Source organism: Micromys minutus, assembly GCF_963924665.1.
Source record: "Micromys minutus genome assembly, chromosome: X".
In the NCBI taxonomy this organism is placed as follows: Eukaryota; Metazoa; Chordata; class Mammalia; order Rodentia; family Muridae; genus Micromys; species Micromys minutus.
In genome coordinates, this window is record NC_137970.1 from 103,206,907 (window position 1) to 103,278,995 (window position 72,089).

A 72,089-nucleotide genomic window follows, 5' to 3' on the forward strand; every position below is an offset into this window, starting at 1 on the left:
TTTTTGGTTATTGTATTCATTTGGACTTCTAATCTGAAGTGAACTACCATCCAGAAATGGAAAATACAACTGTGGTCCAGATCTTGAGGCTGGAAGACACAGGCTTTTGATCAGGATCTTGAGAAATACTGCCTATGAAAAGCTTAGACCCAGGCATAGTAGTATATACCTTTTCTCCCAGGAGGCAGAGTGCAGATCTCTGAGTTCAAGGCCAGCCTGGTACAGAACAAGTTCCAAGTAGAAGAAAATTTGGGTCCAGGCATGATGGTAGACACCTTTAATCACAGGACTCAGGAGACTCAGAAGAACTGCAAATCTCCGAGTTCAAGATTAGTTTACAGAACAAGTCCCAGGACAGCCAAACTTAAGCAGTAAAGGAGTTGAAAAACAGGAAGCAGGTGATAATGTCATAGAACAAAGCGACCATGTTTCAGCTTCAGTAAGCAGCAGAATTTGGCAGCGTTGGCCATGCATCTCTAGCTTTAGAGTCAAGAATAGAAGAGGATGCTGGGACGATTGATGCTGGTTAGCTTGAGTTAAGAAATTAGTGGTGAAAAAAAAAGAAATTAGTGGTGAGCAAAAAAGACTAACATCACTGGGGTAAAATCATCTGTGAAGTGTTTTCTGAGAGCACAAAGAAACTGTACTCCAGAGATGGCCAAAGTTGTATTTGGTCAGATTTAAGAATCACCCAGATGGTATTGGTTTTGAAGGCATGAAAGGGTCATAGAGAGCAGCTGAGGCTTGGCACTGTGAGAAGTCAGGGAAGGCCATTAATGATGGTGCAGCCTCACTTGCAGTTGATGGCCTAGGGCTGAAGGGGTCATGCACAGTATTTGAGGCTTGGCAACAGAAAGGGAACCTATGAGAGGCTATTGGTGATGCCTTGTTACAGTGGAAGACTCAAGTGAATGAGAAATAACAGTACCATGGCATCATTACAGCAGCAATAGAGTGGATTTAATCAGAGCCTAATGCTGGAAAAGAGACCCAAGCCCTGTGAAAGATCCTAGATGATCTTGTGTGGATCTCAGAGAGACATTGCCTTAGAGATCCTAAGTTGTTAGAGATGCCAGAGCTGTCAGACATCTGCTGAGGAAAGCTGCTATCAGGAAGTTGAACCAGCCCAAGAGAAAGAATTGTGTTTCAGTTAGCAAAGATCAAAGGATTTGGAGATCTGAAGAGGAATGTTACATGAGACATGGAGATGCTGAGTTTGGAGTTTGCCTAGATGGCTTTTGGTCTTGATTTGGTCCATCATTTTCTCCCCACTATGATGTTTTGTAATGGTAACGCATATTCTATGGTATTGTGATATGTGATATGCTTTTGAATTTTGATTTCCTAAGAGACTACATTTAAGAGATTGCATGGATATCAGGAAAGACTTTGAATTTAACATTGTTGAGACTGCTATATATTATGAAGACTTTTGAAATTAGAACAAATATATTTTACATTATGCTATGTTTAGGTATAACCTTCATAGACTCAAGCCTATAGGGGACCAGAGAATGGAATATGGTGGTTTGAATATGCTTGGCTCAGGGAGTGGCACTATTAGAAGGTGTAAATTTCTTGAAGTAGGTGTGGCCTTGTTGGAGGAAGTGTATCACTGGGGGATGATATTTGAGACCCTTTTTCTAGCCACATTAGAGTCAATCTGCTCCTGTCTGCCTTTGGATCAAGATGTAAAACTTTTGGCTTCTCCAGCCCCATACCTGCCTGGATGCTGCCATGATCTCATTTTGATGATAATGAACTGAACCTCTGAACCTGTAAACCAGCCCCAATTACATGCTGTCCTTTATAAAAGTTGCCTTGGTCATGGTGTCTGTACACAGCAATACAATCCCTAAGACAGCCAGTAAATGTGCCTTTATGGCAAACCTGATGACCTGATAAACTTATAAATTTGACCCCTAAAACCTACACAAAGGTAAAAAAGAGAATCGAAGCCTGAGTTAAGAGCATACTCACATTCACACACATAAACATTTCTACTAATAATAAATTAAGCAATTTGTTTTTGTTTTTGTTTTAAAGGACTGTTCTTGAACAATTTTCCCCACCATAACCTCATGATTGGGAGGGAGACTAGTCTTCCTGAGCCTCAGGGTTTACTACTTTGTCAGTAGAAATACAACTTAAGCCTGTGGCTTTTCATCTTAACTGCAAAGCCTACGTTTGTTTAAGATTCTCATTCTTATGGTAAGATTTTTCCTACTTTGGTCTTAAAATTAATGATACATAGCATATAGGAACTGAGAGAGCTGTCTGAAGCAGAGCTTTAAAAATGTCTGCTTCTGCTGATAGCAATAAAGAAATGAAATGTGTATATGGAATTCAAAGTAAATCTTTCAGTCTAACTCCCTGTAACCTAAATTTGCTAAATAAAACCTGTGATAAAATAGTCAAGCATTCTGTAGCAGATCACTACTAACCTTAGATTTGATTTACATTCCACTCATCTAAAAATACTTTTAGGATTTTAACAAAGTTGTGTGTGTGTGTGTGTGTGTGTGTCTATGTGAGTGTGCTCTCAAGTGCATGAGTGCACACATGTGTATTTGCATGTGTCTGTATCTATGTATGTCTGTGCATATGTCTCTATGTGTGTGTGTATATGTGTGCATGTGTATGTACATGTGTGTGTACATATGTGTATGTGTGCCTGTGTAGTGTGTATTCCATAATACATGTCTTCAATTGCCATAAAGCATCATAAAAGAAGGTTATCTAGAAACTATCTAGAACAGAATTACATACAAAGAGTGTAATGAAAAGAGCACCGGATTTTGACTCATGTGGGGGTAGAACTGGGGTGAGTATGAGCAAAGTACAGTGTATGATAAGATCAAAGCATTTAGCTAAAAATTTTTCAATATTGCATCTTGCCTCTGCTTCCTAAGAACTGCATGATCCCAATCAGTTTGTTTAACCACAGCGAACCCCCCTTTCCATATTACCTTATGTGCCAGGTTGCTGAGTTCTCACAAGCTTTCAATGACTTGGAGTATTGAAAAGTGACCAGCACACAATAGACATTCAACAAAGGCTAATTTCCTTTCTGATAACTGCGTCTGTGCAAACTAGAGCTGAAGGAAATCTCAACCATATAATAAAGTGAAGGGCCCAGTGTGAACAGAGGCCCTTTCCCTTTTATCACAGCTCCAATTCTATTTGTCCCAATACAGTTAAGCAAAATACCCCATACACTATATGAGGCTTACTTGAAGGGGCTAGATGACCTATGCATATATCTTTGACTTCAAGTAAAATAAATGTTAGAAAAACAATTTAAATTGCATTTGTAAATAAACAAGATTAGAAGTTCAAAATATAGTGTGAACTCTGGGTATGAAACAGTCACATCTCCAGTTCTGTTTCCCTGTATTTCTCTCATCTCAGTCTCTTTGTATGTGTATGCATAGCGATATGAGGTTAGCTCACTTCATGGAAGGTGTGTACCCAAAACCACTGAAAAGATATTCTTCCTTGTTCATATTCAATAATAGTAATATCTTCTTTATAATCCTAAAGTCAAAACCACATTCTCTTTAATATTATTAGGTCAAAGGTCTATGCTCAGCACATTATAATTAATGGTTACTAGGTCTATGACATGTATTTACTAGCTTAATTATCACTCTTCAACCGTCACTGGGATGATTTTGATTGCTTTGATTGACTGGCATAGTTGAGGCCCACTCATAGTACTATAAACAAGTCTACTTTCCCTGATTACTTAGGTTTGTGTGTCTAGGAAGTAGGTGACAGATAGCTGAATAAAAAGACTCTGGTAAAAAGAAAACAAGAAGTGGGATTGTCTTGGTTACTTTTCTATTGCTGTAATAAAACACTAAGACCAAGGCAATTTATACAAACGGTTTGCCAGGAGTGATGGTGCATGCCTTTAATCCCAGCAATCTGGAGGTAGAGACAGGTATTTCTGTGAGGTCAAGGCCAGCCACAGCTTTATTCCATCTCAGCCCTTCCATCAAAAAAATAAATAAATAAATAGAAAGAAGGGCTAATTTGTTCTTACGGTTCAACAGGGATAAGAATTCATTACCATCTTGGTGGGGAAGCATAGCAGTAGGCAAGCATGGCTAATGGTGCAGCAAACAGAAAGCTCACACCTTAAGCTAATAGCAGGAAGAAGAGCTAACCGGCAGTGGCATGAACCTTGAAACCTCAAAACTCACTCCTAATCACATTCTTCCTCCAGCAAGACCACACCTCCTAAACTGGCCAAACAGTGTCACCAACGGTGAACCAAGCATTCCGATGCCAAAGACAATGTGGAACATCTCTCTCAAACCACCACATGGATCATGGTTGTTAAGTAGCTATTCATGTATGTGCATTACATTAATATTTGGGAAATACAGGAGTCTCATACATCCTCAATTCCCATCTACCACCAACTCTTAGAGATCACCTACTAGAGGCATCAGTGCCCAGTTTTCCAATAAAAAATTTGGCAATAGGATGAGAAAAGAATCATACACAAATCCCAATGTAGCTGACCCTCTGTAGTAAAAAGCAATATACCAGATATACTTGAAAGAAATTATATATGTGTGTGTGTGTATGTGTGTATACACATACATTCATATACATATGTATACACATATACATATACATGCTTTGTAGGTTTATCCATTGGGACTGTACTCAAGTAAACATTCCCACATGTACGGATCAGAAAACAATGCAGACAAGGGGACAGAAAAATGCTAAGAGCCAGAGGATCAGGGACTTTGCTGTGAGAATATGTCTTCTAATAATATCACAAGCTGTCCCTGTGAAGTCTCATCATCCTAATTGCCCAAAGGTGAGCTAAAGAAGAACACTAACAAACAAGCCAATCTGCATAGGGAAAATAAAGAGAGAATAAATAAACTGCAACAGAATTGATTTAAGTGAATTCCCTGTTACCAGGCATGTTTGAGGACTTACTATAAGGGTTATCTGTAATTATCAACTCAACACAACTAGAATTATCAGGAAAGATAGTCTCAATAAGAGATTGTCTGCATTGGATTGGCTTTAGGACCTCTCTCTCTCTCTCTCTCTCTCTCTCTCTCTCTCTCTCTCTCTCTCTCTCTCTCTCTCTCTCTCTCCTCCCCATATGTGTGTGTGTGTTTGTATGTGTAAATATCTTAATTAATTTAAATTGATGGTGGAGATACACCATTGGAAGCACCATATCCTAGACCAGGAGTCCTGAATTGCATACATATGGAGAAATCATGCTGAGCACAAACAGGCAAGAATTTCTGGTTTTGACTATGATATTATATGTCTAGCCATTTGAAGTTCATGTCTTGAATTCCCCACAATGCTTACACAAAATTGTAACTTGACTAAAGAATACTCCTTTCTCTCCTAATTGTTTTTTAGGGTATTTTAGAACAACTGTCAAATGATCCTTAGGCATGAAGATATGAATATTGTATGAGTTAACACTACCTGATAAAATGAAGAAGTCAACAAAGGAGTTGGATTTGATTGAGGATTTCTGGAGTTTTAGTACATTAGTATGTGCCTATAATGAAACAGAACTTTATGATGTCCGGAGTATTTGACAGAGAAAGCCACTTACTTCAGTCAGAGCAGCCATGTAGCACACAAAAAGGACAGGAAGAAGCTCAGGGACAAGAACATGATCTAAGTGGCCTACTTTCCTCAACTAGGCCTTGCCTAGAAAATTTTCCATCACCTCTCAAAAAATCCCTAATTATGAACCTATTAAATGTGCTGATTCTTTCGTGATGTCAGAATTCTCATGGTCCACCTGCTTCCCCAGATCCTCTGCTATGGACATGGTGTGATTAGGCACCAAACTTCTTAAATGGTTTTTCATTAATTAAGTGATTTATTTACTTTCCATCCTGATTGCAGCTTCCCCTGTCTCCTCTCCTCTCCTCTCCTGCCAGTGCTTCCCTCTCCCCTCCCCTCTCCTCCTTCACATCCACATTTCCCCTTCTTCTCCTCAGAAAACAGGAGGTCCCATGAATATCAACCAACCTAGGCACATCAAGTTTCAGTAAGATTAGGAATAGCTTCTATGGAAGCTACACTAGGCAGCCAACTTAGGGGAAAGAGATCCAAGGGCAGGCAATATAGTATGAGACAGACCCTGCTCCTGCTCTTAGGGAACCCACATAAAGATCCAACTACACAACTTTTACCCATGTGTAGAGGGTAAGAGGCACCAAACTTTAATACATAAAACTTTTAGGGGTACTTCATATCAAAACCCTAACACATGCGGCTGAGCAATTTTCTCTACAAAGTAGGGGGTTAGTGGAGACTAGAGAGGTCACTTTCAACATAGTTACAATTCTATGAGAGAATATGTGATTCAGCTCAAAATAAATTGACAAACATCTCTCAGCAAACTAATCAGGCATATTGTGAGAGGCATAGTCTGTCAATGAGATAGATTAGATTCGGATCTCATGGACAACCAATCAATGAAATAGATACACCTTCACAATGGAGAAGGACAGCAAAGGCATGAACAATAAATCCTAGTCTTAGTGAGTGCAGTGAATGAGACAGCTTGTCTTTGTTGAAGGGGAATTGAGAGGATGCTTCCTGAACTCTTCCTGTTTGTCCTTGGGTTTGCTTTAAAAATAGAAAGCACATGAATATGCCAATCATAACAGTCTCTTGGAACCTGAGATACTATGAACCTTAGATCCTCACCAGAAGGGTTAAGTCTCCATTTGTAAATAAATTAGTTTTAAGTCTCTGACTTCTTTTTATCAAATTAGACTCGTTCTTTTCCCATACCATTGATGCTTAAAGTTGATGTGGCTTTTAAAAGGTGAGCATAGTTACTTTTCATCCTTCATTTGATGTTTGAGTCCCAGATTGGACATTAGCTGTGAACAGATTTGTTGTCCAGTCTGTCTGAGAACAAAGAGCAGGTGAGAGCACTTGTCAGGAACTTCTTGTAAGGAGGAAATGTATCTCAAAGGGCTTAAATATATGAGTACATATATGTTTCACACATACACATTTTGCTTTGTTCTTTTCAAACCATCCAATGTGGGTATTTTAACTTATCTATTATCTGGCTATTTACTTATTCTTTGATATTTCTTTTAATAGCTACCCTAGTGTAGTGTCCTGAATATATGCTCTACAGGTCTTTCACAGTACGTAAGACTCTTTAAGGAGCTGCGTGGAGTTCAAATTATGTCCACAATAATATTTTTAAAACATCACTTTCATTTTGCATTGAATTATGTACTGATGATGCAAGCAGATTCAAACTGTTGATGACCAAGGAAGAATCACAGTGGGTACAGCAAATTTCAGTAGTTTGTCGTGATATTCTTTATCAAATGCCATTAAAGCACAAGAGAGCATCAATTGCACTTAAGAATTCCCTTTCCCCTGCCTGGACTGCCTGGCTGGGCCTCAGGGGAAAAGGATATGCCTAGTTTTGTTGGGATTAGATGTCCCAGAGTGGGGTGATACCCAAGCGGGACTGCCCGTTCTCTGAGAAAGAGGAGAGGGGACAGTGGGGAGAGGCATTTGTAAGGGTGGAATTGGGAGGATAAGAAGGAGGTGGTTGTGAACAGGATATAAAGTGAATAAAAGAAATAAATTATTGAAAAAAGAACATCCTTTTAAAGTCATATTTTATTCTTTGATAACTTTATACAATGTATTATAGTAATATTTGCCAGCCCTTCATTTCTTTAGTAGTAGAACTTAGGAAAGCAAGGTAGGAACATTACTATGAATTTGAAGCAAATGTCAGCAAAATAATGAGTTCAATGTCATGATAATCTGGCTCAAATAATAATGAATGAATGAATGAATTAATTAATAAAATATTAGTGTACAAATTCCACACCTCTTTTTTTTTTTTAGAAATCAATAGTGAAACAGTTGAGCAAGAAGGTAACTGAAGGTAACTGCATAAAATAGTTACAAAAAGAAATATAGAAATAAATTTATGAAAAGATATGAATGATTTCAATCATAAAACTACAAAATGATGAAAGTAGTTTCAGAAGGTACAAAAGATGAAAAGATCTACCATGTTCATCCAGTTGTTAAACTGTTCATATTGTCTCCAAACAATTTACAGATTCAATGGCATTGATATAAAAACACTATGCTATACTGATGTATACCCAAGCCACCTAAGTCTTAGATCTTAAATGACACATTCACACGGGATCTCTGAAAACCTACCACTCCATCAATTTAGATGCTGCTGCATTTCTTTAGACTCATTAGAATAGTGCTAGAAAGATTTTCTGTGCCTTTTGACCGACCCTAGTCTCATCCCAAGGCTTGTGTTGCCTTCAAAATCTAGGTTATGTGTGTAAATATTCAAGGTAATTGTTACCATATTCTGTTCTAGGAAACAGACGAGATCGGGCACGTTAAGGGAAACAGCCAGCATCTTGACATCAGTTCCCTAAAGAGGTAGAAGACAAAGGCTCCCTGAAGTTGCTTGTAGTCATAAAAAAAGATAAGTATCAAGATAAGGTTGGTGATGCTTATTCCCCAGAGCAGCCCTAGCTACCCATTATCTTGGGCTAGGGGGTTTCTGGAGGGGAAAATGAGAAAGGAGATAACATTTGAAATGTAAATAAAACATATCCAATAAAAAGAGAAAAAAGGAAGAATCTCTAATACTAATCTTTCTTTTTTATATAATTATGTATATTTGAGGTACAATCTCAAGTCTCAGAGTTAAGCAGATGGTGGCTTTCCTACTGCTCTATTTTTAACACATAAAAGATAATTAATCAAGATCTAATGGCCTCGTGTGTTGTGTGATTAACTACCAGATGAATGTGCTGTGAATCATTTAAGCTTCAAGCCACATTAAAATGTTCTTCTGAAAGGCATATGGAAAGGAATGTGCTGTCTCCATGTGCCACCTATATTGGTTATGTCTCTTCTCATTACCTACCAAGACATTACTGCCTTCCGCTGACATTCACTCCCCAATTTCTTCTTAACAATTTTTGAAAATACTTACTTTTAGTCCATGTGCTTTCAGTCTTACAATTTCCCCATGTCCTCAGAGAAGGACTGGCCTGGCAGTTCTTCATGGTATACATTTTCTATAATATTTCAAGCAAAATATTACCCCCAAGTGATCTGTATCCTATAGAAAAACTTATTATTCTCTAAATGGACCAAGATTAAATTTAGGACCTTAAAACTTTAGGACCTTAAAATTAAATTGTTGACCTTGAACTAAGAGTATAAAGTCAACAAAGTGGACAGACGGCAGAAAAAAAAAGTTCCAATCCCATTGCTACACCAAAGTCCTGCATTAGCTAGGAACACAGCACTGCCAAGTTTTTCTAATTTTAAGCCAACACATTTCCTGTTTTTTCCCCAAGTCCATTTCTGCTGTATTTCCTATTACTTACATTTGCAAGAATGTTAACCTATAACCTCCTGACTTCTTCAACAGTAATGCACATGTATCTACATCCCAAGCTAGATCCAGTCTTCTAACATTCTTGTCTTAAAAACACGTAGATCCAGTCAACAATTAACCCTTTCCATCCTTTTCTATATACACTAAAATCGAGGCTCGGTTTCCATTTTGTCTTCATAGATTTAGTCCTGAGATTTTGACTTCTAGAGAGTAGTTTTTTTCTGAGAATCTTTGTTAGCTCTACTTCCTGCTGGTGAATCATGGGAGGAAAGTCAGAGAAGGGGAGCTCTGACTCTGTCTTTCTCTATGCATCACCAATCCCCATCAAAAGAATCCCTTCACAACTATTTTTATATAAACCCAACAAATAAATAAATAAATGAGTAAATAGCAAATAAAAAAGAAGGAAGGACAGAAAGAAAGGGAGGAAGAACAGAAGAAATAAAAAAGGAAAAAACCACAAGAGCCAGAAATAAAGGGAACAATGTTTATTAAGCATTTGGAGTATAAGAAACTTCCAATTTGTAATTTACACTGAATTAAATTAAAATAGTGATTTTCCTGTAGTAAACTATTACCTGGTTCTCATAGAGGGTTTAACTTTGAAGGACGGTCATTGTTGTACACAAATTCTCTTTTCAGGAGAGGAGCAGAGATAAAGCTCGGTGCTTTAAAAAGGAATGCAAGAGAAGAAAACTTCACTACAACTCTACCACAACCTAGTCCCTCCCAAACATTGTAGAAACATTTCCACTGAGAAAAGAAAGGTGACAGGTAACCTAGGTAACATTTCAGCCAATGATCTAATTCCTAATGTACAAATTGCAACAAACAAACAAAAGTGGAATAGAGAATCAAGACAACACAATTCTTCTAAACACTATCAATTCCAGAGCAATAAATCTCGGGGGGGGGGTGACTTAAATGAAATCCCAGATAAGGAATTAAAACTTAGAAAAGCTTATGAATACGCTCAAGGAGAACACACATGAACTGGATTGATTTCAAGAGCATCTAAACATTTGAATGAGATATGAAAGTTAATATGGGATATAAAAACTAAGATTCAAGTAAGAATTAGAAGTTCTGAAGAAAAATATTTGAAATAATGGAAATGAAAATTTCAGTGTTAAAATTATTTATTTATATTTTATTAGTGACTTAATTGGTTTGCATCTTAAATGAAATCTCACTTCCCAAGTACCCACTCCACCAATCCTCCATCCCATCCCATTTCCTGGTTACCCCTCCACCAGCCCCTCATTCCATATCAGCCTTTTCCCTTCCCACTATATGAGAGTGTTCCCCTACCCACACAGACTCTACCACTCTAGCATCCCTGATGCTGGGGCATCAAGCTTCCCTGGGACCAAGGGCCTCCCTTCCAGTTGCTGTCAGGCAAGGCCATCCTCTGCTACATATATATCTACAGTCATGTATCCTTCCACATACACTTTTTGGTTTGTGGTCTAGACTCTGGGATAACTGGGTGATCAGGCCATCCTATGTTGTTCTTCTAGTGGGGTTACAATCCTTCCTCCTCTCCTCCAGTTCTTTCTCCAGCTTCCCCACCAAGTTCCCTGAGTTCCTTCTGATGGTTGGCTCCAAGCACCCACATTTGCATTAGTCAGTTGCTGGTTGGACGTCCTCATGACCCACAACAGTAACTCAGGTTACTGTCAGCAAGCACCTTTTGACCACAGCAACAGTGTTGGGCTTGGTGTCTGCAAACATGATAGATCCCCGGGTGGGGTAGTCCCTGGTTGGCCCTTCCTTCAGTCTTTGTTCCATTTTATTTTTGTTCTTGTTCTTCTTTGAATAGTACCATTTCTGGGTTAAAAATTTTGAGATAGGTGGGTGTGCCCATTCCTCAACCAGGGGCCATGCCTATCTGCTGGAGGAGGTCTCTACAGGATCTATCTCCCCTTCACTGCATATTTTGGCTAAAGTCATCCCAGTTGGGTCCTGAAAGCCTCATGTTTCGGGATCCTCCAGTGGCTGTTCTCAGTTCCTCATTCCCCTGCTACATATTCCTGTTCAATTTCCTGAACCTCTTCCACATATACTCCAGATCCTGATGCTGCCACCCTTATTTCCACCCTCTCCTTACTTCCTTCCGAGTCCCCCTTTACCTCTACCTCCAAAAACTGTTCTGTTCACCTCTCAATGCAGGACTGAAGCATCCAAAGTCATCCTTTCTTCTACTCTCAGTATTTTCCATGAGTTGTTTTACGGATATTGTGAGCTTTTGGGCTAATATCCATACTTGTTTAAGTGAGTTATTCATACTCTTCTCAAAGATCTCCATCATCATCTTGAGGTATGATTTCATGTCTGAGTCTTCTTTTTCTGGAGTGTTTGGCAATCTACTGCTTACTGTGGTGGGAGAGCTGGGTTCTGATGTTGTCAGGTTGTCTTGGTTTCCATTGCTTAAGTTCTTTCATTTTCCTCTTGCCACCTTGTTGTCTGTGGTTATATGTGGTCTTGTTGTCAGTGATTGGTATCCATCTCTCCCGTAGACCTGAGGGCCTATGGGTTCAGGAAGGAAACTGCTTCTGAGTATTTGGCTTTTAGTGGGCATGCAGTGAGTTCTGGTAGCAGTGACTCAGCTCTGTCTTTGTGGGCTCAGGTGTGGGAGCTCTTGTGAGGCTGTTCTGGTAGCTCAGCTCTGTGCCCACAGGTCCTGAGTACTACTGGCAGGGACCTGGCTTTTTCTCTAGACCAAAACGGAACCTATACCAAATAGCATAGTACTATCTCCTCTCTGAGGATTCCCGGTGTGCTCTCCCTGGGCCCACCTGCCAGGCTCCCCTCTGATGCAGATGTAAGAGGGCCTGTAGAGTTGAACTTCAAGCACTGCCTTTCCTGGGCAGACCCCAGCTCCCACTGACAAGGCCTTACTGTTGGCCTGTGTGTCTAGTCTGTGAGCCTGGACTTTCCAGGTGGACCCAGAGTTCCTCTGCCAGAGGTCTGGCCCTACTGTGGGCCGCAGGGGTTTGTTTTCTGTGTGCTCCGTCCAGACCTCTCTGTGCTCTGGTCACTCACAGCATAATCTCACCTGGCCTGTGTCCCCGATCTCCACTGTTCCGAGTGACAAAGGTCCCGAATGTTTGGTCCACCCAAAAGGGCTTTCTGGGCAGATCCTGAGTCCCTGTGCCAGAGGTCTGGCCCTACTCTGAGCAGAAGGGGCAAGTCCTCTGCATGCTCCGCCCAGCCCCCTCTGTGTCCCGGTCACTCACAGCGCAATATCACCAGGCCTGTGTCCCCGAACCTCTGCTGTTCCAGGTGGCAAAGGGCCTGAGCATTTGGTCTGCACACACAGGCTTTCAAGGAGGATCCAGTGTCCCTATGCCAGAGGTCCAGCCCTACTGTGGGCAACAGGGGTAAGTCCTCTGTGAGCTCTGCCCAGCCCTCTCTGTGTCCCGTTCACTCACAAGGCAGTATCACCAGACTTGTGTCCCCGGACCTCTCCAGTTCCAGGTGGCAAATGCCATGTTTTTTTTTTTTGTTTGTTTGTTTTGTTTTTTTGTTTTTTTTTTGATAACTTTTGGTTTAGCCTATTTTGTTGGATATTAGAATGACTATTCCAGCTTGTTTCTTGGAACCATTTGCTTGGAAAATTGTTTTTCCATCCTTTTACTTTGAGGTAATGTCTGTTTTGAATATGAGGTGTGTTTCCTATATGCAGCAAAATGCTGGATTCTCTTCATGTATAGTCTGTTAGTTCTTGTCTTTTCATTGGGTAACTGACTCTATTGATGTTGAGAGATGTTAGGGACCAATGATTGTTGCTTCCGGTTATTTTTACTGTTAGAGGAGGAATTATGTTTGTGTGTTTCTCTTCTGTTAGGTTTGTTGTGAAAAGATTAATTCCTTGCTTTTTCTTTTAGTTTCCCTCCTTGTGCTGTACTTTTCTTTCTATTATCCTCTGTAGGGCTGGGTTTGTGGAAAGATATTGTGCAATTTTTTCCTTGTTTTCTCTATCTATGGTAATTGTGAGTTTTGCTGGCTATAGTAGCTTGGGCTGGCATTTGTGTTTTCTTAGGGTCTGTATGACATCTGTCCAGGTTCTTCTAGTTTTCATAGTCTCTGTTGAGAAGTCTGGTGTGATTCTAATAGGTCTACCTTTATATGTTATTTCATCCTTTTCCCTTACTGCTTTCAATATTCTTTGTTTTGTGTATTTTGTGTTTTGACTATTATGTAATGGGGAGGAATTTCTTTTCTGGTTCAATTTATTTGGAGTTTTTTAGGCTTCTTGTATGTTTATAGGCATCTCTTTCATTAGGTTAGGAAATTTTTCTTCTATAATGTTGTTGAAGATATCTACTGGCCCTTTAAGTTGGGAATCTTTGTTCCCTTCTATACCAAATTTTCTTAGGTTAGGTTTTTTCATTGTGTCCTGGCTTTCTTGAATGTCTTGAGATAGATACTTTTCACTTCTTTTATTTTCCTTGACTCTTTTGTAGGTGTATTCTATTCTATCTTCTGCCCCTGAGATTCTTTCTTCTGTCTTTTGTATTCTGTGGTAATGCTTGCATCTGACTCCTGTTCTCTTTTCTAGGTTTTATATCTCCATGACTGTCCTCCACTTGAGTTTTCTGTAATGATTATAGTTCCACTTTTATATCCCAGATTGTTCTGTTCAACTCCACCTGTTTGGTTGTGTTGCTCTTTATTTCTTTAAGGGATTTATGCATTTCCTCTTAAAGATTTCTAGTAGTTTACTTGTGTTCCATCATATTTTTAAGGGAGTTATTTATGTTCTTCTTAAAGTCCTCTATAATCTTCATTAAATGAGCATTTAGATCTGAATCTTGCTTCATAGGTGTGTTTGTGTATCCAGAATTTACTGTGTTGGGAGAACTGTGTTCTGATGTTGCCAAGTCAAATTGTTTCTGGTGTGTATGTTCTTGTGCTTGCCTCTCACTATCTGGCTATATCTGGTGTTAGTTGGTCTTGTCATCTACCTGAGCCAGTGATCCTGCCATGTTGTCTTGACAGAGGTGGGCACAGGAAAGTGCACGGGTCTCTGGTTGTGCCAGAAATCTGTTTTCCTAGACTTCAGGTTCTTGCTATTGTGGGTTTTGGGGCAGGGTTTAGGATTTTCTCTGTAAAGCTGGGTGTGTCAGAATACCTGGGGAGTACAGCTGCAACTGGGGTATGGGCTGTGTGTAATCAGTTCCGGCTTGAAGTGAATCTTGTCCCAGGCACAGGTGGAAACCGGGACAGTGTGTTAAATTTAAAGCTCAGTGGAAAGTGGTATCAACTGGCAAAATGAAATAGCATGGTTGGGGGAAAGGTAGAAAAATGGATTCATTCATTCAACAATGATGCATTTAAGAAAAAAACACATGTTTCTTTCCATTTGAATAAAGATATGTGAACTAACACGCAATGTTAGTAATCTAATGGCTTTAGACTAATGAAGGCATTGTTAAAAAATCACTCAATTGTCCTGAATTTTTTACAGGGAGTCAAATAATATTTGATTTAATTTTTTGACAAATTCTACATGGAGACCTTGTATCTTGATCATATCCAACTCCCTATCCCTCTTTCCACTGGAAAATTATAGACTTATTGAGAGCCATACTCTTAGAGAAAACTGTTATTTCTCTCCAAGAAGCTAATTGCCAATGGCTTCTCAACTTTGGGGTATGCTTATGTGCCCAACTCACCCTCTCCATGTTGAAATTTGTTTTGCCTTGAGCTTTTCCAGGTTTGTACCTACTGTCCCAACTACTGTGAATTAATACAAGCAGTGTCTGTGCTCTGTCCAGAAGATATTGTTTCCTACTTGTCATCCACTGCCTCTAGCTCTTACATTCCTTAATCCCACTCATCCACAATGGTCCTTGAGCCTTAGAAAGGGGGAAGGAATATGTGTGTTCCTGTTAGGATTGACCATTGCACAGTCTCTTATTCTCTGCATCTTTGGCCAGTTGTGCATCACTTAGTTAATCAGCACCTACTAAAAATTGAACTTTCTCAGATCAATAAGGAGAGATGCATTGGTCTATGGATATAATGATAGGTCTTTATAGGTTAATTCTATGCTAAGTTTATTTAGCAGCACAATAGCAATTAGTTGTCCCCTATGGTCTATGAACTATCTAGCCATAGTTTCTTTTTCTTTTTTTTTCCTTACCGCTTTATTTTTTTTTTTAAAGAGGGATACATTTACAGATTTTTAAAGGCATTTTGGCATAACATTGTATGAATAATTTTGTTAGTACTTAATTCTCTTAGAGGTTTGATAGCATACATAGAAATCCCACTAGTTACCATAAGCATTATGTACATGTAGGACAGAACGTAACATTAGCCATAGTTTCTTGATCCAATAATGGTACCAAGTATAGGTTTTGTACTGTGGAGTGGGACTTAAATCCAATCAGAATGTGGTTGGTTGTTCCCATGCTGTTCATAACATTATTACAAATCTTTCCAGGTAATTTATTATTATAGCTCAAAGAGTTTATAGCTGAATATAATTAATGAGTACTTTCGTCCTTCAGGGGCTTCTATAGCACCTTCCATCCAGGTCTGTACTAGCTTGATTTTGACATGTTCTAAATCAAGCCTGTGGTTTCTTCAGAAATACAGTATTACTATTAAGTTCTAGAGGGTAAGCAAAGCAATAAAAATAGTCTTTAATGTTTGGGGTTTGATGGGACTTTACTGGTCAACAACTTCATAAGGTGTGTTCCATTACTGGCACTGCACTTTTTGTTTGTTAGCCTCTGCTCTTCAATAGTAGCACCATTCCTCTATGATAGGGTAATTTCATTGTGATATATATATATATATATATATATATATATATATATATATGTATATGTATATGTATATGTATATGTATATATATATGCATGTATGTGTGTGAATATGTATATGAGTATATGAAGCTGCATGTGTGTAAATACAGAATATATATGGAGCTTCTATAGTACTGTGCTTCTCCATGTCTCTTTTGGAATGTCTTTAGTGTTATTTATCCCTCCTCATAAGTCCTCCTGTACCCTAGCCCCCAATTTTCTACCCCAGTTTAACTCTCCCTGTTCTGTTATTTCCTTTAACCCTTTACACCAGTACATTTCATCTCTTCTCTTCTCCCTTAAATGTTCTTCATTGTGGCTCCTTGGTAATTTCCAAGCATCATAGGTCATTATAAATAAATGATTCTCTAAATTATAGGCATTGAAGAACAATTTTATATCAAAGGCATGCAAACAATTTTCAATATAATCATAGCAAAAGTAAAAAAAATACCAAATCAAGAAAAAGAGATGCCCTTTAAGGTATAAGAGGAATATCAAACATAAATAGGGAGGACAAGAAAAGCAATTCTGTGTGTAATATTATAATCTAAACAGTAACTATATACAACAACATAAACTTATTGAAATCTGAAAAAACATTAAGTCATATATATACATAAATGTAGGATTAGTAGTTTAACAATTGATTTATTTATAAAGTTTTCAAAGTAATCAGGCATGGTGCCAAACACTTTTTAAATATATATATATATATATATATATATATATATATATATATATATATATATATATATATATTTTAATTTGTTTACATTCCAGCCCTTGGTACCCCTCCTGGTCCCCCCTGTAGCAGTTCCTCATCCCATTCTTCCTCCCCCTTGCCTCTGAAAGAATGTCTCCCCCAAACAGGTCTTCCCCTTCCTAGAGGTCTCAAAGTCTCTCCAGGATTAGGTGCATCTTCTCCCACTGAGGCCAGACCAGGTAGTTATGTGCTACATGTGCTGGAAGCCTCATATCAGCTGCTGAGTGCTGCCTGGTTGGTGGATCAGTGTTTGAGTCTCTGGGAGCTCCCTGGGGTCTGGATTAGTTAAGACTCTTGGTCTTCCTATGGGGTCTTTCTCCCCTTCAGCCTTTTCAACTTTTCCTTTAATTCAACCATAGGGTTCCCTGACTTCAGTTCAATGGTCAGATGTAAGCGTCTACATCTGTCTCTGTCTGTTGATACAGCCTGTCAGAGGACAGCCATGCTAGGCTCCCATCTGTAAACACATCATAGCATCAGTAATAGTGTCAGGCCATGGTGTCTTCCGTCTACTCATGAGATGGATCCCAAGTTGGGCGGGTCACTGAACTGCCTTTCCTTTAGTCTCTTCTCCATTTTTGTCCTTGCAGTTCTTTTAGGAACAATTCTGGATCAGAAATTTTGACTGTGGGTTGGTAATCACATCCCTATACTTGGGACTCTGTCTATCTACTGGAGGTGGACCCATTGACATCCTTCTCTCCATTGTTGGGCATTTTGGCTAAGGTCACCCCCATTGAGTTTGAGAGTCTCTCACCTCCTTGTTCTCTGGTACTTTCTAGAGGGTGCACCCACCTCCCACCCCCAAGGCTGCATATTTCCGTTCATTCTCCTGGCCCTCTGGGATTCTCTTCTCTCCTATTTTCCATATGTGATACTCTTCCTCCTTTCCCTTTCCCCTCCCCCACCCAGGTTCCTTCAACCCTCTGCTTCCATGATGATTTTCTTCCCCCTTTTAAGTAAGATTGAAGCCTCCTAACTTAGGCCTTCCTTATTTTACTTCTTAAGGTTTGTGGGTTGTATCCTAGGTATTCTGTACTTTTTGGCTAATCAATGAGTACATAGCATGCATGTCCTTTTGGGTCTGGAATACCTCACTCAGGATGGTATTTGCAAGTTCTATCCATTTTCCTGCAAAGTTTATGATGTCCTCACTTTTTTTTAAGATTATTTATTTTAATTGAACAACTTTATTTTTAAAAACAAAACAAAACAAAACAAAAAAAAAACCCATTATGCTTAATCCTTACACACTAAGAAAACTTTGACTGATTCCAGGTTACATCCTGTTTTATTTTATTTTATTTTTTTGTTTTCTTTATTTCTTGGATTTATACAGTCTGTGAGTTGTTTCTGGGGGAGTGCAAGCCTCTGGGGTTAGCATCCCACTATCAGTGACTGCATATTATGTCTGTTCTTTTGTGACTGGGTTATCTAACTCAGAATGATATTCTCTAGATGCAGCCATTTTCTTAAGAATTTGGTAAAGTCATTGTTTCTGGTGGCTGAGTAGTATTCCATTGTGTAAATGTACCACAATTTTTGTATCCATTCATCTTCTGAAGGACATCTGGGTTCTTTCCAGCTTCTGGCTATTATAAATATTATAAATATATTATAGAGCCACTATGAACATTGTGGTGCATATATCTTTGTTGTGTATTAAAGTGTCTCTGGGGTATATGCCCAGAAGTGGAATAGCTGGGTCTTCAGGTAGTACTATATCCAATTTTTTGAGGTATCGCCAGACTGATTTCCAGAGTGGTTGTATTAGTTTGCAACCCCACCAACAGTGGAGAAGTGTTCCTCTTTCTCCACAGCCTCTCTAGCATCTGCTGTCATCTGATTTTTGGATCTTGGCCAATCTGACTGGTGTGAGGTGGAATCTCAGGGTTGTTTTGATTTGCATTTCCCTGATGGCTAAGGATGTCGAGCACTTCCTCAGATGTTTCGCTGCCATTCGGTGTTCCTCAACTGAGAACGTTTTGTTAGCTCTGTACGCCATTTTTTAATAGGGTTATTTGATTCTCTGGCGTCTAGCTTTTTGAGTTCCTTGTATACCTTGGATATTAGGCCTCTATCTGATGTGGTGTTGGTAAAGATCTTTTCCCATTCTGTTGGTTGCCGTTTTGTTTTCTTGACGATGTCCTTAGCCTTACAAAAACTTTGCAATCTCATTAAGTCCCATTTGTTAAACTTTGACCTTAGAGCTTGAGCCATTGGTGTTTTGTTCAGGAAATTTTCTCCTGTGCCTATGTGTTCTAAGGTTTTCCCTACTTTCTCATCTAATAGTTTCAGTGTATCTGGTTTAATGTGGAGATCTTTGATCCACTTACACTTGAGCTTTGTACGAGGAGATAAGAAAGGGTCTATTTTCATTCTTTTGCATGCTGAGTGCCAGTTGGACCAGCACCATTTGTTGAATAGGCTGTCCCTTTTCCATTGAATGTTTACTGCTCCTTTGTCAAAAATCAGGTGACCATATACATGAGGGCTCATTTCTGGATCTTCTATTCTATTCCATTGATCCACATGCCTATTTCTGTACCAGTACCATGCAGTTTTCAGCACAATTGCCTTGTAATATAGCTTGAGGTCAGGGATAGTGATTCCCGCAGATGTTTTTTTTTGTTGTTGACGATGGATTTAGCTATTCTAGGTCTTTTGTTATTCCATATGTAATTGCACATTGATCTTTCCAGTTCCATGAAGAACTGGGTTGGAATTTTGATGGGGATTGCATTGAATCTGTAGATTGCTTTTGGTAGGATGGCCATTTTTAAGATGTTGATCTTTCCAATCCATGAGCATGGGAGATCTTTCTATTTTCTGAGATCCTCCTCAATTTCTTTCATTAGAGGTTTGAAGTTCTTGTCGTACAGGTCCTTCACTTGCTTAGTTAGAGTCACACCAAGGTATTTCATAGTTTTTGTGATGATTGTGAAGGGTACCTTTTCCCTAATTTCTTTCTCCACATGTTTGTCCTTTGAGTATAGGAAGGCTACTGATTTGTTCGAGTTAATTTTGTATCCAGCCACTTTGCTGAACTTGTTTATCAGCTGTAGGAGTTCTCTGGTGGAATTTTTGGGGTCACTCAAGTACACTATCATGTCATCGGCAAAGAGTGATGTTTTTATCTCTTCCTTTCCGATTTGTATCCCCTTGATCTCCTTTTGCTGTGTAATTGCTCCAGCCAGGACTTCCAGTACTATGTTGAATAGGTAGGGGGAGAGTGGGCAACCTTGTCGAGTCCCTGATTTTAGTGGGATTGCTTCAAGTTTCTCGCCATTAAGTTTGATGTTTGCTGTTGGTTTGCTGTATATTGCTTTTATTATGTTTAGGTATGAACCTTGGATTCCTGTTCTTTCCAGGACTTTTAACATGAAGGGGTGTTGGATTTTGTCAAATGCTTTCTCAGCATCTAGTGAGATGAACATGTGATTTTGATTTTGAGTTTGTTTATATGGTAGATTACACTGATGGATTTCCTTATATTAAACCATCCCTGCATCCCAGGGATGACGCCTACTTGGTCATGATGAATGATCGTTTTGACGTGTTCTTGGATTCGGTTTGCAAGGATTTTGTTGAGTATTTTTGTATCAATGTTCATAAGTGAGATTGGTCTGAAGTTCTCTTTCCTTGTAGGATCTTTGTGTGGTTTAGGTACAAGGGTTATTGTAGCCTCAAAAATGAGTTAGGTAGTATTCCATCTGATTCTATCTTTTGGAATAGTTTGGAGAGTATTGGTGTTATATCCTCAATAAAAGTCTGATAAAATTCTGCACTGAACCCTTCTGGACCTGGGCTTTTTTTGGTTGGGAGGCTTTTGATGACTTCTTCTATTTCTTTAGGTGTTATAGGGTTATTTAGATGGTTTACTTGGTCCTGGCTTAACTTTGGGACCTTGTATCTGTCTAGGAATTCATCCATTTCCTCCAGATTTTACAATTTTGTGGAGTATAAGTTTTTGTAGTAGGATCTGATGATTTCTTGAATTTCCTCAGTTTCAGTTGTTATGTCCCCACTTTCCTTTCTGATGTTGTTAATTTGTATACTCTCTCTTTGCCCTCTAATTATCTTGCTAGGGGTTTATCAATCTTGTTGATTTTCTCAAAGAACCAACTCTTGGTTTCATTGATTTTTTTCAATGGTTCTTTTTGATTCTATTTGGTCTATTTCAGCCCTAATTTTGATTATTTCTTGCCGTCTACTCTTTTTGGGTATATCTGCTTCCTTCTGTTCTAGGGCTTTTAGCTGTGCTGTCAGATTGCTGATGTAAGCTCTCTCCAGTTTCTTTTTGGAAGCACTTAGGGCTATGAGTTTTCCTCTCAGTACTGCTTTCATTGCATCACATAGGTTTGGGTATGTTGTGTTTTCGTTTTTGTTGAATTCTAGAAAATCCTTAATTCTTTTTTTTTATTCCTTCTTTGACCCTGCTATCGTTTAACAGAGCGTTGTTTAGTTTCCATGTGTATGTGGGCTTTTTGTTGTCTTTGATGTTGTTAAAGACCAGCCATAGACCACGGTGATCAGAGAGGATGCATGGGAGTATTTCAATCTTCTTATATCGATTGAGGCTCACTCTGTGTCCAATTATGTGGTCAATTTTCGAGAAGGTGCCATGTGGTGCTTAGAAGAAGGTGTATTCTTTTACTTTAGGATAATATGTTCTGTATATATCTTTTAATTCTAGTTGGTTCAAAGTCTCTGCTAGTTTTGCAGTGTCCTTGTTCAGTTTCTGTTTCCATGATTTGTCCATTGGTGAGAGAGGGGTATTAAAGTCTCCCACTATTATTGTGTGGGGTGAAATATATTTTTTGACCTTTAGTAGGATTTCTTTTATGAATGTGGGTGCTTTTTTATTTGGAGTATATATGTTAAGGATTGAGAGTTTCTCCTGACTGGTTTCTCCGGTAATGAGTGAAAGTGTCCTTCCTTATCTTTTTTGATAACTTTTGGTTGGAAATTTACTTTATTCTATATTAGAATAGCCACTCCAGCTTGCTTCTTGGAGCTGTTTGCTTGGAAGTTTTTTTCCCACCCTTTAACTCTGAGATAGTGTCTGTCTTTGTCTCTGAGATGAGTTTCCTGTATGCAGCAAAAGGCTGGATTTTGTTTATGTATCCAGTCTGATACCCTATGTCTCTTTATTGGGGAGTTGAGTCCATTTATGTTAATAGATATCAAGGAATAGTTGTTTCTGTTTCCTGCCATTATTGCTTTGGTGGGTTGAGTTGTGTCTGTGTCTTTTTCTTCTGTTAGTTTTCTTGTTTAGGAGTTTTCTTGTTTTCACTAGGCTGTATTTTCCCTCATTGTATTGGGTTTTCCACCTATAATTCATTGTAGTGCTGGGTTTGTGGTCAGATATTGTATAAATTTTGATTTGTCTTGAAATATCTTCATCTCTCCATCGATGGTGATTGATAGTTTTTCTGAGTATAGCAGCTTGGGCTGGCACTTGTGTTCTCTTAGGTTGTGCATGATGTCTGTCCAGGCTCTTCTAGCTTTCATAGTCTCTGTTGAGAACTCAGGTGTAATTCTGATTGGCCTGCCGTTATATGTTACCTGACCTTTTTCCCTTACTGCTTTTAGTATTCATTCTCTGCTTTGGGCACTTGATGTTTTTTACTATTATGTGTCGGGAGGTATTTCTTTTCTGGTCCAACCTATTTGGAGTTCTGAAGGCTTCTTTTATGTTCATGGTCATCTCATTCTTGAGGGTAGGGAAGTTTTCTTCTATGATTTTGTTGAAGATATTTACTGTGCCTCTTAGTTGATACTCTTCTCCCTCTTCTATTCCTATTATCCTTAGGTTCGGTCTTCTCATTGTGTCTTGGATCTCCTGGACATTTTGGGTTAGGAGCTTTTGTTTTTTGCATCTTCTCTGGCTGTTTTGTCTATGTTTACAATGTTGTCTTTTGCCCCCAAGATTCTCTCTTCCATCTATTGTAATCTATTGGAAATGCTTGCTTCTGTGATTCCTGATTTCTTTTTTAGTTGTTCTACCTCTAGGGTTATCTCTTTTTGTGTTTTCTTTATTGTGCTAATTTCCGTTTTAAATTCCCTCTTCCATTCCTTCATCTCTTTGATTCTGTTTTCCTCTAGTTCTTTGAGTTCTTTGAGTGTTTTTCTTGTTTCCTCTTTAAAAGCTTCTGAATCTTTTTGCTTTTCCTCCCGTTCTTGTTTAAGTATCTCTATCAGCATCTTGAGGTTGATTTCAGGTCTGTGTCTTCCTTTTCTGGAGTGTTTGGCATTCCAGTGTTTTCTGTTATGGGAGAGCTGGGTTCTGGTGTTGCCAGGTTGTCTTGGTTTCCTTGGGATATACTCTTTTGCTTTCCTCTTGCCATTTTGTTTTCAGTGATATGTTCTTGCCTTTCCCTTGTATCTGGTCTGTGTCCCTGGATCTCCACTAGTCCAGGTGGCAGATGGGTCGAGCCCTGTTCTATGGCTCAGAGTCACCGGGTGGGAACAGAATTTCCAAAGTTCTATTCCTGGTCGCTGGATCAGACAGGGCGGGGCAGGGCAAGGGAGGGGTTTCACTTTCCGTGTGCACTCAGCAGAGATCTCTCTGCTCCCTGGCCGTCCAGGTCTCCCACCCACCTCTATGTGCAACCGTTCCGGGTGGCAGATGGGCCAGGCTCCGCTCTGTGTCCTGAAGTCGCCTCCGGGTGGAAACAGAAGTTCCTAAGTTTTGTTCCAGGTCACAGTTGTTCAGCCTTTATGAGCTGCCGTTCTGGGTGGCAGATGGGCCAGGCTCCACTCTGCGTCCTGAAGTCGCCTCCGGGTGGAAACAGAAGTTCAAAATTTCTGTTCCTGGTCTCTGGATCGTGCAGGGCAGGGCAGGGCAAGGGAGGGGTGCACTTTCTGAGTGCACTCCGCAGAGATCTCTCTGCTCCCTGGCAGCCCAGGTCTCCCACCCACCAGTTGCTCAGCCTCTACGAGCCACCGTTCCGGGTGGCATATGGGCCAGGCTCCGCCATGTCCTCACTTTTAATTGCTGAATTGTACTGCATTGTGTAAATGAACCACATTTTCTACATCTACATTTTTTGGCTGAGGGACATCTGGGTTGTTTCTACCTTCTGGTTATTACAAATAAGGCTGCTATGAACATATTGGAGCACATGTCCTCGTGGTATGCTGGGGCATCTTTTGGGTGTATTGATGGCACACACTTTTAATTCCAGCACTTGGGAAGCTGAGGCAAGTGGATCTCTGTGTGTTTGAGTCCAGTCTGGTCTACAGACTGAGTTCCAGGATAGCCAGCATTACTACACAGTGAAACCTGGTTTCAAACACAAACAAATAAAGAACATTTTTTGAAAGCAAGGAGTACTGAGCATTATATATTTCACGTTCTGGATGACCTTATCTGTAAACTAAGACTTCTATATCCAGCAAAAGTACCTGCCATTATTTATGGAAAAGAAAAAGCTTTTTATTTTAAACAGTAGGATTGAATGATTTATGACCACAAGCCAATCTACAAAAGGTGCCAGAAGGAATTCTTTGGGCTGAAAAACATAATAAATATATTCATGATGCTATATATTGTTAGAGCAGTAATTAAATAGATATGGTTTAGGAAACCACCAAACATTACAGAACCAACAAAAATGACAAAACTTATATCTTCACATAATAACTATGCTAATGGTCTTAATTTCTGGTAATAAAGCATAGTCCTACAGATTTGATTTTGCAAAGTGTCTGCCTATTTGCTGCCTCCAAGAATGTGGCTCAAAATCAATATCAGATATAATCATTGAGGAAAGGATAGATGTAACTAAGAAACAAGCAGTTGTCACTACAGGCTCATCTGATAAAACAGACTTCACATCAAAACAAATCAGAGAGAGAAGAAGCTCGCATCAATCTGATTTATAAAACTGTCTATCAAGAGGACATCACAATGGAGTTGGTTATGTCTGCGTTAGTAAATTGCTTATTGTGAAAACAGGAAAACCCACATTTGGATCCTCAGCACCCACCTATAACCCAGGCATTGCAGTGTGCATGTGCATTCCAGCACTGAAAAGGAGACAAGAACAATTACATCTTATCAACCTGGTGCTACAAGCTCCAGGTTCAGTGAAGAGCATCTTGTCTCAAAAAAAAAAAAAAAAAAAAAAAAAAAAAGGCAATGAATTGGTTAGGAAAGACATCCTGATATTAAAATCTGGCTTCTTCTCTCATCTGCATGGGCATGTACATCTACCCACAATGCACCTAATACATGTGCCCCCCCCACACACACACCCTCTGACAAGAGTAATAAAGAGAACATTATAATTCTAAATAAACTAAATACTGGATCACCCAGTTTCATAAACAACTAGATAAAAATGTATATAGTAATACCAACACATTAATATTGTATTATTTACAACTAATCTGGATCCTTGGGCACTCCCATAGATTGAACCACTAATCAAGGAACATACATGGGCTGGACCTAGGCCCCTGCATATGTAGCAAATGAAGCAGCTTGGTCTTCATGCATATCCCCCAACAACTAGAGCTAGGGACTACCTAACTCTGGTGCCTGCCTTTGGATTCTGTTCCCCTAACTGGGCTGTCTGATTTAGCATCTGTGGGAGAGGTTGTAACTAGTCTGATAATGACTTGAAATGCCATAATAAGTTGCTTATGGTGGGGGGGGGGAGCTCCCCCTTCTCAGAAATGAAAGGGAGGAACGATGGAGAAGGAGCTGTGCGAGTGGGGTACTGGGAAGAGAGGGGGTTGTGATGTAAAGTGAATAAATAAGTAGATAAATAAAATAAATAGAAAATATTGTGTGATTTAAACATCCCATTTTTTTTACTAATTGTCATGTCATCCTGGTTAAAAATAAACAAAGACATAACAGTTAAATGACATCATGTTCCACTCAAACACTGAAGAATATACATTTCTCTCAGCAACCCATGTAAGTTGTCCCAAATAGATTGGTTTTTTTAGGACACAAATCATGTCTCAAGAAATAATACAGGAATATGGAAATAACTTCCCATGTACTGTTTGATCAGAAAGTAATAAAGTTAGGAAATGACAGCAAAGAAAAACTACAGAAACTGAAGGCAAAGCCTCTTGGAAATTAAGCAACATGCTACTGAAAGTTGAAGAATTCAAGAATAAAATAAAAATACTCATATAATTGAAAGAAAATGAAAACACAGTATACCCAAACCTATGGGATACAACAAAAGCAATCTTTAGAGGAAAGTTAAGAGTTATCAGCTTCTACATTGAGCAATCAAAGTGTTCCCAAATAAATAAAATAATGGTGGCTCTTTAAAGCTTTGGAAGAACAAGAGCAATCCAAACTCATAAGTAGAGTTGGGAAGAAATAATTGAGATCGGGGAGATAAATAGGGCATCTACATCTACAATACCCAAGGATCACTGAAATGGGGGAAAAAAGAAAGGGAGAGACAGACAATAGGGTGGGAGGTATGTACTGGCTTGTTTTGTGTCAAGATGACGCAAGCTGGAGTTATTACAGTGAAAGGTGCCTCAGTTGAGGAAATGCCTCCATGAGATCCAGTTGTAAGGCATTTTCTCAACTAGTGATCAAGGGGGGAGGGCCCAGCCCATTGTGGGTGGTGCTGGTAGACCTGGGTTCTATAAGAAAGCAAGCTGAGCAAGCCAGGGGAAGCAAGCCAGTAAGTAACATCCCTCCATGGCCTCTGCATCAGCTCCTGCTTCCTGACTTGAGTTCCAGTCCTGACTTTCTTTGGTGATAAACAGCAGTGTAGAAGTGTAAGCTGAATAAACACTGTCCTCCCCAACTTGCTTCTTGGTCATGATATTTTGTGCAGAAATAAAAACCCTGACTAAGACAAGGTGGTAACATATCATGTTCTGGACATGACATTATTATCTGTACTTATAATCTCACTGTAGCTGTGATGACCTGAACAAGGTCATACCTAGGGTATCAGTCAACAGTCAGCACTAATTGGATCCAATGAGTTACAAAGCAAGTGGAGAGAACAACAAAGCAGGGAGTGGGGGTGTTGAGAGTGCCCAGGGAGAGTAGGAGAGGGGAATGAAGACTGAACCGAGATACTGTGTTAACAATATGAGACTGTCATACTGTGAAAAAATTAGTGGGAAAATTAATGAAAGAGACCTAAAAGAAAGAGTAACTGAAAAGGATAGTTGATTTTATGAAAAATAAAAATGATTTACAAAATACTGAGCCTGTTTATTCATTTTTTTATTTCTTTTTCAGACAAGGTCTTGCTCTGTAGTCTTAGGTGGCCTGGAATTTGCTATGTGTACCAAGCTGATCTTAAATTAATAGAAATCATCCTGCCTCTGACTCTGGAGGACTAGGATTGAAGGCATATGTCACCAAGCCTGGTACTATTAGCCTAATTAGACAAATAAAAAAGGGACAAAAGACCCAAACTAATAAAGCTGAGTTGAAAGCAGATAACAATGGAAGTTGGAAAATTTACAAAGACATACTGTAAAACCATATTTTTCAAGGTACAATGGTGCTCCCAGCACTGGGGAGCACTGGGAGGCACCAAGGGGGTTTTGTGAGTGCACAGCTTTCCTAGTCTATACACCACCAAGTTCAGAACTAGTCAGGAAAACACAGTGAAACCCTGTCTCTTTAAAAAAATCAAAATTTTATATACTACCAGTGAGGAAAGTCTAAAAGAATTGCATGAACTTCCAGATGAACATACCTTGTCAAAGTTAAACCAAGAAAAGACAAATGAGACAAATATGGTATTTTCTTTAAATCTTGTATTATATGTGTGTGTGTGTGTGTGTGTGTGTGTGTGTGTGTGTATTTATATATGCACACACCCACATGTTTGTGTATGTGCTATATGTGGAATGTCCCCAAAGTCAGATGAGGACATCAGATCCCCTATTGCCAGGGTTTCAAGCAATTGTGAGTCCCCTAACATGGGTATAGGGAGCCAAATTTAGCAACAGGTAGTTTGACCTGCTATAAGAGATCTAGAACCAGCACTGTTGTTTAAATAAGGACAAAATCATCTCCCAACAAAAATGTCTCGGTTCACATGCATTCTCTGTCTGAATTACCAAACCATTAAAGATGTTCCAAAACTGATAATTCTCAAACTAGTCAATAATATACAAAAGAAAGAATGTGTCCAAATAATGAACTCAGTATCTGGTTTTGGTACAACAAAAAACTGAGAATTCCAGTGCTGGTCTCCTTCACAAACACAATAAAATACTTTAAAATCTAAGTTTAAGAACATAGCAAGAAGATTAGTCATGATCAAATTGACTTCATTCCAGGAATACAGCAATGGCTTGTTATAGTTAATCATTAAATGTAATGTATCATATAAATGGACTCAAGGACAGAAATTTCATTATCTCAAAAAAGCAGAAACCTTTGTCAAAATTCAGCATCCCTTCAGGATAAAAAGTACTCCACATACTAGAAATAGTGGTAGCATGTCTCAATGTGCTAAAAGCTGTGTATGACAGGCCTATAGCCAAATGATCCCAAGGCACTTTATACAAGATGAGTTTATTTTGGCTTATGATTTTATAGCAGAGCTTCTCAACCTGTGGTTTAAGACCCCCTTTTGTGGGTGTGTGTGTCAAATGTCCCTTTCACCATGGTTGCATATCAGATATCCTACATATCAGATGTTTGCATTATGATTTAAAACAGTAGCAAAATTACAGTTATGAAGTAGCAACAAAAATAATTTTATGATTGAAGGTCACTGCAACATGGGGAACTGTATTAAAGGATCACGGCATCAGAAACACTGAGAATCACGGATCAAGAGAATTACAGTCTATAGCACTATGGCAGAGGTATCAAGGAGGCATGGTGCCTGGAGGAGGTGAGCTGTGATTTCACATCCTGAGCTGCAAGCATGCAGGAGAGTAGGGTGGAGTTCATTGGGAAAAGGATGAGGGAGGCAGAGGCAGGACGAGGCTTTCTGTAAGTTAGAAGTCAACACGATCTACGTAGCAAGCTTCATGTCATGCAGGGCTCTGTAGTGAGACCCGTTCTCAAGAAACAAACACAAGTAAACACACAACTGGATTAATGAATGGGCTAAGTAACTGCACAGATTATTTTGAAATGAAGGAATACCAATGGCCACTAAAAACTTTCGAATAACCAATCCTTGGTCATTGTGTGAACATAAATGAAAACTACTTTGGGATTCCATTTCACCTTGGTTAAAATGACTGTCCTCAAGAAAACAAACAATGACAAATATTAGCAAGGATGTGGAGAAAGGGGAACCTTCATGCAATGTTTAGTGAATGTAAATTGGTGTGTCCATTAGAAACAGCATTGTGAAGGTTTCTCAGAAAACTAAATCTAGAGCTACCATTTGAACCAGTTCTGTCCTGGAAATACACCCAAAGGACATGATATTCTAACACAGAGATTTACACATCCATGTTTATCCCCGCTGTCTTTGCAATAGCAAGGAAATGAAATATTTCCAAAGTATTAGCTTTTGAATGTTCTATTTCTATTTTTAACAACCCAGAACATTATTTTGGCCTTTGCTGTCCATAATATTCTGTTAAAATAACATACTTGGTGGCTTAAGTATTTAGACATGTATTTTCTCAGAGTTCAGGAAGATGGAGGTCCAAGATCAAGGTGATGGCAGTTTTGGTTTCTGGAAAGACCCTATTCTCATCTTGAAGGTGACTAACTACTTGCTATATCCTTGTGTGGTTTTGTCTGTTGGTGCATAACATAATATCTAGAGTGCTAAAAATCTGTCCTCTTCCTCAAAATCCTATCACACTAGGATCGCAAATTTAATCTTAATCGCTTCCTCCAAACTCTCTCCAAACACAATTATATTAGAAGTTAAGGTGTCAATGTATGCATTGGGCCTCTGGAACATTTCAAGCTATCACAAGGCCATAGTCTGCTTGGCTGATTCAATACATTTCCAAAATAGTAAGAAGCATTGCTTATGTTCTAAATGGGGCATATTCCTTTGGTTACAGGTTATGAGGACCTATGCAAACACACTATAATAGATGACAATAATAGAAAAAGAAATGGCAAAGGCACTTTGGATTGTTGGGTTCAACTATAGCACAAAGAAGGTAGTAACCTATGAATTGTATAGTATAAAAAGACATGGAAAACAAATGATAAAATTACACAGTCTCTCTTATTAACAATTTATATGCATATGGATGAAACATTCTTATTGGAATAAATATAAATTTATATGAACAATCTATGCCTGACTACAAGAGACTCACATCAGATTCCATGACAAAAATAGATTCAAAATAAAATGATAAAATATATTTGATACAAATAATAGCAAAACATACTGGGGGAACTCAGACAAAGATGGATGCTATATCAATGATGTCCATGAAAAAGACACTTAATATGGTGCCTTATGCTTTTCATTTCAGCACCCAGGGGAAGTCAGGATAACAAAGTAGTTCAAAGCCAGTCTGAGCTTTAAGTGAGACTATCTCAAAACAAACATAAAGACACCTGTTGAGATGGTTCAGTGATTAAGAACACTTTCTACACTTCCAAAAGATGTTCCAACATACAACAAGGACACATGCTCCATTATGTTCTCATAGCAGACTTATTTATAATATTCAGGAGCTAGAAAGAACCCAAATGTCCTTCTGAATACAGAAAATGTGGTTCATTTACACAATGGAGTCCTACTCAGCTATTAAAAATAATGAGTTCGTGAAATTCTTAAGCAAATGCGTGGATCTAGAAAATATCATCCTGAGTAAGGTAACCCAATCACAAAAGAACACACATGGTATGCACTCACTGATAAGTGGATATTAGCTCAAAAGCTCGGAATACCCAAAATACAATTCACAGACCACATGAAGCTCAAGAAGAAGAAGGATGACCTAAGTGGGGATGCTTCAGTCCTTCTTCAATGGGGGAACAAATATATCTACAGGAGAAAATATGGAGACAAAGCTTGGACTGAAGGAAGGGCCATCAAGAGACTGTCCAACCTGCGAATCTAGCCCATATTTGGCCATCAAACCCAAACAATATTGCTGATACCAAGAAGTGCATGCTGGCAGGAGCCTGATATAACTGTCTCCTGAGAGGCTCTGCCAGAACCTGACAGATACAGAAGCTAACCATAGAACAAAGAACAGGGTCCTTAATGGAAGAGTTAGAGAAAGAAGTGGAGCTGAAGGCGTTTGCAACCCCATAATAACAACAATACCAACCAACCAGAGCTCCCAGGGATTAAACTGCTATCCAAAGAGTACACATGGAGGGACCCATGGCTTCAGCTGCACATGTAGCAGAGGATGGCCTTGTTGGGCATCAATGGGAGGAGAAGCCGTTGGTCCTGCCAAGGCTTGATGCCCCAGTGTAGGGGAATTTCAGGGTGAGGAGGTGGGAGGGGGTGGGTGGGCAGGTGAACACCTTCATAGAGGTGGGGGGGTGATGGGATGGGGGTATGGAGAGGAATTTGGGAAAGGGGATAACATTTGAAATGTAAATAAAATATATCTGGGAGGAGGAGAAGGAGGACACTTTCTGCTCTTCTAGGGGACCCAAGTTCTGTTTCCAGCTATCATGTTTGGTAGCTTACAACCATCTGTAATTCTAGTTTTGGGGTATCTGATGCCCTCATTTGGCCTCTACGTACAACTGCACACACTGTGAGAAATAGAAACACAAATAAAAACAAATCTTTACAAGAAAAGACTATCTGAAATAAGAATTACTGACAGTCTTAAGTGCTGAAAGGGATGCTAAGCAAAAGAAACTCAAATTTCTATGACAGTCTCTTGGACACTTAAAATATGAACCTGTACATTAATGACCATGATACTCCTAGATAGTTAAAGAAAAATAAAAACATATGATCCTAAAATTCCTCTTTACATGCATATTTAAAAGAGCTTTGTTCATAAACACCATTGTTAACAAGTTCAATATTCTTAAGTGAATGAGAAATGTCTCATGATTGGAATAGCTCTTGGCCATAAAAGAAGAAATTGACACACACAACAACCTAAATGAATCTCAAAGTATTATACCAAGTGAATTTAGGAATCTCAAAAGGTTGTGTCTACTGTTTCCATTTCAGCAACATTCTGAAAGGGCAAAACCACAGGGATAGAAAATAGGCCAATAACTTCTTGTGGTTAAAGGTGAATAAAGAGTAATTTAAAAAATATAGCACAGGCAATTCTTTTATAAGGGTAGAAATTATCTGTATCCTCATCATGGTGATGGCTACATAAATCTATACCTGTGTTAAACCACATGAAACTGTACAGTTGTACAATCAGAAAAGTATAAATTACTTTATGGCAATTCAAACATAAACTTAAGTAAGCTGAAACCAAGGGAAGAGGAGCTAAGAAAGCTCTGGGTGGGGCATGGCATGTCTGTAACAATCAGCTTCACTTAGAGAATCAGCAAAGACTTACCATGGTCTTTATTTAATTTTTAATTTTTTATTGGATAATCTTTGCATTTATATTTCAGATGCTATCCTCTTTTCCCCAATCCTCCCTCCCCCTCCCATTGCTTCCAAGAAGGTGCTCCCTCTCCCAATCACCCTCTCCCACCTCAGCACATCAGCATTCCCTCACACTGGGAAAATGAGCCTTCACTGGACCAAAGGCCTCTCCTCCCATTGATGCCAGAGAATGCTATCCTCTGCTGCATATGCACCTGGAACCATGGGTCTCTCCATGTGTGCTCATTGGTTGGTGTTTAGTTCCTGGGAGCTGTGGTGGGTTTGGTTAGTTGATAATGTTGTTCTTCACATGGGGGTTGCAGACCCTTTCAGCTCCTTCAGTCCTTTCTCTAGCTCCTTCATTGGGGTCCTTGTGTTCAGTCTGATGCAAGCATCCTCCTCTGTATCCGTATTAAAATCAAGTAAAATAGGTATGGAAGCCATATGGCAAAGTGTAGATATGTAAAAAAAAAAAAAAAAAAAAAAAAAAAAAAAAAAAAAAAAAAGGACAGCAAAAGTATCTTTGAAAGAAAGACCAAGGCATGATATGATGTAAATACGTATAAGTGAGAAAATAAGACTTCTTTTTAGCAGAAAAGGAATATTTATGCTGCTTTAAATGAGTCAGTATCTGAGGTAAGACATTTTTTTGTTTGTTTTTCAGAGCCATGATAATTCCTTTCTATCTTCCTTAGTTGGGAAACTGAACAGAGATGTAGGCCAGATGTAACAGCCTTTCCAGGGCTGCTGTGAAGATGTCCCAGCCTCATATAACAGGACTCTCAAAACTATTCCATAACCTTGTAAGCCTCATTGTTGCATTTTTAAAGCTCCCTTTTATAAACCTGTACAAATTTGTTTCAAGTGAAAGCAAAGTTTCCTGTTCTCTTATCTTCTGGTTGCTTCTTGCCAAAGTATGTCCTTGAATCAAATCTGTAGCTACAGGGTCAGAGTTGTTGTATGAGCTATGATCCTCATTTGACAGCAAGAAAGAAATTATTCTTATTTAATGAAAATAAGTGTTTTTACTCTTTATTCAGATCTCAGCCCACATCCCTCTTCTCCACTGAGTACCACCATTCTATCTCCCTTCCCCCTTCTCCCTCTCCTTTTCCTCAGAGAAGGGGAAGCCCCTTGTGAGTATCAACCCACCCTGGTACATCAAGTCTCATAGGGACTTAGCACATCCTCTCCCACTGAAGCCAGACGAGGCAATCCAGATAGACAAAAGTGATCTAGAGACAGCCTCCATTCCATTGCCTGGGGACTCACATGAAGACCAAGCTGCACATCTGCTATATATGCATGTTCTTTGGTTGATGGTTCAGTCTCTGTGAGTCCCCATGGGTCCAAGTTAGCTGGCTCCATAGGTCTTCTTGTGGTGTCCTTGATTGACCCTTGTGGATCCCTCAATCCTTCCCCCAGAAATTATTCTTTAAAGACCATGACACAACTGTAACATTTTTTTTTTTTTTTGCTGCTATAGATTACTATGAAAATTGCAAACTAACAATAAAAATATTGGCAATCACTGTTGAAGGGCAATACAGAAAGAGACTTTGGAAACTTTGGACTGAGTTGAAGAAACAAGTACAATCAGTATCCAGTCTGAGAAATACCCAGTAAAGCATGAGATGACATAACGTTTGTGTCCAATAAGAATTGTGTCTATCCTAAAGCAAATTGATTTAAAAAAAAAAAAAAAACTAGATAAGACTCGGGTTTCAAATTTTTTTTTTTTTTAACATCCAAACCTTTTTTATTAACAGTAAGATCCACGGTTAGTTTTTGTAGCCTCGGCTGACCCTTCGGTCTCTGGCACGCTCGAACTTCCGGCCCTTGGAACGGACATAGGGTTTGGTGTGGCTGTGTGGAGTTCCTGGCGCCTTGTCAAAGTGTTGGTACACCTCTAGGTCCTTCCGAGGACCACACAGGAGCACAGTGCCTCCCCTCTCAGGAGACTCCAGGGCCACCTGGTCGAAGGTAAGAAAATTAAGCCCAGCCTTGAGGATGTGACTTAGGGCCGGGCAGCTCACCCGCAGAGTACACACCTTCAGCTTGGGCACTTCCAGAATCCGCACATCATCTGTGACTGTCCCCACAACCACAGCGGTTTTGTTCTCCCGGCCAGGAAGCTTCATCTTTTAATCATTCGGGACAGGGACAAAGGTGGCCAGTTAGTGTGGCTCATGAACAACCTTTTCAACACAACCTGATTAAAGGTGGAGTTGGTCCGTCTGACCAGAAAACTGTACAGCTTGACTAGCAGCCGCAGGTACATGTCCTGGCTCTTGGGCTCCTTTCGCCAAACCTTTTGGTCCTTATTGTGGCGAATGTCAACACCCAGGATGGAGCCTCCTGCTCAGCAGGTCCAAAAAGCTCGAGTTTCAGTCTTTTAAAAGGCACAGCCTCCCAGCCAGGGATCTAACCAGATGATTGATTTTTAATTAAATGTAGCATTCAGAAGAAAATGTCTTAATGAGTTTGTAGGTGCAATTAAGGGAAGCGGTGATGGACAAGATTTGTCTGCACACCGGGTGTTTTGGGAAAACCACAACTTGAATAGTCTGGTTTCTTCCTTCCTTCCTTCCTTCCTTCCTTCCTTCCTTCCTTCCTTCCTTCCTTCCTTCCTTCTTTCCTTCCTTTCTTTCTTTCTTTCTTTCTTTCTTTCTTTCTTTCTTTCTTTCTTTCTTTCTTTCTTCCTTTCTCAAAGGGAAGATCTTTCATGAAAAAATGCCAGAGGATGTTGATTTTCAAAATGCCTCTGAAAGCAAAGAAGGTGATAACTAGAAGAAAGCCATCAGAATCTGTACAGAGAAAAACCAAGAAAGGAAAACTTCAGAAGATTCAATTGGCAGAAAATTAGATGGGGCATTCTGAAAGAGATATGGAACAAAAAAACTGAAGAACCATAGTGCAAAAGAGCATGTAGGCTGTGATTCCTTGGGATTGTCAAATCTCAACTCTGAGGTAGATCTCTAATTCCCGTCATCAAGAAATATTTCTTCCAATTAAGTTTAGTTATCAACCTGTTTCTGTTGTTGATCATTCTACACAGATTAAATGCCCTGTTGCATGGTGTTATTCAACTTAAAATTTCAATAGTATTTTAGAGTTGTAATAATAAGAAAGCAAGGGCTTATCTAATCCTCATTCAGTTAGCTTTTTTTTTTGCTGCTCTTTTTTCGTATTTCCATCTGGTATCATTTTTCCTTCTGCCTAAAGGAAATCCTAAAACATGTCTTACACTGTCAGTTCCTTGGTTGATGGGTTTTCTTTTTCCCTCATTATGGGTTTTATTTTCCTGCTTCTTCGCACACCTGGTAATTTTTGAGCAGGTGCCAAGCCCTGTGAGTTTTACCTTGTTGGATACTGTAGATTCTTAGATTCCTGTAAATATTCTCGAACTCTGTCTGGGATGCTGTTAAGTTCTTTGGAAACAATTTCATCCCTTTGAGTCTAAATTTTGTGATTTGTTGGACAGATCCAGAGTATTGTTTAGTCTAGAGCTAACTCTACCTCACTCTTGAAGCAGCACCCTTCTAAGCATTTTCCCCAATGCCACAAGAAGTATAAAGGTTTCTGGTCTGGCTAATTATGAATAAGTGCCATTCCTTCCCTGTGTCAGCACTAAGTGCTGTTACTTCTAATTCTTTGGATACTTCTGTTTCTTGCCTTGGTTATTTTCCTCATATGCACATCATAGTTAGTACTTTACTAAATGCTTAAGCAGGCCCCTCTGCACACCTTTGAGGTTCTCTGGGCAGCTGTGTGTCCTTCCCCAATACATTGCTCTTCTGGAATTCCAGCTTCCATTTCCTTACCTCAGAGAATTTGCTAGGTTCTAACTGTATCCTCTCTCCTGGAACAATCCAGAAACTCTCTCATGTTACACAGTACCCAGGAAACCACACAGCCATTCTCCCCATGTGGCTAGTGACTCCCAAACTTTGTGATTTGACTTCTAGTAGTGGGAAAACCATTGATTCACAGACTTTTGTTTGGTCTTATTGTGTCTGGTAGGAGGAACAAGATTACTTTATCTTGGACAGCAGTAAGAATTCCATTTGAGTTGAAATTCATAAACCACATAATTCTATCTCTTCAGACTTTGACAATCAACTGTGAGCACTTCTGATACCTATTTCCTAGAAATGTGTTCCTTGTGCTCTTTAGAACTTATCAAATCAAAGCTTTCTACTCATATACTGGTGAATCTGCATTGTGGTATTTTATTTTATTGCACAAACCCTGAAAAACAACATTGTTCAATAGTACCTGTAGGATATTTTTGTTGGAAAATAGAATGTGCTTTAAGATTTTAAGCCCCAAGGTTTCTATTCTTACCATTACTTTTGTTGCTCTTTTGTTTTGTTTTGTTTGTTTAGGGCTTTATGTCGTGATTTTAATCTTAGCAGTTTTATTTGTTCTCAAGCAGAGAAACCAGTTATGTGCAAAGATTAAAGCTAATGCCCAGACAGTTTTGAATAGCAAGGTGGTTTGAGTGACTAGAGAGGGTACAGGAAAGGGTCAGCTGGGCAGGAGGGCAGATTATGGAACTAGAGAAGGCCAACCATGAAGTAGACAGAGGCCCACTTTGTGTTTTATTCAGACCCAGGAAATTGTTAAAAGTTTTAAACACAGGAGTGAGATAATACCAGTAAAGTTTTACATAAGATCACTTTGAGTCCTGTTCAGGAAATGAACTGGTGGAGCAGAGAAGGCAAGGGATAAATTATACCAACCCGTTATAAGGCTGAGCCATAGTAAAGCTGGTAAGAAGTGATTGCATTGTGGATATCCTTGTTTGGTACAAGCAATGGCACTTGCCGATGAATCTCTTTTCATTTTTTAAAAGCTAATTCATGTGTATTTTGGTTTGCTTGCATGTGTGTCTCTGTATAACTTGTGTGTCCAGAGCCTTCAGATGCCAGAAGAGGATGCTGGATTCCCTGGACCTGGAGTTACAGGTGGTTGTGTGTCACCATTTGGGTGATGAGAACCAAACTTGGGACCTTGGCTGGATCAGCTAGTGCTCTTAACCACTGAGCCATCTTTCCAGCCCCATGAGTCATCTCTGTTAAGATTCTGGAAAAGACATGACTTAGAATAACTCTAGATATAAGGTACAGAATTATTATTATTATTATTATTATTATTATTATTATTGACAGAGATAGAAAAATAGCTAGGAAAACCAGTTTTGAGGAAAGTAGATCACAGATTTTGGCCATGTGAAGTTTAAGCTGTTGACTAGATAGGTAAATGGTAATATGTACAGTTCTTTGGAGAGGTCTGGGCTGCATGCAGAAAAACAACATTTGGGGCTATTAGTATGAGTGATAGCACTTGCAAGAAAGAAAAGTTTCTGAGGTTGAACTCAGTGGAATTCTCATATTCAGAAGCCAGGGGGTAAAGATGCCATTAGCATAGGCATTTGCAAAAGAACTGTTAGAGAGGTGGAACAAGTTGTCCTGAAAGCCAAGCTTAAAAGGACTGATCAGTAGGTTTTGTCAAGTGAGGCTGATGGGTTAACTGAGATAACCAAGAATGAATTGCTTGCACTGGGAGGCCGTTGATGACTTTGATAGCTGCCGTGTTGGTGGAGAGACAGACTCAAAGAATGATTGGCAATGGTTCCTGTGAGAACTGAAGAGTGGAACTTAGAACAGGAATTCCATCACTTCCAAGGAGTTTTTCGTAAAAACAAAAGTTGGCGTGGTACATAGAAGGAGATAGCACATAGAAAAAGGGGGGTAAGAAGACAAGAGGAGAAACAATTGTCTGGGATGGCAGAATGGGTGTCTTAAGGGACAGTAAGGATCAGCTTCTATTTCCCTGAATATATAGAAAGCAAGATAACTCCTCAAGATTATAGATTTTTCTATAGCCATGAAATCCAATGTTTTGGCTGCATAATATTTATATGTCATAAATATTATGGAAATAAAACCTATGTTACCCACTAATAATATTAATAGATTGTGTCAAATGAGAAGTGGTATTGGGGAAGTAGCTTCATGGACAAATGAATCTCTGTAAGATAGCATGTATGAACCATATCCCTAGTTGGCCACATTTTTTTCTTGACCAAGAGAGAAAACATTCTAGAAAAGTTGATGGTATCTTATTCTGTATCCTTCACAACTCCATGTTACATGATTTTCTGATCGTGTCTGGCTTGTTTCTTCATCTTGTACTCATTGATTCCTTTGTTAGTTAATTTTCTTGTTCTTTTAATAAAACACCCAAAGAAAGCAGTTTAATCAAGAAAATGTATATGCTTGACAGGATAGAGTCTGTCGTGATGGAGAAGACATGGTAATAGATACTTGCTTATATCCGGGTAGATCAGGAAGTACACAGCAAACAGGAAGCAGGGCCGAAATATAGAACATGAGTATCCATTCTTGCTTCACATCCCCCAAAATTATATTCTTCCAATTAGACCCCTACCTCCCAAAGGTTCAGTAGTCTCACAAAATAATACTACAAAGTGTGGACCAAATGTTCCAACAAATGAGTCTCAAGGAGAATATTTTCACACTTAAGCCATAAAAATATCCACCGGGGAAAAGACTCAGTTGATGAAAAATGAACAATCATGATATCTTGACCTTGACCCCTTCCTCCTGTCTCTTTTGGGTGATGACTGCTTGCGTGGGAAGTGTTTTGTCAGCACACGTTTCCATAAACTTACTGGGTAGAATATCTTCCAACACAGTAGACCTTATGTTTTTGTGAGGCAGATGGCAAGGTGAGATACTGATTGTTTGTTGCTAAAGCTAGGCCTAGTTTTATTGATAGTGTTTAGTAGTAAGATTAATTTGATTTCTACTTCCTTGATTTTGGGGTCTTTCTTTTTCGATTGGCTCTTACCTCAGGTAAAAAGAATACAAATATTCATTAACCATGTCAGATTTCCATGAAAAAGTTTGTACAGTACTTAAAATAACAGGTTCCTTCATCAAAGTAAAAGACCCACATAACATGAGGCTGTCTATGATAAGGTAGAAAACTAAAAATCAGCCCCAAATCTGATATGTGCTTGTTTCTCAGTTGGTAGTATTGTTTCAGAAAAGTGTGCCACCTTGCTGGAAGCATTAAGTCACTAGACACAGAGTTTGAGCTGGTATAGTTCAGCTCCATTTTCAATTTGCTCTCCAAATCCTGTTGAACCAAGATGTGGAGAGGTGAGGGGTCCTAGCTACACACTGACACAACAAAGCCACCCCTACCACATTTTCTCCTCAATGATTGGTTAAATCCACTCAAACTCTAAGCTCGGAAGTTTCTGTTTGCCAGGTTCTTAGTCACAGAAACAGGAAAAGTAAATAAAGCAGTATTTATGATATGCACAGGAAATGGAGAGTTGGGGGTGGCCGTCCAAGCAGCTCAACAGCTACTATGAGCCTCATCTTATTAGAAGCGCATATTTGGAAGGTATGCAACTTGTTACTTTATTGCTAAAAACACATCATTGCAAAAAAAAATTACAATGGATTTTTACAAATCGACTTTACAAAACAAGATGAGCACTCTTCCTGTGTTTGCCCGTCCCCACTCCTGCTCCTATTCCTCCATACCTGACTTGTGGGCTTTAAAAAAATGCCACCAGTTTGTGCAACCAAAATATTCTACGGCCTTGTACTATAGCATGGTTGGCTTACTGGGGACTATGTAGAGAAAACTGTCTCTTTCTCTTTTGGTAGCTTATACCTGGCAAGAGCTCGTCCGCTGGAGATGGGGCTGCTTACCTTCATCTTCTGTGCTGCAATTTGATCTGTGTTGGACGTCCACAGACCTTGTGCATGGAAGGCAACATCCCTCTATGGAACCCAGGTGGTTTCCCTGAAACTCACATCCCTCCTGACTCTGATTCTGGGATACTGAGCTTTCTGGAGGCTGTCACCATGTGCATTTGAAAACTGAAGAAATGGAGCTCCAGAGAGTGACTTACCTGATACAAGTTTCACTAACTTTCATGTAGGAATCTGCCAGGAAGCAGAAAGTGGAGCCTGCTAGTCCTCACAGGCTCCTGTACAGCAACAATTTTTCCTGTCTGTTTCAACGGGTACACACTGCGTTCTTTGTCTACTGAGCTTCAGGGGAGGCAGTACAAATATCTGGATCCCTTTTGGAAAGTTTTTACAGCGTCATGATGAACACTTTTCTGTGTGTGAGTCACAGGCCAGTACTGTGTTCCCTTCTCTGAAGTGAAAAAATAAACACTGTGTGGCCTGAGTGAAATTTTAGCTAGAAAATTCGACTTGAGCAGAATTTGAGGCTATGGGCAGCTTTGAAAGCCAGGAACATGAAAGGCTAGGCCCATCTTCACTCAGGAACCGGGATAGACAGGGGCGAAAACAGAAGAGTACTTTCTTATTTCTCTCTCCCGTATAGCTCAAACTGTTCTCTCGAGTACTTGGCATGGAACTTGGTAGACTGTTCTTTGGTATTTGTTGAATGCTCAAGAAATGAATTTAAGGCAAAGGGTTGGTAAATTTAAGCCATGAATGTTAAGGCCTTCTTGCTGATCATACAGTATGCACGGTTCCTTGTAAAAATCACAAGAATGGATCTGGGACTGTGGCTCAGTGGTTCAGTGCCTGCTAATCTCCCACAAAACAAAACAAAAAACAAAAAAACAAAAAAAACACATTTTGCTCCTAGTGCTGCCAAAACATAAAAATAAAAATAAATAAATAAAAAGATCAAAAGAAAAACCCACCTTGCAATGGACAAAGAGACACCTTTGTTGGTGTTCCTCATATATTGTTCCGGGGGAAAGCAAATAGTCAGCCTTTACTCATCCTAGCCTGATGACTTAATTGGTGGCTAAAGCTGTTTTATGCCTAGGACTGGTAAAAACAACAACAACAACAACAAAAAACACTCAGATGAAATGGAATCAAATCCAGGCACCATAGCACAGGAGAAGGAAGACTGACAGCCACCTGTGGACCACTATGGAAATCAAAGCCATGCCCTCCAGTGCATGGTCACAGGACACCCACGGCACAGATTGCGGATGTCATCCAGGGGCTAGACAGCTGCTTGGCCAGCCTGCAGGAGGAGTCACCACAATGTACTTACATGTGGTAGTCAGATGGGAGAGAAAGAGAAGAGGAGCAGCTTGGGTATTATTATCAAGAGAGATGGAACTGGAGACTCAAGATTGGGGAAGAGGAGCCTGTTGTGAGTAGCCAGCCCTGCCTGCTACCTCAGGCCATAGTGAGGTCCCATCCAGAGCTGTCACTGATGGCCATCTCTGAGTCTGTGGCTATGCAGCTGCAGAGGTCACTGTTGATATCCATGGCTCACATTACCTCTAGAGAACCTGTCCCCGGTCAGGGAAGCTTCCAGGGAGCACCTGGATCTCCAGGGGCTGTGCAGAACTGTGCGTATCCCTCACTGGATGCAGTGCTCTGGAGAGTTGGCCCCATCTATCCCTGTAGGATGGGCAGCACTCAGGAGAGCAGGCCCTGCCTCACCCAAGCAGCACAGTGGAGCTTGTCCTGGCCGCAAGGTTACAGGTGAGTCAGCCTCAAGAGCGTAAGTGTGGGACAGCTGACTCTGCTACTTGTCTGCCGGGGGTGGGATGACCTAGGCTGGAGGGGTGAGATGCCCTTTGTCCCCTCACCTGTTGACACCAGAGGCAGTCAGGGCAGCTGATCCTGGGGTCATTAGAGCAGGTGAGCTAGGCCTGCACCTCACTAGCTACAGCACTTATGAAAGTGGGCTCTGCATCTCACCTGGGCAGCACAGTAGGGCTAACCCTAATCAAGGAGGCACTCGAGGGCACAGGACCCTGCCCCTCATCTGCTGTGAGGTGTTATGGGTGTGGGGGTGATGCCCTCTCCCTCCGCTGTCTCCATCTACACAGTAGAAGTGTCTCTGGAGGCTTGGGTGAGCTGGCCCTGAGGGCAGGAGAGCAGGTTCTGCGCTAAGAGGCACAGATTACGTGACAGAGAACACCGCTGATGTTTCCAGAGCCTCCTGGAACTTCTTGTGTGACCAGATCCTCAGCAGTGAGGCACATGAGAAAGGGGGTGATGAAACTGAACTCAGGTGAGATCTTTCCAGAGAGGAAATGGGGGTCGCGGGGCTGTCCAGGCAAGAATGAAGACACTCTTATTGTCAGACTACTGAAGTGATGGTCCCCAGGAGCTTAGAATCTTCCTCGGGGATCTCTTGCTGGAGAAAGAAAAACCCAAAGCCTGATGCCAGCAGGAGTAGAAGGCTGTATCCTAGGAGGAGATTTCAGTTTGTCAGACCACGTTGAAGGAGATACCGGAGGTGACACCGATAACTTAGTTTTGCAAACCTCTCCCTATTTAAACATAAACATCATTTGAATACCTGTAAATATGGAGCTTAGAAGGCTCTAAAGACTTCTTTGAATCTTTCTGCAATGGGGCCACATAGGATACCCCCCCCCCCACAAAGATGCTAAGAGCAGCAAAGCCTGTGCTTACTTGGGGATGCAATGTCTGTGACTTTCGACTTTGCCGTCATCAGCACCCCTTTCTTCTTCCTAAAGCTCAGTGATGCTCCTTAGAAAAGGACTTTGTAGTTTCATTTACAAAAGGAAATTCATTACAATAGGAGAGATAAGAAAATTAACTGGGATATTTTTTACTTGATTTTAAAGCCTTGGTTAAGTTTATAGCCCTGTTTTGAAAGTTTACAACTTTGCTATATCTTTAACCCGGTTGTATATTATATTCTGTGGACAACATGCTTCCAAAAGCCACATGAACAGAGACATAACACAAAAACACAGGCACACAGACAGAGAGTGACAGACAGACAGACATGCACACACATACACACACACACACACACACACACACACACACACACACACACACACACACACACACACACACTGGTTACAGAGGGAAGCTAAGAACTATTCTAATTTTTGTTGTTGTTTTGATGCCTGTGTGTCTCTGTGTGTATCAGCCTGTTGCTCTCTGCTGTACTCTTTTGAGGCAGAGAGACTTCAAACTAACCCTGGAGTTTGACATTTCAAGGCTACACTGGCTGGCCAACAAGCTCTAGTTAGCGCTGTTCTCTAGCACTGAGCTAAACTCTCCCACACAGCTATTCATGAAGACACTTAGACACGAGTCGCCCTCTTGAAGAGCCTGAATTCATGTATTAGGTCTGTACTGTTGTTTTGAGACAGGGTTTCTCTGTGTAGAACTGGATGTCCTGGAACTTGGTCTGTAAACCAGGTTAGCCTTGAACTCACAGAGATATGCTTGACTCTGCTTCCCTCATGCTGGGAATGAAGGCTTATGTCTGTACTGTTCTTTACTAAGGGTCTCCTTTTTATAAACACCTGTGTTTAAATCTAAATTGTGCACTACCTTCTTATTGTTACTTAACTCAGAAAGATTGTTCTATTCTGACTTGTCCTGATTTTATTTACTTATTAGTTATTTTTGAGTCTCTCTATGTAGCCCTGAGTTCCCTGGATTATTTCAACAATTCTGACGGTGGCCATTTTCTGCCTTGGTATATGCCTGTCTTGACACTGGAAGGATCATTATAAATCTCGTAGAGTCTAGTCTTTTCTTAATAACTGTTTAATAATAACTCTTGGTGGCTGGGGAAATGGCTTAGCAGGTGAGAGTGTTTGTTGTATAAGCATGAGAATCAGAGTTCAGATTCCAGGACCCACATAAAAAGCCAGGCATGACTGCATATGCCTCTAACCCTAACACAGTGGAGTGAGGGAGGCTGGAGGACCACTCAGGATGACTGGTGAGTTCACTAGTATAGTTCCCGTACACAAACACCATATATACTCCCTCAAATGAATTAAAAAATAAAAACAGTAAGTAACTTCTCCTATAACCCTTAAATGAACAACCCTGCTATCCAGACCTGCCAAACATGATTTAATAATGTATTAATTAAATAATGCCCTCTGGTTAAAATAATAGAGGAGAAAAGGAAGGAGATTTATCATAAAGTAATGTTTAATTTTCTATCTGAAGGCTTGGCGAATTATACAAGAGGGGCAACACGCTCACCCCTCCCCTCCCCCAGGCCAAATTTCTCAAACTTCTACTGGCAATAATATCTCAGATGAGACACACTGTTCTGGAAGTTCAGCATCTGTGGATGCGCTTCCCTGGGTCATCACTGCCACCTTTCAGTAAAGGTCATCACAGTCTCATTTGAAATAGCCCGGAACTCAAGCTTAGAATCAGGATGCTTGTGCCTTTTGCCCATTCTTGCTACCAGGTACGTGAAGCATGGATTTTGTAATAAAAATGATTGACTTGGGGCCATGTTCTGCAGTAGCTATGTGACCCTATGACAGTTAAGCTCTCTGTTCACTGTGTTCTGATACATAAATTGTAGATAAGACAGCACCTTCTCCCCAGGCTTAGGATAATGTGTGAAAGAGGTAGTTATTCCTGGTAGTGATTTGGGCTCATTGCCAACAGTTTCAACACTCAGCTGATTCAGTCATCACCACTCCAATGATACTGTCATTGTCCCTTCACTTAATTCAGGAATCATGTGAGCGTGTGTGTGTGTGTGTGTGTGTGTGTTTGTGTGTGTCTTCTCTTCATTGAGTACCTCCCTGATAGCCACCTAATGTAATTTTTCTTTTTTAATTAGGAAAGATATCCTGAGTACATTTGCTTGGCTGCATCTTGACTTTTCTGTGGAATAAAGTCTAAAGGACAAGGCAGAAGGCATCATGAAGCTTCCCATCAAATCACTTTCCCAGTGTTCCTAAATGAGGAGCCCAGAGACTCCAGCTTTCTTTCAAGTGAGTCCCTATCAACCATTGAGACTAAATCAGCCCTTGTTTCCATTTTTAATCCTGCTATTCAAAGAGCCTCCAGTGGTTATCTTGGTTATCTCTCTAGGATGTGTTTCTTTATACTAGTTAGAGTAGAGGGACCGCCCCTACTTAGCATGTCATCCTCAAATAAGAAACAGTATTTGACCTACACAGTGACCCTTTTCTCAGTAATTCAGAAAAACTCAATGGCTTCTTATAACAATTATGGACCTCTGATTTGGGGCTTAGGCAGTGTGTAAGCCTTACAGTATCACTGTCACAAATTAGAGGGTCTCAAAACAGTGGTGTGGTGGTGGGGGGAGGTTGGCTTGTACATACAACATGTAGAGAGAGCCTAGACTTGAGAAAATGGCTGACTCCCACAAAGAACGGACTCTCGTGCAGTTGTTGAGACACCTGAGCACACTGCATTTTCCACCCCCTGTGTCCCTCACAGTTCCCCATCAACTAATGCAAACAACGGATCCTGGGAGGTGTTTATAAGCAGTGTGTAGTGGGGAGGGTTGCTATGCCCCTTCTCTCCAAGTTTATGCTGAGGTTAGATACCTGAGTGAATTTTACACTTGTCTATATAATACCCCCTAAGGGCCAAATAGATTAAAAACAGGCTTCCCTCCCCCACCCCTCCAGTATGATTTCTCAAGTTCCTTTTTCACAGCTCTAAGAATATCACACTACTAGTAGGCCTCAGGGTATCTGCCAGCTTCCTGCTGGGGGCTGCTCTGTGATGTTTCAATCAAGGCAAAGCACAGGGGAGAGGGGAAAAGCAGACACAAGCATGCTCTCACAATAACTGCACACATTCTTCAGCAGAAAGCCACACTTCCCATGTTTAGCTTCCAAAGCACCATTTCTAAAATCTTAAGAACCCTCAGACAAAAGAACCTCCACCTCCAGTGTATGGTGTCTGGAATATGTAAATCAGCACTACTAGGGACCTCTCGAGATTATATATATATTTGAAGTAAACATACTTGAATACAATCTTTTTTCACCGAGCTGTGTACAACCAAAGGAGACTGAGATGTTGCACACAGCATGCGAGCATATGTACATATATACACACACTTTCCCTTGAAGTCATGTCACAAATGTTATTGCATTGCTAGTCACAATTGCATGAGAGAAATATATAAACAGAGAATTAAATTTAATGTAAATTCTGCTTCACTTATCGGAAAGAGAAGGGAAGTAGGAAAGCAGGACTCCAGTGAGTTTAGTGAAGTCAGGATATCAACAGGAAGATCGAACAAGGTAACAGCAGGAGGTGGGGATGCCGACTCCTTTAAATCCACACAAGTCAGGAAACAGCACGAGCCGCTTTGGGCTCAGCATTCTCATCTCTGATTACACAGTTCCCCCCTTTGGTGTTGTCTTCATGATTCAATGAAGTCATTAAGCTCAGTCTTCGCCCCGTTGCTGAAACATCTAATCAGTTAGTTCTTCCCCTGTCTTTTGAATCATGAATGCATGATTTGATCACAATGACTTCACTTCCCCGGTCACACATCTGTGGTCAGCTAATGAACTGGGGCTCTTCTCGCTTCATGAGTTTCAGCTAAGCTCCTTCCAGCAAACTGAGCTGCTAGCTATGGGAAGCAGGAGCCTGGCATGACAACAAAGGGCTTAGCCTTTATATTGGGATGGATTAGAAGCCTGCTGGCTAGATGTATGATGTTTGGCAAGTTATTCAACTACTCTGTGCCTCAGTATCCCTTTTCTGAAAATTAGACAACCTAATAGTGTTTATGTCACCATATTGTAATGTGGGCGATGGTATCACCAAATGGCAAGTACTTGGTCCACTGTAGATGCTCGGGAGATGTTAGTTGCTGCCATGGCCCTGCCACTACCACCAGAGCAGCACCACTATTACACCATCACCCTTCCTTCCACGATGATGAAACTCTCCAGGTGATCTTTCCAGAATGCCTCTTCCACATATCTCAGGAGCATTCCATTTCTAATATCCATGGAAGTCAAGAAACCTCCCTTAGCATTTAATCTAAGCTCCCCCCAACAGTTACTTTGCAACAGCCAGGTGTGCCTAACTCACTACAAAAGGGGCTGCTTCCCCCTCTCTCTTGCTATTGCTCTTCCCTTCTTGCTCCTGCTCTCTCCCTAGTCCCTCCCCCCATCTCTCTCCACACCTCATCACAATCCACCAAAACATATCCTCCCTCTCTATGCTTTTTTATAAACATATCCACATCTTGTTGTCCTCTGAGTCTAAAATTATAGATCCATTCCAGTTGCTTTCTAGAGTCTCAAGTGTTCCATAATTGTGCGAATTTATTCTCAATTGGTCCTATCAATGACATGCTAAATGACTGCAGAGAGAGAAGAAAGCAGATTTCTGGTCCTTTTGGATATGCTAATGAAAGATAGGTGCTGTCTATCACTAAGCTCACAGCCACAACAGCTTTGAGTTCCTCAAATAGAGTCCAGGGAGCTGTTACAAAGAGGCATTTGATGGCAAATATTTACTGTATCTGGGAGCACAGTGTGAAAGCGACGGATGTATACCTTAAGGAAATAAGTCTATTTTAGGAGGGAGTGCTGTTCTGAGATAGAGTTTCTCTGTGTAGCCCTAGCTGCCCTGAAACTTGCTCTGTGGACCAAGCTGGCCTTGAATTCAGAGATCTGACTGTGTCTGTCTTCTGAGTGCTGGAACTAAAAGCCTGCAATGCTTCCTCCAAGATAAGAAAACAATGAGATTTGTCATTGTTGACCCTCCCTCTGGTTCTTTGCACCATCTGGGTCTCCCATTAATGCTGAAAAGGAGGATTGCAGAAGCTCTGTGAGCTTCCTAGAATAATCTTCTGAAGTTCGAGGTGCTCAGGAATCTGTCTCTGCGGTATGACCCTCTCTCCTAGCACACATCTCTTGCTGCCACTAAGTTGCTCTAATTTCAGCTCGGTTACACTCCATTTCCCTCTGTTTGGGCTTGATTATTTTTATGAGGCAAAAAGAGAAGAAGAGGTCAGAGGTCAGAGAAACTTGAGGCACACAGTTCTAGTAGAGAAAATGCATGTACTTACTTTGATTCACTGTATCTGTTTTCATTTATCCCTAAAATCATCCCCCAGTGTCAAGCTTTCTTATATAGTAGCAAGAAAAACAGTATGCTAGTGGAAACAGATAAAACTCAGAGCTAAAATACAAGCAACACAAACATGGACTTGTTTTTTTTTTTTTTTTTTTTTTCTTCTTTTTTTTTTTTTTTTTTTTGTAAAACAAAACCAAACAAGACACCAAGAGGGTAGAGGAACAGAGATAGATCTTGGGGGAGCATGGAGAGAGCCAATTTATAATCCAAACACATCATGTGAAATTGTCAAAGAACTAATGAACATAATTTTAAAAGATTGGGGCAACTGGATAAGAAAATCACACTTCAGCTCTGAAGCCCTGTATCCCATGGATGAGAACCCACTTGAACGTCTCTAAATATAGTACATGTTGTCAGAACTCCAGTCTTAGCCCTTAAACCTTCCACTCTGTTCAAGACAAGCTCCTACTATCCTGTTGCCCAAGGACTTTTTTTCCAGAGCAGTAAAATCCAGAGGCATCTTTATGATCAGCAATCTACAAGTGACCATGAGATGTAGCTCAGAAATTGGTGTCTTGACTGAGTATCCTTGTTCCTAGCATTAGTCAAATGGAACAAAGAGAGTTAATACAGAATGAAGAGAGTTGGGTTTACTTATTTCCCTATTGAGAATAACAGTCATCTAAATGTAAAGGAGAAATCTGCATCTTACTCTGAAGAACAAATGCTGAGAACCAGGGTCATGCTCACCAATTGATAAATTAGTGGCATTATAGAAAATCAATCCTGATTATACAAAAATGTAAATTTTCTCTGCATAGGTCAAACAAATAGTCAAATACATGACAAGATTTACCCAAAAAGTTATTTAAAAATTAATTATTGAGGGAATACATATTCAATAACAGATGAAAAGTAAAATTAACAAAGGCAAAACTCATCAATTTAAGCACTTTGGTAGAGATAGTTTGCTTTGTATTTTATGTGCATTATAACACCAACCCTTACAGTAAGTCTGAAAAATACTCTGCCATTATTATTGCTGTTTTTTTCTTCATCATTACATTATTATTATTATTATTATTATTATTATTATTATTATTATTATTATTATTATTATCATTACTGTTGTGGTGGTGGTGGTATAAGTAGAATCTAAATGCACCCAAATTTTAGGCCAGTATTTTACCAATAAACTATTGTCATGATCCTGAGAACTATTTTTTACATTGTCAGTATTATTATTATTATTATTATTATTATTATTATTATTATTAATATTTTGTATAGTGGATAGAGGGCAAATTTTGGGAGTCAATTTTCTGTCCTCTCATCTTCTGTGTCTCAAGTACACATGTCTGCATGTTTGTGGGGAGTTATACCTGTGTGTGGAAGTAGAGACTAAAGGTCCACTTCCAATGTCACTCTTCAGGTATCATCCACCTTGTTTGTTGAGACAGAGGCTCTCCGTGGCCTTGAACTCCCTGTTTAGGCTGGACAGGCTCACCATGAAGACCCAGGACTCTAGAAATCTCTGACCCACCAACACTGGAATTATATACCACCTGTTTTACTTTTACATGGTTTCTAGGCATCAAACTTAGTTCCTTGTGCTTGAACAAGAGCATTTTGCTATCTGAGCTGCCTCTCCTGCCTTCTAAATGTGATATGCCACTTCAGTAACTATGTAAATATTTAGTTACAAAAAAAAGCAGATCCCAAATCTGGTCCAGGTTTAATAAAACATAGTTGCTGTATCTATAAGGAATCAATAGTTGCATTTCATACCCACTCACATTGAAAATCTCAAGCACTTGGCTTTTTGTCAAGAATCCTGCAGGGTTTAAGCTCTCTGTATGGCTTTTGAGTTTCAAGTGGTCTCACCATTCATAATGCCTTCCAAACAGGAGCTCTCAATAAATGAAAAGAAATGTCCCAGTCTCTCTTTCTGACTGGTTTTCAGACTTAAGAATGTTCAAATCAATACCTGAGCCTAGTTTTGAGATCACTATTCCCCCCATCTTTAGTCATTGGCAAAAAAAAAAAAACTACTGCCTTCATTCCTCTTAGTCCTCAGGCATGGGTAATTTTCACGATGTTTAGTTTCTGGGTCTCCAAATCATTGTACCTAGATGCTAACAACAGATCCTCATCTGTCAGGAGTGCTTCACACCTTTCTCCCTTTTTGTCTTTGTTCACAGTATTCCTAATGCCCAGGAGATTATCCATCTCGGTGTTGACTTCTGCAACAGCCCTTGTCCTAGGTTCTTGGAACTTGCTGGAACCAAGTGCTTGTGTTACTCCTGCCCACCTCTAGCAACTTAGAGTACTTAATCCTCCAGAAAATCAGGGACTCTAACCCTCCCAAACCTGGTGGCTACACCAGCATGAAGATGACCAAGGAGTGCAGAATCGTCAGGTCACAGAAGTGGAATCTTCTCCTTCTTTGCAAACTTAGTTCTGTCAAATGATGTTTTGCTGGGGCACACAGGTGAGAGGATGTCTTGTTAAAGCAGACACGTGAAACACTTGTCCTGAAGCAGACACAGGTGAGAGGATGTTTGTATATAGCAGACACGTGGAAGGACTCTTGATGAAGGAGTATAAATATGACCCCAGTGGGAGACCAGCACTGAGCTTTGGTTTGGTTTGCTCTGCCTCGCTACTCTTCACTAATGAAGCACATGTATTGGTTTGCCTTACACAGTGTAGGTTAGCTTAACTTGAGATAGCGCTGCCATTGAGAGAACCTCGCCCAAGAACTGCTTGTGAGGTTCCTGAGGCAGCTTGCCACTTCTGCAGGCTTGCCTTAGGCCGGTTGAAGAGCCTGGCAGTAACTTCAGGATTCATCTACAGCTGCCTGGCATCTGCTTGCTGAAAAGACGACCATAGCTGCTGGTTTGTGCCTGGGGTCTGCCTGCATAGAAGACTGGTCTGCAGCTGCTGAGTCATATTTGCTGTTACAGGACCAAACTGCTGCCCAAGAAGACCAAGTTCACCCCCAAAGAACTATTGCTGAACAGGTCAACTTCCCCCATATCCTAATAACCTTTCTCTTCTACTATCTCTGCTGGGTGGTGGGCTAGAGGAGAGGGTGAACCCTTATCAAAAGTAGGTTATAAAAAATTTATGCCTACAGATCACCGTCCGTGTGTGTCGGCTGGAACCCAGACTTTCATCATGTGGCTCTAACTATCAAACGCCTTAACTCATCCCGTGTTTTGTTTGAATTCACTGAGCACAAGGTTACTCCAAATCATTTCAGATATTGTGGGAAGAGCCTGGCCCTTACTAGTCCATGGGTAAAATGGCCAGTCTGGCCTGTAAACATAATTCGACCTTTTTGGCGAGGTTCCGTTGCCTGTAGAGACGTGTAGCCTCATAGCACACCCAGCAGACACAGCCCGGAGCGGAATCTGTCAGGAAATCAGCATTGGCCTGGAATGTGCAGCTCCACATTTGGAGCTCTATTTGAAGGTGAGATTAGGTCCCCATCCCTGCTTTTGATGTTGGATTATGTGTATCCTCTCTGTCCTCCAACTCACTCTGTAGTACTGTGACCTTGAACATACCTGCTTTTACTTCCCTAGTACCGTGGCTCCTGACACACGTCATTACACCTGCTTTATGACACTAGACCCTTAGGGAGAAACTCTTGTTGACTCCCTGAAGAAGAGTAGTGGTGTGTGGCATATTATAATGAGGTGGCTCTGGGCTATTTAGAAAATCCTGAACTATACTATCTCTTCTACACGGCAAAGGGTTTTCACCTTTCTTCTTTCAACTGTCTTCAGAAACTCATACCTTTGACAGACTTCTAGGAACACTCATGCATTTGTCTGGGGTTGATTTTCACTCTCAGCTGAGAGAAGGCACTTCCACTATCTTCTATAATTGTACCTCAGCTTGAAATGTGCACTCCAAGTGCTTGGACCCCTAAGTGGCTCCGTTAGTGGCCTAGCCTAGCCCAGCAGAGGGGCTCCATCCCATTAGAGTGTCCTTGCAGGAACATATGTCATCAGTTGCTTGGCCACTGTTGTTTTATGACTGCCTGATCGACCATCCTTGAAAACCTTCCCAACTCCCTCGAAACCCCAGGGAGCCCACATCCCAGTCCAGACTCCCACCAATTCTGAGGAAATGGTGATAGCTCAGAAGTAACAGTTGCTTTCCGGCCCATAGAAGTAAAAGGTGGCTAGCCTGTTAATTGCATTGGCTTCCAATATGTTGGCATTTTTATTCAGTGCAGTCGAATCACATTTGTTAATATGGCATGACAGTATGGATTGGCAGCAGCAGGGCTCCGTGTTCCCCCAAAGCATCGCTTCACACAGTAAAGGGCAACTCAAATTGGATTACTTTCTTTAGCAAAGGTGTCAGAGTTCCCCAGACAACAGTGCCTGTGAGGAGACCCCTTCCACTTTGAAGGCTGTTTGGGAGAAAGGAAAGAAACCTTTGAATAATCTGAAATGTGTGAAATAAGGTTAGTCACCGGATTTCCTGCCACCAGAGCACACAAACAAACTTTCCTCACTTCCTCTTTTTTTTTTTTTTTTTTTTTTTCAGCTTGGGTTTAGGCTTAATAATATAGCTGCTTTTGTTTCAGAGGTAATAGTCTTCACCCTGTTACCAAAGGTTACTCAGGGCTGACAGCACTTCAAGGTCTCTCCTTCTCTTTCTCTCCTCCCTCCATCCCACTTACTTTAAAATGCCAGCTGTTCTATTATGAACTTACACTCAGGGAACGTGGTTTGATTATTTTCCTTTCTACCTCTGCTTTCGTCTCCTAAAGTTAAATTGACCCCCATCCACCCACCCTATCCTGTCCCTCCTCATCCTTTCCCACCTACTCCATGGTTGCATGTTTTTAAATTGTAGTCTCTCATAGATCTCCAGTCACAGAGACTTTTAAGCCTCTAGCAAAGTCCACCATCGCTATTACCCTAGCCATGCCCACTTACACCTTCTTACCCTAAGTTACAGTTTACTTTGACCTTCAGTATCTGGATTGGGATTTAGATAGATGCTCATCCCTAACATAACCCTTTGTGATTGCTCAATAGAATAGAAATGAAACTTAAAGATTGTATTAAATGTTATTCATTCCGGGTAACAATATTTCACTTTAATAGGAATGGATATTTCCACAAGACAAGGGAAGATAAAAATCTAAAGGTCTGTCCATGAGGAGTGGTCTCTCCAATTCAGTGTGGTTCAGAATCTTGAGATGTTATATGTGATGGGACTGGGGGTTTTCTTTCTTTTTTATTTTCATTTATTCTTTTTGAAACAGGGTTTCTCTGTGTAGTCCTAACTGTCCTGGAACTCACTCTGAAAATCAGGCTAGCCTCTAACTCAGAGACCCACTTGCCTCTGCCTCCCAAGTGTTGGGGTTAAACCTGGCTAACTGGGGGTTTTCTTACTCAAGCCTGGAGGTCATTTCATCCACGTGCTTGTTAATCCCATTCTCTTGTTCATCACATCTTCCTTTATTTCATGTGTGTTTGATTTGATTTGCCTGACATCTTCTTTGTGTATAGAAAATCTGCAAAGCAATTTATCAGAAAAACATACCCTTGAATCAAAGAAATTCAAAACTGTATACTATGTACCAGTAGAGTCTCTTTTTCCCAGGCTCGGTTCACAGGACTGCAGAGCTAAAGGTCCTACGTGGGACCTATTCAGAATCTCTCTGCATGGAATTCCAGTTTAATCACATGCCTTAGAGGGATGAGGATTCTGGTTAGCTCCCCTTTCTTTAACTCTATGGGCCAGAGTGGAGCTACTCTCTTTGATTTTTAACTTTGGTTCCCAGAGGAGTGTGGAGGAGTGCTGCTGTTTTGTTTCCATCCTACATGGAAAACAATGGCTTCCCTTTGAACCCAGTTTGAACTTTACATTTAATCCCCTCACTTCCAGTATATTCTCACAACAAAGCCCCAGGAATTTTGTTCTTCACCCAAGCTCCATCCCAAGTCACATTTTATGAGCTTTCTCTGTATCATGTCCTTTTCTGTCTACAAAGGGCATGCTGTGCATTGCCTGTGGGTAGACACCTAGGCTCATGCTATGGATTCTTTTTTTTTTTTTTACCCCAGTGCTTTGCTTTCACACCAATCTTTGTCCACTAGCTGCATTCTCTGAGCAAATCTTATTTGCCCTGTTAATTTTAGGCTGAAGCCTGGTCAGCCTGCCAGGGAGAGAAAGATATTTACACAGTTTTGACAGCTCATCAGATACCCTTGTAGAAGAGACCGGAGCTGAGCAGTGATGGGCAGGACCACACCTTGACCAGTACTGGTTGGTTAGACACACCTCCTCCCTTGTTTTTAATTGTAAACCTCACGTCAAGGCAGTCGAGATAAACGTAGAAGGAGTTCATCTCAGGCTCTTTGTGTCTCTTCCCAATGTGGCCACTTTGAATAAATTTTATCTTTTCCTGCCTTTCTTTGGTTGGTTTAATGAGGGCTAGTGACTGAGCCTACTTTGTCATGACTCCCAAGGGCTAGGATCTTGTACATACATACACACACACACACACACACACACACACACACACACACACACACGTGGTTAAACTTAAGGCTAGAGTCTGCTAAGTAAGAACTTTACCACTGAATAATCTTCCTAGTGAATATATTCATACTTTTACTTTTGAGACAGTCTTATGTTGCAGGACTTGGCCTGGTATTCAGTCTGCAGCTTGGCATGCAGTGAAGTTGTGATTCTCTTGCTTCAGCCTCCTCATTAGCTAGGATTAAGGCCAGCATCCCCAGTACAAATGTTCTGTTAGTTTTCCTAATATACATCAATTAAGTGTTCATAGATGACAGATAATGTTACCTCCTCCTCCCATTCTTGATCTAGCTAAGAGATAGTTCTGCTATAAATTGCACAATTTAAGAGCAAGAGTTCTGTTCATACTTTTGTGTATCCTACATAAGAATGTGCATAGAGTTTTTCGCATAGCTAGTACTCCATAAAGGCTGGCTGATTTGGCTTGATCAAATATTGTTTTCCTATATGAGCTCCACGATACCTGTCTGGATCTTTTAAATAGAAGAATATTTTAAGATTTATTTATATTATTTTTAAATTATGCACACGTGTTGATGTATGTATAGAGGCATATGTATGTGAATTCAGGTGACCACATGGACCAGAGAGATTGAATCGCCTGTAGTTGGTATTACAAGTGTTTGTGAGCCACCTGATAGGTCTGCTGGGTACCATAGTGATCCTCTGCAAGAACAATACTCATTCTTAACTGTTGAGCTATCATCCAAGATCTTAAGAAGAACATTAAAATAATGTTCTTATCCCTCCCCAGGTCTAAGCTATTTGCAGGAGAAAATGCGTAAAGGGAGTTAAATTAACCATAATGGGGAAGAAAAACACAGACATTCTATAAATGGAATCATTTCTCAAATGATTAATTATAGGAACTGGATCCAGAAATGACTTGATTTTCCAAGCAAGAAATCAAGAGACTAATTTCATTTATTTCTGGAGTCCTAGCATGTGCCCCAACTGAAACACTCTGCAAGTATATCACTTGCCACTTCCAACATTAAATACCCCTCCTCATCAGCCCCTACTGTCACTCAAGAACAGAAGATCCTTATCTTGCCCTGATGACCACAACAGTGACATCTCTCTATACTCTCTGTTGCCATCTTCCTTCATTGCCATCAACCTCCAGTAGCCATCGGAAGGGCTTTGGAGAGCATGAACAGACATGACATTAACCTGTTCAAGGTTACTCCAGGCTCTTAGGCTACAGAATTTTCACTTCTCATTCTAATGCTTATGTTGTCATTCAGATGTTAAGTGTATCTTAAGAAATCTGTGTATGCTCCTTCAGTCCTTTCTCTAACTCCTCCATTGGGGTCTCTGTGATCTGTCTGATGGTTAGCTGTAAGGATCCTTATATTTATCAGTAAGGCTCTGGCAGGGCCTCTCGGGAGCCATCCATATCAGGCTCCTGTCAGCAAGCACTTCTTGGTATCAGCAATAGTGACGGGGTTTGGTATCTGAATATGGGATAAATCCCTAGGTGGGGCAGTCTCTGGATGGCCTTTTCTTCAGTATCTGCTCCACACTTTGTCCCTGTATTTCCTCCCATGAGTATTTTGTTCTCCCTTTTAAGAAGGACTGAAGCATCTGCACTTTGGTCTTCCTTTTTTTGAGCTTCATTTGATCTGTGAATTTTATCTTGGATAATCTGAGCTTTTGGACTAATATCCAATTATCAGTGACTATATACCATGTGTGTTCTTTTGTGACTGGGTTACCTCACTCAGGATGATAGTCTCTAGTTCCATCCATTTGCCTAAGAATTTCATAAAGTTATTGTTTTTAATAGCTGAGTAGTACTACCTTATGAAAATATACCACAATTTTTGTATCCATTCATTTACTGAAGGACATCTGGGTTCTCTCCAGCTTCTGGCTATTATATATAAGGCTGCTATGAACATGGTGGAACATGTGTCCTTGTTATATGTTAGAGCATCTTTTGGGTATATGCCAAGGAGTGATATATCTGGGTCCTCAAGTTAAAAAAAAAATCTGCGTGTGGTTTGTATGATGCAGCTGTGGCTAGCTAAGTGTGATGGGAAGACTGAAAGATTCTCTCTGATTTATAAATCATATTTTGTCAAGCTAGCTTAGGTTCCTAGGAGCTGATTTTGTTTAAAACACATGAATATTTTTGTATAAGATCAAATTCATCAGGCATAACGTATAAGAAAATTCATAATACATTTCACTGTGCACATTAAGTAAATCTGTTAATGTTCCTACTCTTTCATCTATTTAGGATTTCTTTCCACTCCCTAAATTTAAAAGACAGAATTTGGCAGTCCAAACAATGCTTTCACTTCAAAATACAAATAATATGCATTAACATTCATAATAGATACTTAAACCTAATTATATTATTGAGGGGGGCTTTTATTTTTAAAGAATTTATTTTATGGAATTTGATCAATTTAAATATATATACTAAATATTTATTTTAAAAATTTGACATTGCCTAAGTATTCGGCATTTCTCTTATTTTCTGAAGAGTTTGTTTTTTATTTCTGTTAAATAAGAGGAAGAGACTCATTCCGTGTTTATTTTTTTATTACTGCCTTATTTCAGTTAGTATACGTTCAAGATTTATGCTTTTGTTACATGGCAAGATTCTGCTTTTTATGTCTGAATAGTATTGCACTCCTGTGTGGAATCTGTGTCTACTCATATACTGATGGGCATTTTGTTTGTTTTCACATTTTCTTGGTGATTGTACGTGCTCATGTCATCTTTGAGCAAAGGGATGTAACTTCCCAGTTGGTTCCCTGGTACTGGAGAGAAGCACTGAAAGAAAGTGTGCTGTGTTCTTACTGGAGGCAAAAGGCAGAAGCAGAGCAGCATTGTGGGCTATGTAATTTAAATGTCTCCCTAGTGCTACCCCAGGTAACTCAACTCAGTGGGTAGCACCAAATACTCACCCTCTTTTCTTCAAACCATTTAGTTAAATGTAAAGCAGCCATGTTTAATCTGTTTAATAAAAGTGCTAGGTATGAATTCCCTTAATAAAGAAATTCCAGCCATACTATGTCTCTACTAGTTAGCACTCTCCTTCCTAAAGCCAGGAGGCATTTATTCCCTGCTTGTGTGTACTTTCCATTACTTGCTCTCTTGAGGGATGGTATTTCTCCCTAAAGAGCTCAGCATACCTTCTTCCTTAAACAGCCTTGGGTTTATTAAATATGATTTACAATGAGTACTATGACACTTGCCAGATGGTCAATATTCAATTGCTGTTGACCCATCATAAGTAATCACTATTTCTGAAAGAAAGAGATACCTCCCTAGCTTCAGATCTTCTGAACTGCTATAGATTGTCAGTCAGTTCCATACAATCTGTCAATTATAAAGTGTTTTGTACAGTTCCTTAGCAAAATAAATTGTGCAATTTTTTTCTCGGCAAATCATGTACCTAGTGCATCACTATATTTCAGGATGCAGGCATATAGTAGATCCTCACTGCTACTTGGGTTTGAGGTAGTTACCTTAATACAGTTATTTTTCTTTCTACTCTGTTATAAGCACTGTACTAGGCAAAACACACTGAATGTACTTTGCATGAAATATGACTTTCACTGTTGTCTCAGAGTCTAGTGAGGCAAAGGGATAGATATATAAGTCTGTAATCACACCTAAATCTGTTTAAGTACTTTGCAGGAGTTTCACGCAGATAAATTCAGACATAGTGAAAGAAAATATTACTGAGGAATTGCACCACCTACATAATAAGATCGGCTATAGGCTATAGGAGGAAGAACTTTCTCCAATCAAATGAACAGCTAAAAACACGAGATGTTCAGAGAAACAAGTACTGGTTGTCATCATAGGGCAGAGAAGAAGAAAAGGGAGGACCAAGAGGGGCCATGCTAAAGATTTCTGACTTCATTCAGAAGGTGCTGGAGAGCCACTGAGAATTTGGAAGCATGGCGGCATCATGCTCACATTTGTTTACTAAATAAGTTACTGTAGCAGGCTCAAGAAACACGGATCAGAAGACCACGAACAGACCAAGTCATGCCTAATGATGCCAGTGGAAGCAACAGTGACCTACACTAGGGTCACAGAAGACATAGGAAGATCAATAATAGTCGTAAAAACCAGAACGGAAGCAAAATGAATAGCATCTAGTGATTGACAGAGAAGAGAGTTTGAATCACGGTGCCAGTAACCTGGCCACACACCCGTCGGCCTAGCACTATAACCCTAAGGACTGTGGCAAGTGGAGAAAAGATAGCAAGGAGTCAAGATGCAGAGTCCGTCATCCATAATCTTCATCTGTATCCCCTGCACTGATGAGCAGAGAATGTCTGTTGGGCTCTTATTTTTTTTTATTGGGCAGGTTACACTGAACAGCAAACATCCCATCAAAACTGGGCTTTTAGCCTGCTTTTAGTCACAGAGGCCAGACCACACTGCAGCCGTGGTGGGTTGGTGATTTGAGCTTTGTTTATGGCTGCAAATCAACAGTCTTGTAACAAGAAATATGTTCTCAGGCTCGGGGACCGAAAGACAAATGCTTTTTTCTCCACAGTTTTACACACAAATAAAAACAGTAAGCAAAGCTCAGAAGGATCATGCACCACATCTTCTTCCCCTGGAGTGCTTTTCCAAAGGGCACTGCATGTTTGTATTGGCTGACCAAAAATCAGACCTCAGTGTGTAGGTAATGTTTGCTTCTGCTCCTAGCTCTGCTCCATGTGTGGATGCAATGGGAGTCTATGTGTTGAGATCTTGAACCTTCACTATTCTCCCTTTTAAAGACCAATCGGATGTTTGCCTTGGGGTGCCTTTTTAAATTTAACTAGCAGTTGGAAGCGATCTGATGCATTAATAAATACTCATATGCTAAGTACAGACCATTTGTTGTTTCTTTCAAATCGTCTTTGCCTGTTAACAACGGGATCTTCTGTGTCCGAGAATAAACAAGCAGAGACCTGAAACTTTCAGCCAGGAGTCTTTTCAGGGAGAGCTAGCACATATCTGTGGAGTAAGCTTGAGCCTGACACTTACCGAACCTCTGCCAATGAGAATGCTGGTCTAAACCTGGCAAGGCTGCATTCTTCATTCTAAAGAGAATACAGAAATTAAGAAATAGAAGTGCTCAGTGTTTATCTAAAACTACATTGTTGTCAATTAAGTTCTAAGTACCAAAAGGTGGCACATTATTAAACTAGATTTGCCTAACTAGACCAGATAAGCATTTTGCAGAACTGTATTATCCCTTTCTGTATGTAATTATTACTGGAAACTCTTTGCAGACTACCGCATACAAACCTCAAATATAATACTGAGGACCTAGCTGTGTAGTTGCACTTTTTGAATAAAAAGGGTCAGGTCATGGAATGGATTTGTCTTTCCCCCTTTTTTTCATGTTTCACTAGGACTTGCAGTTGTGCAAGAGCTAAGAGAGGTTAGGGTTACAAATGATGCCCCTGAAACTCGATGAGGCTAACTTAAACAAATGAGAACTGACCCACCAACTTTGACCTCAGCCACTGCACGGTCTAAACACTGATCTGTGCTAGCATCTGAATGAGACCTAATGAATATTCTCTAGCACTGAGCATTTGCTTTTGTTTTCTTCTTAGAGTCCCTATTCACTTAGCCAAATTGGTCAAGCACATTTCTTTTTTTAAAATCCACTGTAGCTAGAAAGTACAGTCTTAAATATAGACACAAAATAGTATGTGAGTTCTAGGAATTTTGTTAAAACTCCCCAATAGCTATGAAGCTGTTCTAAAATGCAGTATGTGTGCTCTAGACTGTTACTGCCCTCAGTAGAAAAATCTGTATTACAGGAAATCTGTTCATGTACACAATAGACTTCAGTGATATGCATGAGCAGAAAAAAGTGTAAGAAAGGCAGCGTCATGATCAGATCTCTGTTCACTGCTGCCAGTGTAGAGATTGGGTTGGCAGAGGATAACAGGCTCTTAGACAACACCATAGTGAAGAATGAGACACTGAAGGTAGGGCCCCAGTTTTTCAGAGGACATTATGCACACCTCTGGGAAAGAAAGATGAATTCAAGAGATTTATGTACAAAGGTTGGGGGTATAGTTCACTTGGTCCTGGCATGTGTAATACACAACCAGCTATGGTAGAACACACTTGTACATCTGGCAGTCTAGAGATAGAGGCAGGAAAATCAGAAGTTCAAGGTTATTCTTAACAACATATAGAGACTTCAAGGCTATCCTGAGCCACATAAGACCCTGTCTGGAAAGAAAAAAAGATATATGAGTAGCAGAATTACTAAGTCATATCCAGTAATCAATGGGTATCTTTTGGGGGAGATTTGTAGAGAAAGGAGGTTTAAAAATATTAATCCAATCAAAGAAGTACTAAATACTATCTGTATTTATATGTGTTTATAAATTGTGAGATTCCTATAATGCTTATGGACCCTAAGGCAAACCCAGAAGCCCCAGTGAAAGTGTTTGATCTCAGGATGAATGCTGCTTCTCCTGGCCTATTCTCCCACAGATGAAAGCAATGGAACTGGGCAGGCTCAAGAGGACTGCACAAGGTTCAAGTCGGATAAGTCATCCCAAGTGCCAAGTCCTGGGGTGAGGCAAGGCAGTCGAAGGAAAAATGAGTCACACAGTCAGAAACTTTAAGAGACTGAGGGAGTTCGGAATCGGAGTCTGAGATAAGCCGGGGTGAATGGTTCAGGACAGAAGTCATGAATTCTGAAAGAATGAGGGAGGCCTGCTTTCAAGCAGCGTGGGCAGGTTGGTACAGGCAAGTACCTGATAGTTTAACAGCACCGAGCAGGCCCAGACACCCTGTATGGAATCCCTAAGCCAAAGAGTTTCTGCCCTGAGAGCTGGGAAAAATAAAAGTACATTCTTTTAATGAGAGCTGAGTTTCATGTGTGTGTTTCAGTTTCCCAAGATTGGCTGTTGAAATATTCAACAATCATTAAAAAGCAAGATTTCCCAAGTCCTTCCTGTCCCCTCAAAATGGACGGGACAAATGAGTTCCGATCCTGAAGGCCTAAATCTAAGGCTGTCTTTTCTTCTATTGGCTGACTGTTTCCAAAAGAAATACCCTCTAATCTATGAACACGGGCTGCTGCACCCATTGTGTTTAACAGGTAGCAGATTAGTTCCAGACAACTGCCAGGCAGTGACTTAGAGCACAGATTTAGCTCTGTGCCTTTGCTGTAACGTGATCTCGAGCACACACACTTTACCCCAGAGAGATGAATACTTTAAATCAACTTTGGGCTGAGACCACCATGTAGCTGTCTCGGGCTCCCCACAAGGTATATAGGAACAGACAAGAGAATAGAAGAATATGAAACGTTTGCTTGTGTCCACCACCAAATACAGTCTGAGCAATAAAAAAAAAAAAATGTTTCAGGAGGAAAAGCCTGAAAGGGTCGCTAATCCCAGTTGTCTCTCAGTATTTCCTGTCCTGGATGAACGCTGACCTCCACTCTCACCCAAGCCCCCTCTTAAAACTTCCATTTTTGGTAGCCTTTGCTATCCATGGCCTGGTCGCTGTCAGTCCTGCGGTTGTCATGGCATGGTGTAGGCAATCCTTTGTTCTACCAAAATAACACTTAAGATTTTTCAAGTGGATTTTTATTAATAAAAGACTATATAAAGGAAAAGAAATTCTCTTGCCCTCGACCAAACTAAAACCCTAAAATTCTTGGTTCCACGACTAGATTTCAAAAAGAACTTTGGAGGTAGACCACCAGCAGCAACTAGCGAAGACAAATTCTTAGGCTCTGCCCTACACATACTGAATCTTAATTTTTGGGCTAGGGCTGGCCATTTACCTATTTACAAGCCCCCATGGGACTCTGATGTTTGCTCAGGTTTGATAAAAAGTTGTTTGATGAGTGTCACCTTGCTAGCTTGGGAGTTCCTCCCCCTTCTATGCTTACCTTGTGGCAGAATTACAAGTGGCCAACTCTACATGAGGCTCAGCAGACAGCAAGTCCTACCATAGGATGTCCAAATGTTATTGCTAGCAGTCTTTCCAGGAGCATCCACATGTTTGCCTGTTTTCTCTGGCTCTGCTTTTTACTGGACACATAATAGTTAATATTGTGTGAATTCCTCATAAGAGCTCCAAAAAGTGGCCTAATTTAGTATGAAATTTTAGTTTTTAAGATTTTTATGCAATATATTTTGAGAATATTCACCTCATACCTACCTGAACTTTCTGCCAGTATCACAAGTACCTGTTACAGTGCCCTGGCTCCTCTCAGCATATCTGAGCTCCACGCATACCTCCACCTCTCCTATCTCTGAGCTTTGCTATCCTTCCTACAGCTTCTCTTGTCTATATAACTCAGCCATTTTGGCCAGGAGCTCTCTTGCCTTCTTGGTTCCCATGCTCTCCCATGGTCCCCTTGGCCTCCTTCCCTCCTCTTTCTTCTGTTTCTCTCTTGATCCATCCTTCTCCTCTCATGGCCCAGTCTAATCAGCTGGCCATGTCCACTCTAGACTCAGTTGCCTCTAGTTGTTCTTTCCCCTCATATCTACAATAGAAAATGTCCACTCAAAGGTACATTAGAACATTCATGTCTTCATTTTCATTCATATCCATATCTACCCCACAGCTACACTCCCTAACTTCATGTCTTCCTTTTCACTATTTTATTGGATATTCTCTGCATTTACATTTTAGATGTTATCCCTTTCCCCCAATTCCATCCCCGTTTCCCTCTCATTGCCTCCATGAAGGTGCTCCCTCTTCCAATCACCTTCTCCCACCTCAGTGCCATGACATTTCCCTACACTGGAAAAACAAGCCTTCACTGGACTAAAGGCCTCTCCTTCAGTGGTGACAGACAGTGCTATTCTCTGTGGCATATGTACCTGGGGCCATGAGTCTCTCCATGTGAAATCATTGGTTGGTGATTTAGTCCCTGGGAGCTGTGGTGGGTTTGGTCAGTTGATCATTTTGTTCTTCCCAAGGGGTTGCAGACCCTTTCAGCTCCTTCAGTCCTTTCTCTAGCTCCATCATTGGGGTACTTATGTTCAGTCTGATAGTTAGCTGCAAGTATCTTCATCTGTATCAGTATGGTTCTGGCAGAGGCCCTGAGGAGGCATCCATATCACATTCCTGTCAGTAAACACTACTTGGCATCAGCAATAGTGCTTGGGTTTAGTGACTGCATATGGGGTGGATAACCTGGTGAGGCAGTCTCTGGATGATCTTTTCACTAATCCCTGCTCCTCTATTTGTTCCTTGATTTCCTCCCATAAGTGTTTTGTTCTGCCTTCTAAGAAGGACTGAGGCATCCACCTTCTGGCATTCCTTCTCTTTGAGCTTCATAACATGTGATTTGTATTCAAACTTTTTGTTTTAGTATCTGCTTATAACTGAGTACATACCAGGAATGTTCATTTGTGACTGGGTTATCTCACTCAGGATGATTGCTTCAAGTTCAATCCATTTACCTGGAAATTTCATTAAGTCATTGTTTTTAATAGCTGAGTAGTACTCCATTGTGTATATGTACCACAATTTCTGTATCCATTCCTCTGTTGAAGAACATCTGTGTTCTTTCCAGCTTCTGGCTATTATAAATAAGGCTGCTATGAACATGGTGGAGCATGTGTTCTTGTTAGATGTTGGAGCATCATTTAGATATATGCCCAGTAGTGGTATAGCTGGATCCTCAGGTAGTACTATGTCCAATTTTTTGAGTAACCATCAGACTGATTTCCAGAGTGGTTTACAATCCCATCAACAGTGAAGAAATGTTCCTCTTTTTCCACATCCTCACCAGAATCTGCTGTCACCTGAGATTTGATCTTAGCCATTCTGACTGATGTGAGGTGAAATCTCAGGGTTGTTTTGATTTGCATTTCCCTGATGACTAGGGAAATTGAACATTTCTTTAGATGCTTCACAGCCATTCAATATTCCTCAGTTGAGAATTCTTTGTTTAGCTCTGTACCTCATTTTTAAATAGGATTATTTGATTGTCTAGAGTTTAACTTCTTGAAGTCTTTGTATATATTGGATACTAGTCCCCTGTAAGATGTAGGATTGGTAAAGATCTTTTCCTAGTCTGTTGGTTGCTGGTTTGTCCTTTGACAGTGACCTTTGTCTTGGAGACTCTTTGCCATTTCATGAGGTCCCATTTGTCAATTCTTGATCTTAGAGCATATGCCATTGGTGTTCTGTTCAGGAAAATTTCCCTGTGCCTAAGTGTTCTAAGCTCTTCCCCACTTTCTGTTCTATTAGTTTCAGTGTATCTGGTTTTATGTGGAGGTCTTTGATCCACTTGGACTTGAGCTTTGTACAAGGAGCTAAGAAGGGATTGATTTGCATTTTTCTGCATGCTGACTGCCAGTTGAACCAGCACAATTTGTGGAAGATGCTGTCCTTTTTCCATTGAATGTTTTTAGCTCCTTAGTCAAAGATCAAGTGACCATAAGTGTGTGGGTCCATTTCTGGGTTTTCAGTTCTGTTCTATTGATCCACCTGCTGGTCTCTATACCAATACCATGAAGGTTTTATAACAATTGATCTGCAATGCAACTTGAAGTTAGAGATGTTGATTCCCCTGGAAGTGTTTTTATTGTTGAAAATAGTTTTTGCTATCTTAGATTTTTATTATTCCAAATAAATTTCAAAATTGCTCTAACTCTATAGCTAATTGAGTAGGAATTTTGATGTGGATTGCATTGAATCTGTAGATTGCCTTAGGTAAGATGGCCATTTTTAGTATGTTGATCCTTCTAATCCATAAGCATGGGAGATCTTTCCAAGTTCTAAGATCTTCATCAATTTCCTTCTTCAGAGACCTGAAGTTCTTTTCATACAGATCTTTCACTTGTTTGGTTAGGGTCACCCCAAGGTATTTTATATTCTTTGTGACTATTGTGAAGGGTTTCATTTCTCTAATTTCTTTCTCAGAATGTTTATCCTTTGAGGAGAGGAATGCTTCTGATTTTTTTGAGTTAAATTTATATGCAGCCACCTTGTTGAAGTTTATTTATCAGCTGTAAACGTTTTCTGTTGGATTTTTTGGGGGTTACTTAAGTATACTATCATATCATCTGTAAATAGTAATATTTTCACTTCTCCCTTTCCAATTTGTATCCCTTTTACTTATTTTTGTTGTCTTATTGCTCTGGCTAGTACTTCCGGTACTATACTGAATAGGTAGGAAGAGAGTGGGCAGCCTTGTCTAGTTCCTGATTTTAGTGGGATTGTTTTAAGTTTCTCACCATTTAGTTCATGTTGGCTACTGGTTTGTTGTTTATTGCTTTTACCATGTTTAAGTATGAGCCTTGAATTCCTGGTCTTTCCAAGACTTTTAATATGAAGGGATGTTAAATATTGTCAAATGTTTTCTCAGCATCTAGTGAGATGACCATGTGATTTTTCTCTTTGAGTTTGTTTATACAGTGGATTACATTGACTGATTTTCATATATTGAACCATCCTTGCAGCCCTGGGATGAAGCCTACTTGATCATGGTGAATGATAGATTTGATGTGTTCTTAAGACTTGGCTTGCCAGAATTTTGTTGAGTATTTTTGCACCAATGTTCATGACAGAAATTGGTCTAAAGTTTTCTTTCTTTGTAGGATCTTTGTGTGGTTTAAGTATGAGTATAATTGTGGTTTTGAAGAATAAGTTGGGTAGTATTTGCTCTGTTTCTATTTTGTGGAATAGTTTGTAGAGTATTGGTATTAGGTCTTCTATGAAGGTCTGGTAGAATTCTGCACTAAACCCATTAGGTCCTGGGCTTTTGTTGATTGGGAGGCTTTTGTTTAATGCTTCTATTTCTTTAGGGGTTAAGTGGCTGTAAAGATGGTTTATCTGATCCTGATTTAACTTTGGTACCTGGTATCTTTCTAGAAAATTGTCCATTTCCTCTAGACTTTCCAGTTTTATTGAGTATAGGCTTTTGTATTAGGATCTGATGATTTCTTAAATTTCCTCAGTTTCTGTTGTTATGTCTCCTCTTGCATTTCTGTTTTTGTTAATTTGGATATTCCCTCTGTGCCCTCTACTTACTCTGGCTAGGGGTTTATAAATCTTGTTGATTTTCTCAATCAACTAGCTCTTGATTTTGTTGATTCTTTGAATAGTTTGTTCTTATATTGTTTGGTTTTTGTTTTTTTCTATTTGGTTGATTTCAGCTCTGAGTTTTATTATTTCTTGCCATCTACTCCTCTTGGGTATATCTGCTTTGTTGTTGTTGTTGTTGTTGTTATTCTAGAGCTTTCAGTTGTGTTGTCGAGCTGTTAGTGTATGGTGTCCCCAGTTTTTTGTTTGTTTCTTTTTGTTTTGTTTTTGAGGTGCTCAGGGCTATGAGTTTTTCCAAATTCTACAAAGTCTTTGATTTCTTTCTTTCTTTCTTCCTTGACTAAGCTATTGTTGAGTAGTGCATTGTTCAGCTTCCATGGGTATGTTGTTTTTGTTGTTACAAAAGACCAGATTTAGTCTATGGTGATCTGATAGGATGCATGGACTTATTTAGATCTTCCTATATCTGTTGAGGCCTGTTTTTCTGGCTGACTAAATAGTCAATTTGGAAAAGGTGCAATGAGGTTCTGAGAAGAAGATATATTATTTTTTTTAGGATGAAATATTCTATGGATGTCTGTTAAATGCATTTGGTTCATAACTTCTGTTACTTTCACTGTGTCTCTGTTCAGTTTCTGCTTCCATGATCTGTCTATTGATGAGAGTGGGGTTTTAAAATCTCCTACTATTATTGTGTGTGTAGCAATGTATACTTTGAACTTTAGTAGATTTTTTTTCTTAAATCTGGGAATCCCTGTATTTGGAGTATAGATATTCAGCATTGAGAGTTCATCTTGATAGTTTTTTTTTTTTTTTTCCTTTGATGAACAAAATTGTCTTTCCTTATCTTTTTGATGACTTTTGTTTGAAACTCTATTTTATTCGACATTAGGATAACTACTCCATGGTAATTGGGAGTTTTGCTGTATATAGTAACCTGGGCTGGCATTTGTGTTCTCTTAGGGTCTGTATGATATCAGTCCAGGATTTTCTAGCTTTCATAGTATCTGTTAAGTAGTTTGATGCAATTCTGATCAGTCTGCCTTTATATGTTACCTGTAATTTTTCCCTTACTGTTTTAGTATTCTTTATTTGCTTTGAACATTTGTTGTTTTGACTCTTATGTGTTCAAAAGCATCTCTTTTCTGGTCCAGTCTGTTAGGGGTTCAGTAGTCTATTTGATTGTTCGTGGTCATCTCTTGTTTTTAGATTAGAGAAGTTTTCTTCTATAATTTTGTTGAAGATATTTACAGGGCCTTTTAGTTGGGAGTCTTTGCTCTCTTCTACTCCTATTTTCCTTAGGTTTGGTCTTCTCATTGTGTCTTGGATTTCCTGGATGTTTTGGTTTAGAAGCTTTTTGAGTTTTGCATTTTCTCTGACTGATGTGTCAATGTTTTCTATGGTATCTTCCGCCCCTGAGATTCTCTTTCATCTCTTGTATTCTGTTTCTGATTCTTGCGTTTATGAATCCCAATGTCTTTCCTAGATTTTCCAATTTCAGTGTTGTCTCCTTTTGTGATTTCTTCATTGTTTCTATTTCTGTTTTCAATTCCTTCACCTGTTTGGCTGTGCTTTCCTGTAATCTCTAAGTGATTTTTGTCTTTTTTTGTTTTGTTTTGCTTGTGTTTCCTCTTTAAGGGCTTCAACTTGTTTGCGTATGTTCTAGCTTTCCCGTACTTCTTTAACTGTGCTATTTATGTGCTTCTTCAGGATCTCTATCACTTTCATGAAGTATGATTTTAAGTCTAAATCTAGTTTTTCTGGTGAGTTGGGATAGCCACTATTTGCTATGGTGGGAGAACTAGGTTCTGATGTTGCCAGGTTGTCTTGATTTCCATTTCTTAGATTCTTACACTTGCCTCTTGCCATCTTATTATTGGTGCGGCTAGATGATCTTGTTGTCTCTGACTTGAGCTTGTCTCTCCTGTGTGTCTGTTTGCCCGTGGTCTTCGAAGGGAAATTTCTCTTGTATGTTCAGCTCTCTGGGTAGGCTGTAAGCTCTGATTGTGGTGTTTGGTCCTGATGTAACTGGGCTGGGTCTGGCCTTGGGCAGGAAGTGTCTCTTCCCATTGAACACTGCTTCCTGGGGCCTGAAAGTTCAGGGCGGCCTCTCCCAGATAGATAGTCAGTGGAGAAGGAGTGTGGACTGGCCCCTGTGCTCAGGAGTGAAAGCCCTCCTGTGGCTCTTTTGGCTCCTAGCAAACTGTGGGCAGCCTACCAGTCTTGATGAAAGTCTTTTATTCACTTTTTACTTGAGTCCAATTTTGCACTGCCCATATATTCCTGGGAGTGGGGCTATTGACTGGAGTATTGTTAACATACCAGGAACCACAACCTAGACAAAAAGTGACTATCCCTACTCCAGAAGCCATGAAGTTTCCTTCGTTCATTGGCCAGGAGCAGGGGCTCATGAGCCCCTCCCATTCCATGCTGGAATGTTGACTGGCTTGTTTTTGTGCAGGCATTATGCAGGCAACCAAAGCTGCCCTGACATCATTATGGCGGTGGTCTTGTCATGGCTAAAAGACACTGTTAGACTTTTGTCTTTTCTGACCTTTTCTAAGATTGACCATGAACTTTGAAGGGAGTCAATATAGGTGTTCTGTTTGTGGCTGAACAGTCCTCGGGCACTTATTCTCTCTGCTGCCATCAGTTGTGAGGCTCTGTGTTAACCATTGTTCACTTCATAAAGAAAATTCTCTGAGAATTTTCTGAGAGCTGCACTCAGCCACTGGTAAGGAGATATGTGTTTAGAGGTCAGTTTGATACTATGTCCATTTAGCAAATAATTATAGCAGCTTGACTTCTAGGTCCTGTGATCTCCCCAAACATGGGTTTATCGCCAGACTTACAATACCAGGCATTAGTTTCCACCCATGAAGGCCTTAAATTCAACCAGAAAGTGGTTCTGTATCTACATAACATGTGGGTCACTATTGCAGCCATGGGAGTACTTTGCCATGGTGGGCATTATTTTTGTCCACAGGGGTTCTAGCTGGGTAAGACTATTGGAAGATTTATTTCCCTGGAAACCTGCATAATACTTTCTGGTCCTATAAAATACTAGGCAGCAAAAAGGAAGCTTCTTGGTCAGTACCAACTTGATTCCTCTATTTCCTGAAACCTAAATGTGTGGTGTTAAAGCAGCCTTATCATCCTCATGTCTCACAAGGAAATGTAGTCTGAAGACGCAGCCTCACTCAGGATATCCAGACTAAGTCTCTGATATACTCAAAACCTTCATTCCATGGTTTATGACTCTGACAGATTCTCTAAGTCTATGCCAACTCATTGTCTTAGAGAGAAAACTCTTCTCCCCATATACTGGCCTTTTCATATGTTATTGCAAGAAGAAAAACTTTAACCTTTAAGAGCTTCAATTCTTTTGTTTGTAAAATAGGAGACATAATTACTACAGAGTGACTTCAAGTGTAAAACAGATGGACATACACCCAAGTGTTCTAAACTATGTTTTTGTCATTGTTACTAATTTTGAGGCAGAATCTAATATATTCCCTGTTGCCCTTAAACTGGCCATATATCAAAGGATGATCTTGAATTCCTAATCTTGCTGCAATAGCTTCCATTCACTTAGATTATAGGAGCATCCTATCATGCCTAGTTTTTATGTGAGATCAAGCTCAGAGCTTCACCTGTGTTAGGCAGTCACTACCAACTGAGCTACACCCCAAGTGCCTAAAAGGTATAATGGAAAGAAAAGGCATCATCTACTCATTACCTATCAGGAAATACAAGTTCAAAGTGGTGAGCTAAGGAACAAAAACTAATGGTTTGTTTTATGTGCGGTCCAGAGGAGACTGTTGCCTCCAAACTGTCTCTTTCTGCAACATCAAATAGGGCACTATATTTACTGGGTATTAACCTTTTTCTATTTTTAAAACGTATTTTACTTATTTATATCCCAAATGATGTCCCCTTGCAGAGCTCTTCCCCTCCCCCATCCCCTTCGCCTCTGAGAGGTCACTCCCTCCCCGGGCATTTCCCTCCCTGGGGCATCAAGTCTCTACAGGATTAGAGATAGGTACCTAGGGCCTCAGACCAACCATGAATGCTTGTTGGTTGGTCCTCAGTCTCTGCAAGCTCCCAGGCCTACAATCAGGGTGTTGCCATGGAAAACACTGGCTTCCCTGCATGCAGTAAGAAGTTGAAGAAGCCAGGGAATAGAGCACTTAGCTTCATTGTTTGGAGACAGGGGTGCTTTGGCCCAGCTACCTATACCAACATTTAAAACTACATTTAGTTCCCATCTTTTTAAAGAGCAATTTTATAATATTTAAGCACAAATATCCTTCTAGACCAATATCTTCAAGTGTTTCTTTAGCTTCCATTGGCGGCTTTCCTAGTTTGTTTCTTTTCGTATTTCCTGCCCATTGATAAGAGTAACTTTCTGTGAACCAGATAGTCACTCTTAATCTTTCTTCTCTTTGTTCACACAGAACAAATACAGTGTTTCAATTAGGGTAGAGGCCTTAAACATCAAGGTAGGATGCTGGACATTTAGTCCAAACCAGCAGTGTCAGGGCAACAGAGTGAGTGGACAGGTCTGCTGTCACTGTGTTTCATGAGGGCTGGTGCAACAGAGAAGCCAGCATGTAAGTTTTTATTGGGGAGACGTTCTTGTTAGCTTATTTCCTGATGTTTCTTGAATGAAATGAATTTGCTTTTAAATGGATATTTTATACACACACACACACACACACACACACACACACACACACACAAAACAACCCCCAAATAATTGTTGACTTAGATGATAGGTGCTGGGGGTGGGGGTTGTCTGCTTCCTCTCTTTGGGTAGAGTGTCCTTTGGGACTCTTCAGCTGGTCATCTTTACAAATGATTCCATTTCTCCAGGGTGTGAAGCTTTGTTTCTAAATAGGAGTCTGTGTGCATAATATAAATTGTAACCAGACTAATGTAGTTACAAGGCATTGGTGTACTCTTGTAGCACTTCCATTTTAAAGGCCACATAGGCCAGAATTTGGATTCATTCAGCCCAAAAGTTTTAAATGATATGCAGAGATGTATTGGTATGACAAGTAGGCTGTCATCCCCTGTGACACTCTCAGGTTGATAACAATTTGC

General features: G+C 40.1%; 1 pseudogene across 1 annotated transcript; it reads right to left on the bottom strand.

Moving 5' to 3' along the window:
- Positions 1-34,286: 34,286 nt before the first annotated feature.
- LOC308415169 (large ribosomal subunit protein eL18-like) lies at positions 34,287-43,023 on the bottom strand (annotated as a pseudogene). Its single transcript has 2 exons — positions 42,984-43,023; positions 34,287-34,863 (listed from the first exon to the last, which is right to left on the bottom strand). The product of its transcript is annotated as a large ribosomal subunit protein eL18-like (transcript).
- Between the last annotated feature and the right edge of the window lie 29,066 nt (positions 43,024-72,089).